Consider the following 72089-nt stretch of genomic DNA (forward strand, 5'->3'; position numbering starts at 1 on the left):
GGCAGCATCTAATGTTTGTGTAGTATTATGTTCAGCAGACTGTGTTCTTCTATTGTTGTGACTTAGATGACATTCAGAGGACATTTTATGCCCAATTCATTCAAAACTCCACGGAATCCCAAGGGGTTCACATACTTTTTCTTGCAACTGTATATGTAAAAATATGCTAAAATGATTTTCTATATGTTAAAAAAAAATCTGAAGGATATATTTTAAAAATATTTTGTAATACTTAATGCTGTCAGGGCAGGGGCCGAGGAACGGACAGGCAGGCCTAACAATGTAACGCACTGGCTGACGACAACCACCACCCACAGACCGAAGTCCCTCAGGGCGCGGAGTCTAAGTCCCAGGCTGCCCTTCACCAGGGCCCCTGATGGTGGGGATGGACTTGACGCAGCCAGGAACCAGGTCGCGGCCCCCGAGACACCTCAGCTGCGGTAATGGCCGCCGCCAATGGCGTGTAGCTGGTGGAAGAGACAAAAGAGTAGTCAGGCAGGCCGGGTCAACAACAACAGGACAAAACAGTACAGGACAGCAGACGAGAATCACAGGTCACGAGCCGGGTTCAGCAACAGAGGATCAGATCAAAGGAGAATACAAAGAATAGTCAAGTCACAAGCCGAATCAGATACCAGGAGAGTCACGAGAGTCAGAACAGAGTAATAGCAACACAAAGACACAAGTGCAAAGAGCATGTGCGGGCCACAGGCTTATATGTCATCAGCCACACCCCTCTGGGGGATGGACCACAGAGACCTGAAGGCATAAAAGGATTCCCATCATGCACAGCAGAATCCAAGATGGACGCCAGCACATGGAGTAACATAACCTCAGGGAAAAGGTAGGACCTTGACAAATGCCCAGTGCCATTAGTACAATGTCAGTGCTTTTTTTTTTTTTTTTTTTAGCATTGATCACTGTATTGGTGTCACTGGGCATGTCAGTGACGTCAAGTCTGTCCCCCCCCCAGTGTTAAAATGCCCCCCCGCAGTCCCGCTATAAGTCGCTGATCGCCACCATTACTAGTAAAAATAAACATTTAAAAAAGAAATCCCAGTCTCTATCCCGCCATTTGTAACGCTATAACTTTCACGTAAACCAATTAATTTACACGTATTGGGATTTTTTTTTAGCGAAGACACGGAGCGGGATATATTTTGTCCGAAATTTATGACGAAATTAGATTTTTAACATTTTTTTTTACTGGACATGTTTAATAGCAAAAAGTCAAAAATATTGTTTTTTTTTTCTCAAAATTGTCGATCTTTTTTTTTTTTATAGTGCAAATAATAAAAAACTGCACAGGCGATCAAATACCATCTAAAGAAAGTGAAGCGTTGCATGACCGCGCAATTGTCAGTTAAAATAACTTAGCGCCGTAATACAAAAAACGGCCTGGTCAGGAAGGGGGGGGGGGGGGGGATCCTCTGGAGGGGGAGGGGTTCAGTATGTAAAAGATGGAGCATATATATACATTTTGGCCTAAATTTATGACAAAATTTGATTTTTTAAATTTTTTTACTGGACATGTTTAATAGCAAAAAGTCAAAAATATTGCTTTTTTTTCCTCAAAATTGTTGGTCTTTTTTTTTTTTTTTAACCCAAAAAAGAAAGAAAGGTGAGGAAATATATTAAAAAAAGCGAGTTTTATAAATCGAATTCTTGTTTTGAGTGCCATGCACTCCATGGTTGCCACTTTTTCACAGTTCCCTGTTGAAGATGCGAATCGCGTTTCATACGTATGGCGGAGCTGCACTACCCGGACAATTTCTTTTATTGCGGGAATATTTGGGGATTTCCATCGTCTGGTTACAGATAGTTTGGTGGCGAGGAAGACGTAATGTAGTTAGGAGGAATATCTCCAATGCCCAAATCCAAAATGGCCGGACTTGGCGAAAGTTGTACTTGCTGGCCAATCATTGTTTAGATCATTTAGAAGACTGCAAACTACAGAGTAGCCAGTTTGCTGCGTGACCAAAATAAATGGCAGTGATCTCCAACCTGCGTCCCGGGGGCATAGTTCCTGTCACTGACAATGAGAAACTATTCCTCCCACTGACACCAATGATGGGGCACTATTCCTCCACTGACACCAATGATGGGGCACTATTCCTCCACTGACACCAATGATGGGGCACTAATCCTCCCACTGACACCAGTGTGGGGCACTATTCCTCCCACTGACACCAATGATGGGGCACTATTCCTCCCACTGACACCAATGATGGGGCACTATTCCTCCCACTGATACCAACGATGGGGCACTATTCCCCCCACTGACACCAATGATGGGGCACTATTCCTCCCACTGACACCAATGATGGGACACTATTCCTCCCACTGACACCAATGATGGGGCACTATTCCTCCCACTGACATTAATGATGGGGCACTATTCCTCCCACTGACACCAATGATGGGGCACTATTCCTCCCACTGACACCAATGATGGGGCACTATTCCTCCCACTGACACCAATGATGGGGCACTATTCCTCCCACTGACACCAATGATGGGGCACTATTCCTCCCACTGACACCAATGATGGGGCACTATTCCTCCCACTGACACCAATGATGAGGCACTATTCCTCCCACTGACACCAATGATGGGACATTAATCCTCCCACTGACACCAATGATGGGGCACTATTCCTCCCACTGACACCAATGATGGGACACTATTCCTCCCACTGACACCAATGATGGGGCACTATTCCTCCCACTGACACCAATGATGGGCACTATTCCTCCCACCGACACCAATGATGGGCACTATTCCTCCCACTGACACCAATGATGGGGCACTATTCCTCCCACTGACACCAATGATGGGGCACTATTCCCCCCCACTGACACCAATGATGGGGCACTATTCCTCCCACCGACACCAATGATGGGCACTATTCCTCCCACTGACACCAATGATGGAGCACTATTCCTCCCACTGACACCAATGATGGGACACTATTCCTCCCAATGACACCAATGATGCAGTATAATTCCTCCCACTGACACCAATGATGGGGCACTATTCCTCCCACTGATACCAATGATGGGGCACTATTCCTCCCACTGACACCAATGATAGGGCACTATTCCTCCCACTGACACCAATGATGGGGCACTATTCCCCCCCACTGACACCAATGATGGGGCACTATTCCTCCCACCGACACCAATGATGGGCACTATTCCTCCCACTGACACCAATGATGGGGCACTATTCCTCCCACTGACACCAATGATGGAGCACTATTCCTCCCACTGACACCAATGATGGGACACTATTCCTCCCAATGACACCAATGATGCAGTATAATTCCTCCCACTGACACCAATGATGGGGCACTATTCCTCCCACTGACACCAATGATGGGGCACTATTCCTCCCACTGACACCAATGATGGGGCACTATTCCTCCCACTGATACCAATGATGGGGCACTATTCCTCCCACTGACACCAATGACGGGGCACTATTCCTTCCACTGACACCAATGATGGAGTACTATTCCTCCCACTGACACCAATGATGCAGTATAATTCCTCCCACCGACACCAATGATGGGGCACTATTCCTCCCACTGACACCAATGATGCAGTATAATTCCTCCCACTGACACCAATGATGGGGCACTATTCCTCCCACTGACACCAATGATGGGGCACTATTCCTCCCACTGACACCAATGATGGGGCACTATACCTCCCACTGACACCAATGATGGGGCACTATTCCTCCCACCGACACCAATGATGCAGTATAATTCCTCCCACCGACACCAATGATGGGGCACTATTCCTCCCACTGACACCAATGATGCAGTATAATTCCTCCCACTGACACCAATGATGGGGCACTATTCCTCCCACCGACACCAATGATGGGGCACTATTCCTCCCACCGACACCAATGATGGGGCACTATTCCTCCCACTGACACCAATGATGGGGCACTATTCCTCCCACTGACACCAATGATGGGGCACTATTCCTCCCACTGACACCAATGATGGGGCACTATTCCTCCCACTGACACCAATGATGGGGCACTATTCCTCCCACTGACACCAAGGTGGGGCACTATTCCTCCCACTGACACCAATGATGGGGCACTATTCCTCCCACTGACACCAATGATGGAGTACTATTCCTCCCACTGACACCAATGATGCAGTATAATTCCTCCCACCGACACCAATGATGGGGCACTATTCCTCCCACTGACACCAATGATGCAGTATAATTCCTCCCACTGACACCAATGATGCAGTATAATTCCTCCCACCGACACCAATGATGGGGCACTATTCCTCCCACTGACACCAATGATGCAGTATAATTCCTCCCACTGACACCAATGATGGGGCACTATTCCTCCCACCGACACCAATGATGGGGCACTATTCCTCCCACCGACACCAATGATGGGGCACTATTCCTCCCACCGACACCAATGATGGGGCACTATTCCTCCCACCGACACCAATGATGGGGCACTATTCCTCCTACTGATACCAATGATGGGGCACTATTCCTCCCACTGACACCAATGATGGGGCACTATTCCTCCCACTGACACCAATGATGGAGCACTATTCCTCCCACTGACACCAATGATGGGACACTATTCCTCCCAATGACACCAATGATGCAGTATAATTCCTCCCACTGACACCAATGATGCAGTATAATTCCTCCCACCGACACCAATGATGGGGCACTATTCCTCCCACTGATACCAATGATGGGGCACTATTCCTCCCACTGACACCAATGATGGGGCACTATTCCTCCCACTGACACCAATGATGGGGCACTATTCCTCCCACTGACACCAATGATGGGGCACTATTCCTCCCACTGACACCAATGATGGGGCACTATTCCTCCCACTGATACCAATGATGGGGCACTATTCCTCCCACTGACACCAATGATGGGGCACTATTCCTCCCACTGACACCAATGATGGGGCACTATTCCTCCCACTGACACCAATGATGGGGCACTATTCCTCCCACTGACACCAATGATGCAGTATAATTCCTCCCACTGACACCAATGATGGGGCACTATTCCTCCCACTGACACCAATGATGGGGCACTATTCCTCCCACTGACACCAATGATGGGGCACTATACCTCCCACTGACACCAATGATGGGGCACTATTCCTCCCACCGACACCAATGATGCAGTATAATTCCTCCCACCGACACCAATGATGGGGCACTATTCCTCCCACTGACACCAATGATGCAGTATAATTCCTCCCACTGACACCAATGATGGGGCACTATTCCTCCCACCGACACCAATGATGGGGCACTATTCCTCCCACCGACACCAATGATGGGGCACTATTCCTCCCACTGACACCAATGATGGGGCACTATTCCTCCCACTGACACCAATGATGGGGCACTATTCCTCCCACTGACACCAATGATGGGGCACTATTCCTCCCACTGACACCAATGATGGGGCACTATTCCTCCCACTGACACCAAGGTGGGGCACTATTCCTCCCACTGACACCAATGATGGGGCACTATTCCTCCCACTGACACCAATGATGGAGTACTATTCCTCCCACTGACACCAATGATGCAGTATAATTCCTCCCACCGACACCAATGATGGGGCACTATTCCTCCCACTGACACCAATGATGCAGTATAATTCCTCCCACTGACACCAATGATGCAGTATAATTCCTCCCACCGACACCAATGATGGGGCACTATTCCTCCCACTGACACCAATGATGCAGTATAATTCCTCCCACTGACACCAATGATGGGGCACTATTCCTCCCACCGACACCAATGATGGGGCACTATTCCTCCCACCGACACCAATGATGGGGCACTATTCCTCCCACCGACACCAATGATGGGGCACTATTCCTCCTACTGATACCAATGATGGGGCACTATTCCTCCCACTGACACCAATGATGGGGCACTATTCCTCCCACTGACACCAATGATGGGGCACTATTCCTCCCACTGACACCAATGATGGGGCACTATTCCTCCCACTGACACCAATGATGGGGCACTATTCCTCCCACCGACACCAATGATGGGGCACTATTCCTCCCACCGACACCAATGATGGGGCACTCTTCCTCCTACTGATACCAATGATGGGGCACTATTCCTCCCACTGACACCAATGATGGGGCACTATTCCTCCCACTGACACCAATGATGGGGCACTATTCCTCCCACTGACACCAATGATGGGGCACTATTCCTCCCACTGACACCAATGATGGGGAACTATTCCTCCCACTGATACCAATGATGGGGCACTATTCCTTCCACTGACACCAATGATGGAGTACTATTCCTCCCACTGACACCAATGATGCAGTATAATTCCTCCCACCGACACCAATGATGGGGCACTATTCCTCCCACTGACACCAATGATGCAGTATAATTCCTCCCACTGACACCAATGATGGGGCACTATTCCTCCCACTGACACCAATGATGGGGCACTATTCCTCCCACTGACACCAATGATGGATCACTATTCCTCTCACTGACACCAATGATGGATCACTATTCCTCCCACTGACACCAATGATGGGGCACTATTCCTCCCACCGACACCAATGATGGGGCACTATTCCTCCCACTGACACCAATGATGTAGTATAATTCCTCCCACTGACACCAATGATGCAGTATAATTCCTCCCACCGACACCAATGATGGGGCACTATTCCTCCCACTGACACCAATGATGCAGTATAATTCCTCCCACTGACACCAATGATGGGGCACTATTCCTCCCACCGACACCAATGATGGGGCACTATTCCTCCCACCGACACCAATGATGGGGCACTATTCCTCCCACCGACACCAATGATGGGGCACTATTCCTCCTACTGATACCAATGATGGGGCACTATTCCTCCCACTGACACCAATGATGGGGCACTATTCCTCCCACTGACACCAATGATGGGGCACTATTCCTCCCACTGACACCAATGATGGGGCACTATTCCTCCCACTGACACCAATGATGGGGCACTATTCCTCCCACCGACACCAATGATGGGGCACTATTCCTCCCACCGACACCAATGATGGGGCACTATTCCTCCTACTGATACCAATGATGGGGCACTATTCCTCCCACTGACACCAATGATGGGGCACTATTCCTCCCACTGACACCAATGATGGGGCACTATTCCTCCCACTGACACCAATGATGGGGCACTATTCCTCCCACTGACACCAATGATGGGGAACTATTCCTCCCACTGATACCAATGATGGGGCACTATTCCTTCCACTGACACCAATGATGGAGTACTATTCCTCCCACTGACACCAATGATGCAGTATAATTCCTCCCACCGACACCAATGATGGGGCACTATTCCTCCCACTGACACCAATGATGCAGTATAATTCCTCCCACTGACACCAATGATGGGGCACTATTCCTCCCACTGACACCAATGATGGGGCACTATTCCTCCCACTGACACCAATGATGGGGCACTATTCCTCCCACTGATACCAATGATGGGGCACTATTCCTCCCACCGACACCAATGATGGGGCACTATTCCTCCCACTGACACCAATGATGGATCACTATTCCTCTCACTGACACCAATGATGGATCACTATTCCTCCCACTGACACCAATGATGGGGCACTATTCCTCCCACTGACACCAATGATGGATCACTGTTCCTCTCACTGACACCAATGATGGATCACTGTTCCTCTCACTGACACCAATGATGGATCACTATTCCTCTCACTGACACCAATGATGGAGCACTATTCCTCCCACTGACACCAATGATGGAGCACTATTCCTCCCACTGACTCCAGGACATTTTTTTCTCCCACTGGCCACAGTCCCCCCCCCCCTAAAGTTTGAAGGACAGTAAAGTTGCGTTTATTTAGAAAGTTTGGAGACCCCTGATATATGGTATAGACCTCCATGATTGTTATTAAATATGTTTAATAAAGTATTTCGTTTTTGGAATATTGAATCATGTTTTTTGATTTGCGCAGATGTTGACCTTCAAATTCAGGTTGGTTTACGTTTGGTCTTTGTTAGCGATATTCTCTTTAATAAAATTCCTGTTGATCCCCACAGGATCCCAGACACCATCCACTGAGGGGAGTCCTTCATGCCACACCAGACCAACCTACGTCCAAAATAATGAGTGTGATGCGGTATTCACGGACAAGGGAAAATCTGAGAGAGTTCATACTGTGTGTGATCCAAGACCTTCTGGTGCCCTCATCTAACCAAGTATGAAGGTAAGACCTTCTGCTGCCCTCATCTAACCAAGTATGAAGGTAGGACCTTCTGGTGCCCTCATCTAATCAAGTGTGAAGGTAAGACCTTTTGGTGCCCTCATCTAACCAAGTATGAAGGTAGGACCTTCTGGTGCCCTCATCTAACCAAGTATGAAGGTAGGACCTTCTGGTGCCCTCGTCTAACCAAGTATGAAGGTAGGACCTTCTGGTGCCCTCGTCTAACCAAGTATGAAGGTAAGACCTTCTGGTGCCCTCGTCTAACCAAGTATGAAGGTAAGACCTTCTGATGCCCTCATCTAACCAAGTATGCAGGTAAGACCTTCTGTTGCCCTCGTCTAACCAAGTATGAAGGTAAGACTTTCTGGTGCCCTCATCTAACCAAGTATGAAGGTAAGACCTTCTGGTGCCCTCATCTAACCAAGTATGAAGGTAAGACCTTCTGGTGCCCTCGTCTAACCAAGTATGAAGGTAGGACCTTCTGGTGCCCTCGTCTAACCAAGTATGAAGGTAAGACCTTCTGGTGCCCTCGTCTAACCAAGTATGAAGGTAAGACTTTCTGGTGCCCTCATCTAACCAAGTATGAAGGTAATACCTTCTGACTTTCCATGGACCTTCTCCCATCTCCATACTTTCAGTGACACATAAAATATAGACTGATCAGAATAATAGCCAAGCAACAGCAGAGAAAGCTGCACTGCAAGTCCTGGGTGTGTTTCTCCGATTCCACTCAACACCGGCTGGTCCTTGACGCTGAGCGGTCGAATATTTGCATACCATTTGTAAGCAAACATGTGCTGAGAGTGCACGCCCTGTGCGCTCCCAGCACATGTGTCGGTGTCCCATGGAAAGGTCTGATCTCTTCTTGCCATCGAGACCTTTCCGATCATGTGACTGTCGTTGCAGCAAATCACGGCAGTCACATGACCCCGGCATCAGAAACCTCTTAAAGGTCCGGCGTGAAGGGGTTAATTTTAATATGTAAAATACGAATATTTATTTGCACATTTCCCCCCTTCCAAGTTTGTTCCTTTTCCCGTCCCCTTTTTCTATATGGGATGCTCTGTTTTTTTTTGTCCCCCAGCTACTGAGGACATGGCTGTATCCTATCGGGGGGGGGGGGGGGGGGGGGGTGAATGTAACGTCTTCCAGGTACAGCTAGGGGGAGCTAGATAGTTTGTTTTTTTTTAGAGTCAGCCTGGGAGTGAGTCAGCCAGGTCAGGGCTGGGAGGCTCTGCAAATCAAGAATTCAGGACCCTCGCACCCTTCCAGAAACTACCAGAACTTTCTGAAAGAGGGGTACAGGAGGGGAGGAGGCTTATATTTGCATACTTATAGGGAATCTAACCAATCCCCAAGCCAGAGGCTTGGCATGGGGCCAGGACAGCCTTCAGTAAGCTAGAGCCTGATCAGTAAGGAGGGGGGGGGGTGGAGTTGTGGAGCTGTGTCATGTGGAAGATGGAGTGAGGAGCCTGGAAGGGAGCCCCAGGGAAGGGGCTTACCTACAGGCAGGGTGCTGGAAAGGAGGATCTCTCTGCCTCAACGTCTCTTGATAAAAGACAGCCTGGGAAGCAGGGAGGGAGCCAACCCAGCATAAGGCCTGAAGGCAGCCACCAACCCACCAACCTTACAGGAGAGACAGAGGGAGTGCTCTTACACCCCCTGGGTAAGGGGAGAGGGCAGTCAGGTGTAATACCCAACTAGCTTCTCATCTGGGACTGTTACAACGTGGAAGATCTGGGGTCCCCTTGCTCAGAGAAACCCTCAAGCAGCTGAGTGGAACGGAGAAATCATCCGAGGTCTGAGGAGGTACACCGAAAGAGCTGGTCATTGCTCTTAAAGAGACACTGTTGCTTTCATTATTTTCCTGTACATAGTTGCTAGAAGAGTTGTCCCCAAGTTATTCAGTTCCTTGGACATCCCGTATACCCCAAGACCCCCTCCAAGTTGTTACCCCTTAATAAAACCACAAAACCAAGCTCAAGGACGGTCTACTGATCCTGATCAAAGTGTGAAAAATGCATGTTGCCTGTCTAAGCAGAAGCTTTAGGGGGACCCAAAACCTAGCGATTCCTGAGGGGGTAGTGCTACATGTGGGGGCTCATCCGGGATTTCCCTGTAGCAACCTGCACGGTCCTTGAACCTAGCACCTGACAACCAAATCTTCTCCCTGTAAGATTACTCCCATTGCATACTAGCACATTATGAAAGACTTACCTGAAAATGAAGCTCTCCAGCAGAGCGTGGTCTTGGCTCCCCGGGGCTTCCATCTTCACCCAGTCTTCCTTCTGCATTCGAGGGCCGCAGCCATTAGACTGGCTGTGCAGCGATGACACCACTCCTGTGCAAGGGGCGGGAGCTTTGGGCACGGCATGGCTCTCTTAATGGACGACGCTGCTAAAGTAAATATCTCCTGAACGGTGCACATTTACTGCATTGTACTTATTATAGGCTTGCCTGTTAGTAAAAGTAAAAAAAAAGCCTACTACCACTTTAATCTATTGGAATGGAGTAGGATAAATGGCAGTTAGCACAGGATTGAACACATGGCAGGTGAAATAGGACACAGTTTGCTAGACAGAGCCAAGCTATGCCCAAGTAGTAGAAAGAAAACCAAAAAAACGTGTATGTGGCTTCTTCTTCTGACCCTTTGCCACCTAAAACATTGGAGCGCGTTGGCGCTCGTTAAGACAGTCAATGAGGCCTGCAGGCAATATTAAAGTTACAGAGTAGCTGACTAGGCGGTCCCTAATGGCTCAGTCCCTAGGAGCAGTATTGGACAATGGCCGACAGACCCTTTCACCAGATCCAGTGAAACTGCAGCAACGCTCTCTCCCACTGGACGTTCGCTCAGTCTGGGTTGCCCGGCCAACTCTAGTCTGTAGTGCAGCATGTCTGTACCCCAGCAGTGGCTCAGTCTCTCTCTAGCTGGTGGTGCTGGTGCTTCTCTGGTGTTCCCCAGCACAGTCCTCTCCTCACTCTGTCCCCTTTCACACTCCTTGATTCCACCTCTTTTCTTGGGCTCCTTGGGTTCTTTCCTCCTCTGTTCTAGCAGGGCCTGCTGGGAGCTGTCGTTCACTCCCTATGGACAAAATGGGACTTCCGCTAGACTTCCGGGACTACATGTCCCATGATGCTCCTTCCTCTCAGCGCTTGGTCCCTCTCAGATACTAGAAGAGGGGGAACAAGCTGAGTGGGTGGCAAGCAGTAGCCGGGAGGGAGGCAACACAAGTCCACAGCTCCCTCTGTGTCAGCGGTGGTGGCCAAAACAGGGAAGAAAAGGGCGAGGTCACCGCTTCTTTCCTTCTGAACACAACTGGTTTGGTCCCCTGCTAGCCTCACCACACTGTGAGGAGGGGGACAAGTGGGGAGCAGGGGTGGACTGACAACTCATGGGGCCCCCAGGCAATAAAAGATCATGGGGCACCTGTGTCCTCGCCCACACTCAAACCACACCCAAAAAAGGCTATGAAAAAGCCTATGAAATGTGCCAGGGGCATCTCATGGGGCCCCCTACTGACCACGGGCCCTCGGGCAGTGCCCGAGTGCCCCAATGGTCAGTCCGTCCCTGGTGGAGAGAGTGGGAAACTGAGGTGGTGGGCAACATGTATGGCCAACTTGAGTCTATATACAGTAGATAGCAGTCGGGGCTTAGAGGTGTCATGGGGGTAGTCCTTAAAGATAGATCCGGCATACACGTCCTACAATGACCATTACTACACAAGGTTGTCCTTTAAAAGATAGTATTTTATTAAAGGTTGTATTTCATTGCTCCTCTGGTATACGGACATTTCAAAGGGTCAAGTCATGGTGGACCCTCTTGGTCTGGTTTGTGTAGTGTGAGTACTGCCAACAGTGCCCGGGATTGGTCAAACGTACAAAGGCCCGGGACCACCTCTTCCAACTGGTCTCAGGCACGGTACACTGAACCATTCCTGAGCACGGTTTGGACCTGGGAACAGTTGCCATGCCATCTAGGGAATTAGGCGGTCCCGCTATAAAAAATGACTTACGAGTCCAGGGGCTGCCGAAAAAAATGTCATAAAGTTCGGACCCCATGGAGTCCAAATGGGATTTTTCTTAAGGCCAAGGCACTTTTGTTGCATACAGGGCCATCTTTAATATTGATTGGACCCTGGGCAGCTGTTTTCTTGGGCCCCCCCTTCCAGCATTACAATTTTACTCTTCACCTGCTCTGAGACACACAATAAGTAGCAGCCAGACTCCAAATCCGTTTACAGCAGCAGATCAGGCAGAGATTGCGATTGGTTGCCAGAGGTTACAGCATATCAATAGCACCCACTGATTGGTTGCTAGAGGTTACAGCACACATTATGGCTCACTAGTTGCTAGGGGTTCCAGCACATTTCTGCTTGCTGATGTTTGCTAGAGGTTACTGCACATCTTTAACGCTCACTGATTGGTTACTATTCATCATTACCACTTACTTTTGGGTTGCTGGAGGTTTCTCTATGGAGGGGCCCCTGGACTGGAGGTGGCAGTCTCTCTTATGGAGAGGCCCCCGGACTGGAGGTTTCAATCTCTCTATAGAGGGGCCCCTAGATTGGAGGTAGCAGTTTCCCTATTCAGGGGACCCTGAACTGAATGTGGCAATCTCTCTATGGAGGGGCTCCTGGACTGGAGATTGCTGTTTCTTTATGAAGGGGCCCCTGGGCTGAAGGTTGCAATATTTCTATGGAAGGGCCCCTGGACTGGAGGTAGCAGTCTCCCTTTTTGAGGGGCCCCTGGACTGGTGGTTGCAATCTCCCTATGAAGGGACCCCTAGACTGGAGGTTTCAATCTATCTATAGAGGGGCCGCTGGACTGGAGGTAGCAGTCTCCCTATTCAGGGGCCCCTGAACTGAATGTGGCAGTCTCTCTATGGAGATTGCAGTCTCTTTTATGAAGGGGCCCCTGGGCTGAAGGTTACAATCTTTCTATGGAGGAGCCCCTGGACTGGAGGTAGCAGTCTCCTTTTTGAGGGGCCCCTGGACTGGCGGTTGCAATCTCCCTAAAAGAGACCCCTGGATTGGAGGTGACAATCTCCCTATGGAGGGGCCTCTAGAATGCAGGAGGCAATCTCTCTACGGAGGCCCTCCACTCCGAGAGGCAGCATTGTCCACTACGAAAGGCCTCTATCTCCAGGCCAGGGGCCCCTCTATAGAGAGACTGCTACCTCCAGTTTAGGGACCCCTCCACAGCAGGCAGGTGCCAACCAGACCTGTCAGGCACAGGGTGGCATGGACGCTTTTCGTGTGGTGAAAAGGAAGGACCTGTCACAGTGTGGCTGGAGGTGAGGGGGGGGGCAGTTTCTGTGCTCTACAAGTCTGTAAATGAGCATTTTCTGCCCTTGTTTATACCTTTTTGCTCTTAAAAACAATAAAATTACCTCTTAAAAAAAAATGCCTTGGACCACATGGAAGAGATGGTCCCAGTTGTCGTTCACTTGTGGTCCAGTACAGTTCACTTCAGTGTTAGTGCAAACCATGCCGGAGAACTCTCCATAGATCAGGTGGTCTGGTTGGCAGAGATGGCAATATACACTCACCGGCCACTTTATTAGGTCCACCTGTTCAATTGCTTGGTAACACAAATTGCTAATCAGCCAATCACATGGCAGAAACTCAATGCATTTAAAGGCGCCTAGACATGGTGAAGACGGGTTGCTGAAGTTCAAACTGAGCATCAGAACGGAGAAGAAAGGGGATTTAAGTGACTTTGAATGTGATATGGTTCTTGGGGCAGGCGGGCTGGTCTGAGTCTTTCAAAAACTGCTGATCTACTTGGATTTTCATACACAACCATCTCTAGGGTTTACAGAGAATGGTCCAAAAAAGAGAAAATATCCAGTGAGTGGCAGTTGTGTGGAGGAAAATGCATTGTTGATGTCAGAGGAGAATGGGCCGACTGGTTGGAGATGACAGAAAGGCCACTTGTTACAATCAAGGTATGCAGAATACCACCTCTGAATGCACAACATGTCCAACCTTGAAGAAGATGGGCCACAGCAGCAGAAGACCACACTGGGTGCCACTCCTGTCAGCTGAGAACAGGAAACGGAGGCTACAATTCGCACAGACTCACCAAAATTGGACATTAGAAGATTGGAAAAATATTGCCGGGTCTGATGAGTCTGGATTTCAGGGCAACATTCAGATGGTGGGGTCAGAATTTGGCATAAACAACATGAAAGGATGAATCCATCCTGCCTTGTATCAACGGTTAAGGCTGGTGGTGGTGTCATGGTGTGGTGGATCCATCCTGCCTTGTATCAATGGTTCAGGCTGGTGGTGTCAAGGTGTGGGGGGGATTTTCTTGGCACATTTTGGGCCCCTTAGTACCAATTGAGCATTGTTTAAACCCCACGGCCTATCTGAGTATTGCTGCTGACCATGTCCACCCCTCTATGACTCCAGTGTCCCCATCTTCTGATGGCTCCAACAGGATAATGCTCCATGTCACAAAGCTCAAATCATCTCCAACTGGTTTCTGGACCATGACAATGAGGTCACTGCACTCCAATGGCCTCCACAGTCACCAGATCTCCATCCAATAGAGCACCTTTGGGATGTGGTGGAACGGGAGATTCCCATCATGGATGTGCAGCCGACAAACCTACAGCAAATGCGTGAGGCCATCATGTCAATATGGACCAAAATCTCTGAGGAACATTTCCAACACCTTGTTGAATCTATGCCATGAAGAATGAAGGCAAAAGGGCATCCAACCCGAGACTAGCAAGGTGGACCTAGTAAAGTGTCCGGTGAATGTAAGTGTGCCCATGAACATTTGCTTACAGCCCAATGTGAGGGTAGATCAGGAAGGAAGTGGGCAAGGGGGACAATCAAATTTCCTGTTGTGAGTGCATCCCAAAGCCCTGTACACACGGGCAGAATGTCGGACAGTTTCTGTTACACTGGCTAACATTTGGCCCATGTGTACGGCAGCTTCTGTCAAAGGGGCATGACCACAAAAGGTCTGCCCATCGGCTTCCATTTAGCACTCTCTGCCAATGGCAGAGACGCTTGCTTGTGGTGTACCAGTGGTGGTGGGGGTGCAGGCCCCCTGTCAGAACCCAATAGCACAGCGGGGAGATCGCTGTACTAACATCGCTTGTGTTAGTACAGCGATCTTCCAGTTTTTGTTTTTCGTTCAGCATGCTGGGTTGAACGAAAAAACTGATAGTGTGTATGGGGCAATAGTCAGCCTTAGGTGGGAAGTGGGCTTCTTATCTCCAAATCAATTCCCCCAATGACATTGAGGAGAATAGATGGAATTCTCTCATTCAGCCCGCAAGGCTTCTAAAGCACATTGTGAGAAGCTCACAGTGTGCAGTGAAATCACACTATTTCAGCCCATACAAATGTACAAGCCTGGAGGCCAGAGTCCACCTTCGAGGAGAGAGAGTGAGCCTCTAGGTAGCTGACATCACTGGTATCTCAGTTGGCTCCACCAGAAGACGGTCAGTAAACGGTCAGTCGGTGAATTTGGTTTGGTCGCGGTTGTTTCTTTGCCAGGATTCTGCCTTCCGGACTGTGTGAGGTAAGTCGGTAGGAAGAGTTAGGAAAAGGAGGAAGTGTAGCATGTGGTGTGGACATCCTCATGGTGGCATGGTGGTCCAGGTCCATGTCTGTTAGGTCAACCGTGAAGGGTCGGTGAGAAGTCGATGTCCTCACTGGAGCATACACTACTTCATCTGCGCCCTTCTCATCGCTCTCATCCCTCATCTGTCTGCCGGCTGGGCGATGCACAATGGTGGAATAATGGAGGTCACCATCGTCGTTCTCCTGGAGGAACAAAAACAGGAAATGAGAGGAAGCATTAAGGGTGGCACTGGGTGTCCAATGTCTACCACAAGCAAGGTAGATCTGATAGACAACTAGTCTGAGCTCCCCATTAGGCTCCACCCATTGTTGCTATGCCCCTACATCAACGGTTGCTATAATGCTGGCGGCCGGCATCCTCACAACTACTGAAGCTAAAGTTCTATTGGTGGCTGAGGTGCAGGTAAAGTTGAAAGCACGCCCCCCCAACTCCTGTCCTGTGAGTACGCCGACTGTCACATGGTCCTAATTACCTCCACTTTTGTTACCTATCAACTGGAGTTCATTTTTTTGAGCAAAGATACATTGAACAAGTGTGGGAGGGGCAGAGACACCAACTACTGCAGGAAATCTCCCCATTGTGGGAGGGGCAGAGACACCAACTACTGCAGGAAATCTCCCCATTGTGGGAGGGGCAGAGACACCAACTACTGCAGGAAATCTCCCCAATGTGGGAGGGGCAGAGACACCAACTACTGCAGGAAATCTCCCCATTGTGGGAGGGGCAGAGACACCAACTACTGCAGGAAATCTCCCCATTGTGGGAGGGGCAGAGACACCAACTACTGCAGGAAATCTCCCCATTGTGGGAGGGCTAGAGACACCAACTACTGCATGAAATCTCCCCATTGTGAGAGGGGCAGAGACACCAACTACTGCAGGAAATCTCCCCATTGTGGGAGGGGCAGAGACACCAAGTACTGCAGGCAAATCTCCCCACTGTGGGAGGGGCAGAGACACCAACTACTGCAGGCAAATCTCCCCATTGTGGGAGGGACAGAGACACCAACTACTGCAGGCAAATCTCCCCATTGTGGGAGGGCTAGAGACACCAACTACTGCAGGGAAATGTCCCCATTGTGGGAGGGGCAGAGACACCAACTACTGCGGGCAAATCTCCCCATTGTGGGAGGGGCAGAGACACCAACTACTGCGGGGAAATCTCCCCATTGTGGGAGGGGCAGAGACATAAACTACTGCGGGGAAATGTCCCCATTGTGGGAGGGGCAGAGATACCAACTACTGCAGGAAATGTACCCATTGTGGGAGGGGCAGAGACACAAACAACTGCCTACTGCCCATCCTACGTGTTGCGTCACGAATCACGTGACTTCCTCAAGGCCCATCTCCGCAGTACACCCATCTCTGCTGAAGATATTTATTTGTCACCCGACAAAGAGAATTCAGCCTCCTCACCTCGTCCTGGTGCACATCTCCAGCACAGGATTCCCACCACCAAGAGAAGGATGACAGGCATGAGATGGGTGTACTGCAATTAGGTGTACCAAGATGGCGGCTGATGTCCGTACTGAAAATGACGTCACCGCGCTCCCATCCTACGCGTTGCGTCACAAATCACGTGACTTCCTCAGGGCCCATCTCCGCAGTACACCCATCTCTGCTGAAGATACACATATTTATTGGGACTTTGCGCTTTCTTGGGTTTTTTTTTCACAATCTATTTATTTATTTACACGATATGTTATTTATTCACATTATATTGTTCGCTTACGAATATCGGTCACTATATTTAGGCCACTACATCTAATATTTACGCCTGAGCGATTTTATCGTCAAATTTTGCTCTTTTCGCTCTTTGAGGAATATTTTTGTACCTCATTTTGATGTTGTACTTACCGAGTGACGCAGCATCAGCCGGTATTCCATGTCTTGGCGCTGTTTGGAAGATTGTTCGGTGCCATCTGCAGCTCCGGCACTTGTGGGGTTATTGGCAGCGCGGGAGGCGGAGTTTTCATTTATTGTTTTATAACTTTCATCTTCATCACTAACCTGTGCACATGCCGGTGTGTCTTCCCCCTCCGGGGACGGCGTCTGCGGCTCTGCAGGACAAATGGAAAGCGTCACCAAAAATGGAATCGCCTTTATTTATTCGTCACAAAGAGAACTGGGCCTCCTCACCTCGTCCTGGGGCCCATCTCCTGCACAGGAGTCCCACCACCACCAGAAGGATGACGGCTATCAGAGGGTACAGGTAGTGAAGGGACGGATACCAGACATTGGGAGAGGTCGTTGTATTCATCCTTTCTAGAGAAACAGAGGAAATATCCATCATCATAATCAATGCTTTACCCTCATCATACAGGGAGAGTATCTTCTATGGGGTCTGTACAACGCCGCGGTATATGTCAGAGCTATATACATGTATAATAATAATAGTGTGTGACTGTGGGGGAGGGGACATTACAGCGTAAGCTCCTCTGGTACAGAGACTGATGTGACTGCGGGGGAGGGGACATTAGAGCGTAAGCTCCATTGGTACAGAAACTGATGTGACTGTGGGGGAGGGGACATTAGAGTGTAAGCTCCTCTGGTACAGAGACTGATGTGACTGTGGGGGAGGGGACATTAGAGTGTAAGCTCCTCTGGTACAGAGACTGATGTGACTGTGGGGGAGGGGACATTAGAGCGTAAGCTCCTCTGGTACAGAGACTGATGTGACTGTGGGGGAGGGGGCATTAGAGTGTCAGCTCCTCTGGTACAGAGACTGATGGGACTGTGGGGGAGGGGACATTAGAGCGTAAGCTCCTCTGGTACAGAGACTGATGTGACTGTGGGGGAGGGGGCATTAGAGTGTCAGCTCCTCTGGTACAGAGACTGATGTGACTGTGGGGGAGGGGGCATTAGAGTGTCAGCTCCTCTGGTACAGAGACTGATGTGACTGTGGGGGAGGGGGCATTAGAGTGTCAGCTCCTCTGGTACAGAGACTGATGTGTCTGGCCCGGTGTGACGCTAGTAATGAAGGTTCTAGTCTGTTCTGATGCTCACCTGTGACGGACAGATATGTCCCGGTCCCATTATATAGACTGAGGTTCTTGTTTCGCACTCGGCAGTCGTAAAGTCCGGAGTCATTATAGGTAACAGAGGAGATGGTGAGAAAGTTCGATGTGACAGTCACCCGGGAGGAGTTGTTCAGAGGATTCCCAGATCCATTTATATACCAGAATTGAGAATGAATATCTTCCTCTCCCGTATTGCTGACACCACAGGACATAATGGCCGTCTCCCCTACACTCAGGGTAAGATGAGGGGGGTCCTGCGTCACCTTCGCTGCGCCGACACCTGGGGGATGACAAAGCTCATACACTGAACCAAACACTTTCTTATTTACAGCTTCTTTCAGCATTTGGGATTTTGGGTGACACCATTCTTTGTATATGTGCCATACTTGTGACTGCATTAGACCTGACCCTGACCACTCACCCTGACTGCAAACTCTCACACTTGACTGCCCAGGAATACAGAGGCACAGGTCAACCTTTTGTGGACGCAGCCTGATTTGTGACTTGCTTTGTAAACCTCCCCCGTTGTCTTCTTACACTTCCCTCATAATACTAGAAATACATCCTTTGTACTGCACTGATCTGAAGGAGAATTGCATTGGATTAAACTTCTGCGTCTTACTGAAGAGTTAAGCTGCCTGTGGATGGTAACAGGTCAGCAGGTGACAATACTGTCCAGACAAACTAAGATCCAAGGAGGTATGTTAATGCATAAACAGAACAGCGACTATGGTGGTACATTACCTTAAGGCCTCATGTACACCTGGAAGCTGCAAAAAAAAAATTTTTTTTCTCCTGCAGGAGTTTGGCAGCATCAGAAATTAGGTAAAAGTGTGTCACGGAACCGACCCCAGACTGCACTTCCATTAGAATATCGCTTCCCCGTCCAAACACCGACCACAGACACCACAGCTGGCCATACAAGACTAGAAGACACCAGAGACTGAAAACATACTGCAGGAGACGGTCAGAGACTGAAAACATACTGCAGGAGATGGTCAGAGATTGAAAACATACTGCAGGAGACGGTCAGAGACTGGAAACATACTGCAGGAGATGGTCAGAAACTGAAAACATACTGCAGGAGACGGTCAGAGACTGAAAACATACTGCAGGAGACGGTCAGAGACTGAAAACATACTGCAGGAGACGGTCAGAGACTGAAAACATACTGCAGGAGACAGTCAAAGACTGAAACCATACTGCAGGAGACGGTCCAAGACTGAAACCATACTGCAGGAGACGGTCAGAGACTGAAAACATACTGCAGGAGACGGTCAGAGACTGAAAACATACTGCAGAAGAGGGTCAGAGACTGTAAACATACTGCAGGAGACGGTCAGAGACTGAAAACATACTGCAGGAGACGGTCAGAGACTGAAAACATACTGCAGGAGAGGGTCAGAGACTGCAAACATACTGCAGGAGAGGGTCAGAGACTGCAAACATACTACAGGAGACGGTCAGAAACTGAAAACATACTGCAGGAGAGGGTCAGAGACTGCAAACATACTGCAGGAGACGGTCAGAGACTGAAAACATACTGCAGGAGAGGGTCAGAGACTGCAAACATACTGCAGGAGAGGGTCAGAGACTGAAAACATACTGCAGGAGACGGTCAGAGACTGAAAACATACTGCAGGAGAGGGTCAGAGACTGCAAACATACTGCAGGAGACGGTCAGAGACTGAAAACATACTGCAGGAGAGGGTCAGAGACTGCAAACATACTGCAGGAGAGGGTCAGAGACTACAAACATACTACAGGAGACGGTCAGAAACTGAAAACATACTGCAGGAGAGGGTCAGAGACTGCAAACATACTGCAGGAGACGGTCAGAGATTGAAAACATACTGCAGGAGATGGTCAGAAACTGAAAAAATACTGCAGGAGACGGTCAGAGACTGAAAACATACTGCAGGAGAGGGTCAGAGACTGCAAACATACTACAGGAGAGGGTCAGAAACTGAAACCATACTGCAGGAGACGGTCAGAGACTGAAAACATACTGCAGGAGACGGTCAGAGACTGGAAACATACTGCAGGAGATGGTCAGAGACTGGAAACATACTGCAGGAGATGGTCAGAGACTGGAAACATACTGCAGGAGAGGGTCAGAGACTGAAAACATACTGCAGGAGATGGTCAGAGACTGAAAACATACTGCAGGAGACGGTCAGAGACTGAAAACATACTGCAGGAGACGGTCAGAGACTGGAAACATACTGCAGGAGATGGTCAGAGACTGGAAACATACTGCAGGAGACGGTCAGAGACTGAAAACATACTGCAGGAGAGGGTCAGAGACTGAAAACATACTGCAGGAGATGGTCAGAGACTGAAAACATACTGCAGGAGATGGTCAGAGGTTGCACTGGGCAGGAAGGGGTTACCTGTGTGCTGTGTGTTGGGAGACATGCTGGGCAGAGATACACAGCAGCATGTCCTTGCTGGCAGGAGAGAGATCAGTGTTTTTTACACGCAGGTCTCTCCCCTGTCAGGTTCACCCAACGATCACCGGGTGCTAGCGAGGAATTGCTGGCCGGGACCTGGTGACTGACATCCCTAACCGCCAATGGCGTCGTGGGTAGGACTGCGCATGCATGCCCCCTACCTGGAAACAAAATCACTTATATACAGTATATATATATATATTTGTTTGTGATTTCGCACAGCCCTGCCGCCCTGTAGCAGTTTTTAGCTATAGGGCGGCAGACAACTGGTTAATATATCCTGTGCTGTATATAGGTGACCAGAGAGTGTAGATCAGAGAGACAGACGGACAAATAAGGAATTAAGAAGTAGCTAAACACCATTTAAGAAAAACAGGATTTTTGATTTGATGGGGCACTATTCCTCCCACTGACACCAATGATGGGGCACTATTCCTCCCCCTGACACCAATGATGGGGCACTATTCCTGCCACTGACACCAATGATGGGGCACTATTCCTCCCACTGACACCAATGATGGGGCACTATTCCTCCCACTGATACCAATGATGGGGCACTATTCCTGCCACTGACACCAATGATGGGGCACTATTCCTCCCACTGACACCAATGATGGGGCACTATTCCTCCCCCTGACACCAATGATGGGGCACTATTCCTCCCACTGACACCAATGATGGGGCACTATTCCTCCCACTGACACCAACGATGGGGCACTATTCCTCCCACTGACACCAACGATGGGGCACTATTCCTCCCCCTGACACCAACGATGGGGCACTATTCCTCCCACTGACACCAACGATGGGGCACTATTCCTCCCCCTGACACCAACGATGGGGCACTATTCCTCCCCCTGACACCAACGATGGGGCACTATTCCTCCCACTGACACCAACAATGGGGCACTATTCCTCCCACTGACACCAATGATGGGGCACTATTCCTCCCACTGACACCAACGATGGGGCACTATTCCTCCCACTGACACCAACGATGGGGCACTATTCCTCCCACTGACACCAATGATGGGGCACTATTCCTCCCCCTGACACCAACGATGGGGCACTATTCCTCCCCCTGACACCAACGATGGGGCACTATTCCTCCCCCTGACACCAACGATGGGGCACTATTCCTCCCCCTGACACCAACGATGGGGCACTATTCCTCCCCCTGACACCAACGATGGGGCACTATTCCTCCCCCTGACACCAATGATGGGGCACTATTCCCCCCCCGACACCAATGATGGGGCACTATTCCCCCCCCCCCCCGATACCAATGATGGGGCACTATTCCTCCCCCTGACACCAACGATGGGGCACTATTTCTCCCCCTGACACCAACGATGGGGCACTATTCCTCCCACTGACACCAATGATGGGGCACTATTCCTCCCACTGACACCAATGATGGGGCACTATTCCTCCCATTGACACCAATGATGGGGCACTATTCCACCCAATGACACCAATGATGGGGCACTATTCCTCCCACTGACACCAATGATGGGGCACTATTCCTCCCAATGACACCAATGATGGGGCACTATTCCTCCCACTGATACCAATGATGGGGCACTATTCCTCCCACTGACACCAATGATGGGGCACTATTCCTCCCACTGACACCAATGATGGGGCACTATTCCTCCCACTGACACCAATGATGGGGCACTATTCCTCCCACTGACACCAATGATGGGGCACTATTCCTCCCACTGACACCAATGATGGGACACTATTCCTCCCACTGACACCAATGATGGGGCACTATTCCTCCCACTGACACCAATGATGGGGCACTATTCCTCCCACTGATACCAATGATGGGGCACTATTCCTCCCACTGACACCAATGATGAGGCACTACTTCTCCCACTGACACCAATGATGGGGCACTATTCCTCCCACTGACACCAATGATGGGGCACTATTCCTCCCACTGACACCAACGATGGGACACTATTCCTCCCACTGATACCAATGATGGCGCACTATTCCTCCCACTGACACCAATGATGGGGCACTATTCCTCCCACTGACACCAATGATGGGGCACTATTCCTCCCACTGACACCAATGATGGGGCACTATTCCTCCCACTGACACCAATGATGGGGCACTATTCCTCCCACTGATACCAATGATGGCGCACTATTCCTCCCACTGACACCAATGATGGGGCACTATTCCTCCCACTGACACCAATGATGGGGCACTATTCCTCCCACTGACACCAATGATGGGGCATTATTCCTCCCACTGACACCAATGATGGGGCACTATTCCTCCCACTGACACCAATGATGGGGCACTATTCCTCCCACTAACACCAATGATGGGGCACTATTCCTCCCACTGACACCAATGATGGGGCACTATTCCTCCCACTGACACCAACGATGGGGCACTATTCCTCCCACTGATACCAATGATGGGGCACTATTCCTCCCACTGACACCAATGATGGGGCACTATTCCTCCCACTGACACCAACGATGGGGCACTATTCCTCCCACTGACACCAATGATGGGGCACTATTCCTCCCACTGACACCAACGATGGGGCACTATTCCTCCCACTGATACCAATGATGGGGCACTATTCCTCCCACTGACACCAATGATGGGGCACTATTCCTCCCACTGACGCCAAGAATGGGACACTATTCCTCCCACTGACACCAATGATGGGGCACTATTCCTCCCACTGGTGTCAGGACATTTTCTTCTCCCCCTGGCCACAGTCCGGCCCCCCTATAGTTGGAAGGACAGTACACTGGCCCTGTATATATATAGTATGGGGCCCCCCGGTGTAGACATACTATTCTCAGACAAATAAATAGGAGATATTGTATATTTATATTTATTCTTCCTGATTTTGGGGGAGTTTCGGCTTCTTTTCACATTTTCTCTGTCCCTTTCCCGTGTTGTGAAAATCACGTTGTTTACAGAGTGAAAAAGCTGAAGCTGACAGCGACTCCCCCGCCCCCCACCTCCCTCCACAGCAATGAAGCAGCAACTCCTCCCCTTCCAGAGGAAAAGAGAGGATAGGGATGGACAACACAACACGGGATTGGAGGACTTCCTAAAGGATATTTGGCTTCATTGGTGACAACAAGTACCAAAACACAGACTATGGCAGCGCCCCCCGGGGGGCTGAAAAGTAAGTGGCCAAGGAGCCGCAGGCTGGATGCCGGTTGAAGAGATTACTGATGATATTGATAGTGGCCCCTGAGAAGTCTCCAGCCTGGAAGAGCTGACTTGGGAGCACATGGAGGAGTCTTCAGGATCATCCAGTCAACAAACCCCCTCGCTTTATCTGTGCAGGAAGCACGGGGCCGGGACAAGGGGCGGGCAGGAGGGGCAGCTGCCCTGGGCACTGTGGTTTCATGGGAAGTGGGGGTGCACTACAAGGAAAAAGGGGGGAGGGGATTTGTGTTGGAAGGGGGAATTTGGGGGGCTGCAGGTGGTAAGAATTATTCTAGGAGGGGAAATTTGGGGAGGTGCTAGGAGTGGAGATTTGGGGAATTTGTGTTGGGAGGGGGGATGGGGGAAGAGGATTTGCTCTATAAGGGGGTTTGTGTTAGAAAATAATTTTTGTTGGGGGAGGGGGTTGTGCTAGTAGGGATGATTGGAGGGGTATTTTTTTTTGGGGGGGGGGTATTTGTCCTAGGATGAGGGATTTGGAGTGTGGGGAGAGATTTGTGCTAGGATGGGGGGATTTGCAGTGGGGGAGGGAGGGATTTGCGCTAGGATGGGGGGATTTGGAGTGTGGGGACAGGATTTGCACTAGGATGAGGATTAGGAGTGGGGGGAGGGATTTGTGCTAGGATGGGGGATTTGGAGTGGGGGGAGGGATTTGTGCTAGAATGGGGGGTTTGGAGTGGGGGGAGAGGATTTGCGCTAGGATGGGGGATTTGGAGTGGGGGGAGAGGATTTGCGCTAGGATGGGGGATTTTGAATGGGGGGAGGGATTTGCGCTAGGATGGGGGGATTTGGAGTGTGGGGACAGGATTTGCACTAGGATGAGGATTAGGAGTGGGGGGAGGGATTTGTGCCAGGATGGAGGATTAGGAGTGGGGGGAGAGGATTTGCGCTAGGATGGGGGATTTGGAGTGGGGGGAGGGATTTGTGCTAGGATGGAGGATTTGGAGTGGGGGGAGAGGATTTGCACTAGGATGGGGGATTTTGAATGGGGGGAGGGATTTGTGCTAGGATGGGGGATTTGGAGTGGGGGGAGAGGATTTGCGCTCGGATGGGGGATTTGGAGTGGGGGGAAAGGACTTGTGCTAGGATGGGGGATTTGGAGTGGGGGGATTTTTTTGTATTACCAAAGGAAAACTGGCCCAAAATATTTTTAAAAATCTATATATTTATTTATCTGTATATTTCTTGCTGCTACAACAACCAACCACCAAAGAACAACCCGAAATAATCTCTGCTGCTCCTGCCGATCGCAGCGATACCAAACGTGTATGTTAGTTGTTTGTACCCGGGGGGGGGGGCGCCCAAAAACAATTGTACACAATTTTTGTTTTTTACTTTTATCCTTCCGTTAACGGACACGGATACTAAATTACAAATTACAACTGTTCCAAAAGCCTTATTCCTAAATATTGGTGCCCCCCCAGAGCCCCCCAATATAGACGGCTGGATGGAGAGAGTAGAGGATGTAGAATGGAAGAATGATATCCTGTAGATGAGGACAAGAAGGGAAACATTTAGGAAGGTCTGGGAAGGATGATATTTCAAAAAAATCAAAAAGATTTTGGGAAGCGGTTGGAGTGTGAGAGGGAAAAAAGGGGAAAAAGGGAAAAAAAAGAGAAGATAAACAAGAGTGTGGAAATGATAGGAAAGAGACAAAAAAATGTAAATAGGTTTGGGGAGGATGATATCATTTCATAAAAAAGTGAAGATAAACAAGAGAAATGATAGGAAAGAAAGAGGAAAAGATTAGGAGGGGAAACAGTAAAATAGATTAATAAACGAAGAACAAGTAAAGGGAACAAGAAGACAAAGGGAGGGGGGTGTGTGCGGGGGTGGGGGCGGAAGGGTAAATATGGGGACGGAGATGACAATTAAATATGGATTATTGTACTGTATTATGTTGGTTTAAAATGGATTTGTACAATAAAAAATTAATAAAGATATAATAAAAAAAAAGAATAATAAAAAAAAAAATTGCTGAACAAAAAACCTGACCCTTGACCCTGACTTTGACCCAAACACTAACCCTGACACAGACCTAGCTCAAACCTTCATCTAGGTATTTTTGTTTATTTTTTCATTTTATTTATTATTATTTATTTATTTATTTTTAATTTAATTTTTTAATTTATTAATTACGCATTGTCACAGAGCTGGTCTCCCCCCATCCCCCGGTCCCAATTCCCACAGAACCTCCGTCCCCCTGTGTCCTGTTGAATCCTGAGAATTGTCGGCCCCCTGTGGTCCCATATTGCCTTCCAGGGAACTGTACTGTGTTGCTGTGTCTGGTGCGGATCTGTGGACAAAAGGAACTGTTGTCTGTTCCCCGAAACCTCCCCAATAAACGCCCGCACGTCGGGTTCCGTGCAATCTGTCTCCATGCGCTCCCTCTCTGCGCTCCCTCTCTGCGCTCCCCCTCTGCGCTCCCTCTCTGCGCTCTCCCTCTCTGCGCTCCCTCTCTGCGCTCTCCCTCTGTGCTCCCTCTCTGCGCTCCCTCTCTGCCCTCTCCCTCTCTGCGCTCCCTCTCTGCGTTCCCTCTCTGCGCTCTCCCTCTGCGCTCTCCCTCTGCGCTCTCCCTCTCTGCGCTCTCCCTGTCTGCGCTCTCCCTCTCTGCGCTCCCTCTCTGCACGCTCCCTCTGCGCTCCCTCTCTGCGCTCCCTCTCTGCGCTCTCCCTCTGCGCTCCCTCTCTGCGCTCACTCTCTGCGCTCTCCCTCTGCGCTCCCTCTCTCCGCTCCCTCTGCGCTCCCTCTGCGCTCCCTCTCTGCACTCTCCCTCTCTGCTCCCTCTCTGCGCTCCCTCTCTGCGCTCCCTCTCTGCGCTCTCCCTCTGCGCTCCCTCTCTGCGCTCCCTCTGCGCTCCCTCTGCGCTCCCTCTCTGCACTCTCCCTCTCTGCGCTCTCCCTCTGCGCTCTCCCTCTGCGCTCTCCCTCTCTGCGCTCTCCCTCTCTGCGCTCTCCCTCTCTGCGCTCCCTCTCTGCGCTCTCCCTCTCTGCGCGCTCCCTCTGCGCTCCCTCTCTGCGCTCCCTCTCTGCGCTCTCCCTCTGCGCTCCCTCTCTCCGCTCCCTCTGCGCTCCCTCTGCGCTTCCTCTGCGCTCTCCCTCTCTGCGCTCTCCCTCTCTGCGCTCTCCCTCTCTGCGCTCCCTCTCTGCGCTCTCCCTCTCTGCGCGCTCCCTCTGCGCTCCCTCTCTGCGCTCACTCTCTGCGCTCTCCCTCTGCGCTCCCTCTCTCCGCTCCCTCTGCGCTCCCTCTCTGCACTCTCCCTCTCTGCTCCCTCTCTGCGCTCCCTCTCTGCGCTCCCTCTCTGCGCTCTCCCTCTGCGCTCCCTCTCTGCGCTCCCTCTGCGCTCCCTCTGCGCTCCCTCTCTGCACTCTCCCTCTCTGCGCTCCCTCTCTGCGCTCCCTCTCTGCGCTCTCCCTCTGCGCTCCCTCTCTGCGCTCCCTCTGCGCTCCCTCTGCGCTCCCTCTCTGCGCTCCCTCTCTGCGCTCTCCCTCTCTGCGCTCTCCCTCTGCACTCCCTCTCTGCGCTCTCCCTCTGCGCTCCCTCTCTGCGCTCCCTCTCTGCGTTCTCCCTCTGCGCTCCCTCTCTGCGCTCCCTCTCTGCGCTCTCCCTCTGCGCTCCCTCTCTGCGCTCCCTCTCTGCGTTCTCCCTCTGCGCTCCCTCTCTGCACTCTCCCTCTCTGCTCCCTCTCTGCGCTCCCTCTCTGCGCTCCCTCTCTGCGCTCCCTCTCTGCGCTCCCTCTGCGCTCCCTCTGCGCTCCCTCTCTGCGCTCCCTCTCTGCGCTCTCCCTCTCTGCGCTCTCCCTCTGCGCTCTCCCTCTGCGCTTCCTCTGCGCTCTCCCTCTCTGCGCTCTCCCTCTCTGCGCTCTCCCTCTCTGCGCTCCCTCTCTGCGCTCTCCCTCTCTGCGCGCTCCCTCTGCGCTCCCTCTCTGCGCTCCCTCTCTGCGCTCTCCCTCTGCGCTCCCTCTCTGCGCTCACTCTCTGCGCTCTCCCTCTGCGCTCCCTCTCTCCGCTCCCTCTGCGCTCCCTCTGCGCTCCCTCTCTGCACTCTCCCTCTCTGCTCCCTCTCTGCGCTCCCTCTCTGCGCTCTCCCTCTGCGCTCCCTCTCTGCGCTCCCTCTGCGCTCCCTCTGCGCTCCCTCTGCGCTCCCTCTCTGCACTCTCCCTCTCTGCTCCCTCTCTGCGCTCCCTCTCTGCGCTCCCTCTCTGCGCTCTTCCTCTGCGCTCCCTCTCCGCGCTCTCTGCGCTCCCTCTCTGCGCTCTCCCTCTCTGCGCTCTCCCTCTCTGCGCTCTCCCTCTGCGCTCCCTCTGCGCTCTCCCTCTCTGCGCTCTCCCTCTCTGTGCTCCCTCTCTGCCTGCTCCCTCTCTGCGCTCTCCCTCTCTGCGCGCTCCCTCTGCGCTCCCTCTCTGCGCTCTCCCTCTGCGCTCCCTCTCTGCGCTCCCTCTCTGTGCTCTCCCTCTGCGCTCCCTCTCTGCGCTCCCTCTCTGCGCTCTCCCTCTGCGCTCCCTCTCTGCGCTCTCCCTCTGCGCTCCTTCTCTGCGCTCCCTCTCTGCACTCTCCCTCTCTGTGCTCCCTCTCTGCGCTCCCTCTCTGCGCTCTCCCTCTGCGCTCCCTCTCTGCGCTCTCCCTCTGCGCTCCTTCTCTGCGCTCCCTCTCTGCACTCTCCCTCTCTGTGCTCCCTCTCTGCGCTCCCTCTCTGCGCTCTCCCTCTGCGCTCCCTCTCTGCGCTCTCCCTCTGCGCTCCTTCTCTGCACTCTCCCTCTCTGTGCTCCCTCTCTGCGCTCCCTCTCTGCGCTCTCCCTCTGCGCTCCTTCTCTGCGCTCCCTCTCTGCGCTCTCCCTCTCTGCGCCCTCTCTGCGCTCCCTCTCTGCGCTCTCTCTCTGCGCTCTCCCTCTCTGCGCTCCCTCTCTGCGCTCCCCCTCTCTGCGCTCCCTCTCTGCGCTCCCCCTCTCTGCGCTCTCCCTCTGCGCTCCCTCTCTGCGCTCCATCTCTGCGCTCTCCCTCTGCTCTCTCCCTCTGCGCTCTCCCTCTGCGCTCCCTCTCTGCGCTCCATCTCTGCGCTCTCCCTCTGCTCTCTCCCTCTGCGCTCTCCCTCTGCGCTCCCAGTACGTTACACTCACACTTTACTACTATTTTTTTTCTCAGAAAGGATACAATGTATATCTCTCCTCCTTTCAAGAGAGAGAAAACAAAGGGGGGGGGGGGGCCTTCACCGTGACTGATCACTGCAATAGCAAATCAAAGGCTATCATGGCGATCAGGTGACCCAAAATCGGGAGTTCCGGGTCCCGATTGTTAGAATTGGACCCGAGGCTCTCAGTGACACCCCAGTTTTGGTGCTCATAGACAAGTACACAAATTAGGGGCCCCGCAGGGAAGAGCCCAGTACTGGGAGGCCCCTGATTTGCGTCCGGTCGGCATCGAGGGGTTAATACATTTGTATCATTTTTTTTTTATAATAATTGCATGGAGTGCGAACGATTGTTCAATATCCTCCACATTTCCTGACAACGGCATCACCTCTTCCTGCACGTGTTATGGTGGTCAGAAAACTGACACCTAGGCTGAGATGTGAGAAAAAACCTGAAGAACTGCTGAGAACGGAGCAAAATGACCGCTAACAGCTGAAGTGAAACTAAACCCATCAATTGGGGGAGGGGGCTGCTATGGGGCCTCGTGATCCACCTGACAGAAAAAGGTCAAGAATCCTGCTCCAATGACAACCTCCTTTCAGCTCTGCTACACTACATTGCCCCAAGTATTGGCCCCGCCCTCCCAACCATGTGATTCAGGTGCTCCAATCCCCTCCATATCATGTGATTCAGGTGTTCCAATCCCCTCCCAATCATGTGATTCCTGTGTTCCAATCCCCTCCATATCATGTGATTCCTGTGTTCCAATCCCCTCCATATCATGTGATTCAGGTGTTTCAATCCCCTCCATATCATGTGATTCAGGTGTTCCAATCCCCTTCAATCATATGATTCAGGTGTTCCAATCCCCTCCATATCATGTGATTCAGGTGTTCCAATCCCTCAATCATGTGATTCCGGTGTTCCAATCCCCTCCATATCATGTGATTCAAGTTTTCCAATCCCCTCCATATCATGTGATTCAGGTGTTCCAATCCCCTCCATATCATGTGATTCCTGTGTTCTAATCCCCTCCATATCATGTGATTCAGGTGTTCCAATCCCCTCCCAATCATGTGATTCAGGTGCTCCAATTCCCTCCATATCATGTTATTTAGATGTTCCAATCCCCTCCATATATTGTGATTCAGGTGTTCCAATACCCTCCCAATCATGTGATTCAAGTGCTCCAATTCCCTCCATATCATGTGATTCAGGTGTTCCAATCCCTCAATCATGTGATTCCGGTGTTCCAATCCCCTCCATATCATGTGATTCAAGTTTTCCAATCCCCTCCATATCATGTGATTCAGGTGTTCCAATCCCCCCCATATCATGTGATTCCTGTGTTCTAATCCCCTCCATATCATGTGATTCAGGTGCTCCAATCCCCTCCATGGACACAGGTGTATACAATCAAGCCCCTAGACATGCAGACGGCTTCTACAAACATTGGTGAAAGAATGGGTCGCTCTCAGGAGCTCAGTGACTCCAAGCGTGGTCCCGTGATAGGTGGCCACCTGGGCAATAAGTCCATCCGTGACATTTCCTGGCTACTAAATATTCCACGCTCAACTGTTAGTGGGATTATAACAAAGTGGAAGCCACTGGGAACAACAGCCACTCAGCCACCAAGTGGTAGGCCACGTCACATGACAGGGCGGGGTCAGCGCATGCTGAAGCGCACAGTGCGCAGAAGTCACCAACTGTCTGCAGAGTCAATAGCTAAAGACCTCCAAACTTGGTGTGACCTTCAGATGAGCCCAACAACAGTGTGTAGAGAGCTTCATGGAATGGGTTTCCATGGCTGAGCAGCTGCATCCAAGCCTTCCATCACCAAGTGCAATGCAAAGCGTCAGATGCCGTGGTGTAAAGCACGCTGCCACTGGACTCTAGAGCAGTGGAGATGTGTTCTCTGGAGTGACCAATCACGCATCTCTGTCTGGCAATCCGATGGACATGTCTGGTTTTGGCGGTTGCTGGGAGAACGAAACTTGCCTGACTGCATTGTGCCAAGTGTAATGTTTGGTGGAGGGGGGATTATGGTGTGGAGTTGTTTTTCAGGGGTTGGGTTGGCCCCCTAGTTCCAGTGAAGGGAACTCTTAAGGCGACATTTTGGACAATTTCATGCTCCCAACTTTGTGGGAGGAGTTTGGGGATGGCCCCTTCCTGTTCCAACATGACTGCCCACCAGTGCACAAAGCAAGGTCCATAAAGACATGGAGGAGCCAGTTTGGGGTGGAGGAACTTGACTGTCCTGCACAGAGTCCTGACCTCAACCCCATAGAACACCTTTGGGATGAATTAGAGCGGAGACTGCGAGCCAGGCCCCCTCCCCCGACATCAGTGCCTGACCTGACAAATGTGCTTCTGGAAGAATGGTCCAACCTTCCCATAGACACCCTCCTAAACCTTGTGGGGGGCCTTCCCAGAAGAGTTGGAGCTGTTATAGCTGCAAAGGGCGGGGCCAACTCAATATTGAACCCTACAGACTAAGACTGGGGGGCCATTAAAGGTCATGTGTGTGGAAAGGGCGGGGCCAACTCAATATTGAACCCTACGGACCGAGACTGGGGGGCCATTAAAGGTCATGTGTGTGGAAAGGGCGGGGCCAACTCAATACTGAACCCTACGGACTAAGACTGGGGGGCCATTAAAGGTCATGTGTATGGGAAGGGCGGGGCCAACTCAATATTGAATTCTACGGACTAAGACTGGGGGGCCATTAAAGGTCATGTGTGGCAAAAGGGCGGGGCCAACTCAATATTGACCCCTATGGACTAAGACTGGGGGGCCATTAAAGGTCATGTGTGTGGAAAGGGCGGGGCCCAATACGTGGGGCCATATAGTGTACATGGACAATTGTCTCCTAGCATCTGGAATGTACAGTAGTTGTGTCTGTACGGCATATTTCCGTGTGTGGGTGGAGAGTGGACACTTTGGAGCCCGGTGTGACAACAGGAGTGGTCAGAGCCAACATGAAGTCACAACACACCGGTTGAAAGCCACTAATCAGGAGCATATATGTGGCCAGGGGGTGCCCTGCCTACCACTGCACCAAGGGTGGCTGCCCCTCCTGCCCACCCCTAGCCTAAAGGTGTGCTTTGGTCCTCAGCACGATTTTAGACTAGTCCAGTGGTCTCCAAAAGGTGGCATGTGGGCTGGATGCAGCCCTTTACTTGACTTTAACCGGCCCTTTTTCTCCTTCTGATAAGAGGCACTATTCCTCCCACTGACACCAACGATGGGGCACTATTCCTCCCACTGACACCAATGATGGGGCACTATTCCTCCCACTGACACCAATGATGGGGCACTATTCCTCCCACTGACACCAATGATGGGGCATTATTCCTTCCACTGACACCAATGATGGGGCACTATTCCTCCCACTGACACCAATGATGAGGCACTATTCCTCCCACTGACACCAATGATGGGGCACTATTCCTCCCACTGACACCAATGATGGGGCACTATTCCTCCCACTGACACCAATGATGAAAAACTATTCCTCCCACTGACACCAATGATGGGGCACTATTCCTCCCACTGACACCAATGATGGGGCACTATTCCTCCCACTGACACCAATGATGGGGCACTATTCCTCCCACTGACACCAATGATGGGGCACTATTCCTCCCACTGACACCAATGATGGGGCACTATTCCTCCCACTGACACCAATGATGAAAAACTATTCCTCCCACTGACACCAATGACGGGGCACTATTCCTCCCACTGACACCAATGATGGGACACTATTCCTCCCACTGACACCAATGATGGGGCACTATTCCTCCCACTGACACCAATGATGGGGCACTATTCCTCCCACTGACACCAATGATGGGACACTATTCCTCCCACTGACACCAATGATGGGGCACTATTCCTCCCACTGACACCAATGATGGGGCACTATTCCTCCCACTGACACCAATGATGGGGCACTATGCCTCCCACTGACACCAATGATGGGACACTATTCCTCCCACTGACACCAATGACGGGGCACTATTCCTCCCACCAACACCAATGATGGGGCACTATTCCTCCCACTGACACCAATGATGGGGCACTATTCCTCCCACTGACACCAATGATGGGGCACTATTCCTCCCACTGACACCAATGACGGGGCTTTATGCCTCCCACTGACACCAATGACGGGACACTATTCCTCCCACTGACACCAATGATGGGGCACTATTCCTCCCACTGACACCAATGACGGGGCACTATTCCTCCCACTGACACCAATGATGGGGTACTATTCCTCCCACTGACACCAATAATGGGGCACTATTCCTCCCACTGACACCAATGATGGGACACTATTCCTCCCACTGACTCCAATGATGGGGCACTATTCCTCCCACTGACACCAATGATGAAAAACTATTCCTCCCACTGACACCAATGATGGGGCACTATTCCTCCCACTGACACCAATGATGGGACACTATTCCTCCCACTGACACCAATGATGGGGCACTATTCCTCCCACTGACACCAATGATGGGGCACTATTCCTCCCACTGACACCAATGATGGGACACTATTCCTCCCACTGACACCAATGATGGGGCACTATTCCTCCCACTGACACCAATGATGGGGCACTATTCCTCCCACTGACACCAATGATGGGGCACTATGCCTCCCACTGATACCAATGATGGGACACTATTCCTCCCACTGACACCAACGATGGGGCACTATTCCTCCCACTGACACCAACGATGGGGCACTATTCCTCCCACTGACACCAATGACGGGACACTATTCCTCCCACTGACACCAATGATGGGGCACTATTCCTCCCACTGACACCAATGACGGGGCACTATTCCTCCCACTGACACCAATGATGGGGCACTATTCCTCCCACTGACACCAATGATGGGGCACTATTCCTCCCACTGACACCAATGATGGGGCACTATTCCTCCCACTGACACCAATGATGGGACACTATTCCTCCCACTGACACCAATGATGGGGCACTATTCCTCCCACTGACACCAATGATGGGGCACTATTCCTCCCACTGACACCAATGATGGGGCACTATGCTTCCCACTGATACCAATGATGGGACACTATTCCTCCCACTGACACCAACGATGGGGCACTATTCCTCCCACTGACACCAACGATGGGGCACTATTCCTCCCACTGACACCAATGACGGGACACTATTCCTCCCACTGACACCAATGATGGGGCACTATTCCTCCCACTGACACCAATGACGGGGCACTATTCCTCCCACTGACACCAATGATGGGGCACTATTCCTCCCACTGACACCAATGATGGGGCACTATTCCTCCCACTGACACCAATGATGGGGCACTATTCCTCCCACTGACACCAATGATGGGGCACTATTCCTCCCACCAACACTCGGGTATTTTCTACTCAGACTTTTTACAGTCCGGCTGGAAACTTTTTTTTTCTACTTCAAGTAAAGTGGAAGTGAGTCTGTGGCGGGTCCCGGGAGCATTTACCGCCATAACGTGTGAATGTCCCACTCATTGTGAGAGATCGACTTCCCATCTACTGACCACCAACAGCTTCATACTTCCACCCATCGTTCCTGTCCCTGCCAGCTCCTTCCTGGCTCCTGGGGTGTCCAAGGATGATGGAACCCCCCACACGGGCCAAGCTGGCCATACATTCCCTTTACTAATGTCTACTGAGGACAAATCGATGATCGGTGTCACCCAGAGCAACGAGACAAATGGGACTGATTACAACCAGCTGAGGACACAGGACATGCTACACGCCTCCAACAGACACACTCAAGGTACACGGGATGTATGTAGTATGTCCAATCCTCCTCCCCCTCTGCCACTCCCCTCATCAGATTGCTAACAGTTCTCAGCTCTGAAAATGAAGCCTGAAATCAGATGGAGAGATTCAAAGTAACATTGTTTACAAACATCGATCAGACGGGAGATAGAGATACAAAGTAACATTGTTTATAAACATCCATCAGACGGGAGATGGAGAGATTCAAAGTAACATTGTTTATAAACATTGATCAGATGGGAGATGGAGAGATACAAAGTAACATTGTTTATAAACATCGATCAGACAGGAGATAGAGAGATACAAAGTAACATTGTTTATAAACATCCATCAGATGGGAGATAGAGATACAAAGTAACATTGTTTATAAACATTGATCAGATGGGAGATAGAGATACAAAGTAACATTGTTTATAAACATTGATCAGATGGGAGATAGAGATACAAAGTAACATCGTTTATAAACATCGATCAGACGGGAGATGGAGAGATACAAAGTAACATTGTTTATAAACATCGATCAGACGGGAGATAGAGAGATACAAAGTAACATTGTTTATAAACATCGATCAGACGGGAGATAGAGAGATGCAAAGTAACATTGTTTATAAACATCGATCAGACGGGAGATGGAGAGATACAAAGTAACATTGTTTATAAACATCGATCAGACGGGAGATAGAGATACAAAGTAACATTGTTTATAAACATCGATCAGACGGGAGATAGAGATACAAAGTAACATTGTTTATAAACATCGATCAGATGGGAGATGGAGAGATACAAAGTAACATTGTTTATAAACATTGAGCAGACGGGGGATGGAGAGACACAAAGTAACATTGTTTATAAACATCGATCAGACGGCAGATGGAGAGATACAAAGTAACATTGTTTATAAACATTGATCAGACGGGAGATAGAGAGATACAAAGTAACATTGTTTATAAACATCGATCAGACGGGAGATAGAGAGATACAAAGTAACATTGTTTATAAACATCGATCAGACGGGAGATGGAGAGATTCAAAGTAACATTGTTTATAAACATCGATCAGATGGGAGATGGAGAGATACAAGGTAACATTGTTTATAAACATCGATCGGACAGGAGATAGAGAGATACAAAGTAACATTGTTTATAAACATCGATCAGACGGGAGATAGAGAGATGCAAAGTAACATTGTTTATAAACATCGATCAGACGGGAGATGGAGAGATACAAAGTAACATTGTTTATAAACATCGATCAGACGGGAGATGGAGAGATACAAAGTAACATTGTTTATAAACATCGATCAGACGGGAGATGGAGAGATACAAAGTAACATTGTTTATAAACATCGATCAGACGGGAGATAGAGAGATGCAAAGTAACATTGTTTATAAACATCGATCAGACGGGAGATGGAGAGATACAAAGTAACATTGTTTATAAACATCGATCAGACGGGAGATAGAGATACAAAGTAACATTGTTTATAAACATCGATCAGATGGGAGATGGAGAGATACAAAGTAACGTTGTTTATAAACATTGATCAGACGGGAGATGGAGAGATACAAAGTAACATTGTTTATAAACATCGATCAGACGGGAGATAGAGAGATACAAAGTAACATTGTTTATAAACATCGATCAGACGGGAGATAGAGAGATACAAAGTAACATTGTTTATAAACATCCATCAGACGGGCGATAGAGAGACACAAAGTAACATTGTTTATAAACATTGAGCAGACGGGGGATGGAGAGACACAAAGTAACATTGTTTATAAACATCGATCAGACGGCAGATGGAGAGATACAAAGTAACATTGTTTATAAACATCGATCAGACGGGAGATAGAGATACAAAGTAACATTGTTTATAAACATCGATCAGACGGGAGATAGAGAGACACAAAGTAACATTGTTTATAAACATCGATCAGACGGGAGATGGAGAGATACAAAGTAACATTGTTTATAAACATCGATCAGACGGGAGATAGAGAGATACAAAGTAACATTGTTTATAAACATCGATCAGACGGGAGATGGAGAGATACAAAGTAACATTGTTTATAAACATCGATCAGACGGGAGATAGAGAGATACAAAGTAACATTGTTTATAAACATCGATCAGACGAGAGATGGAGAGATACAAAGTAACATTGTTTATAAACATCGATCAGACGGGAGATAGAGAGATACAAAGTAACATTGTTTATAAACATCGATCAGACGGGAGATAGAGAGATACAAAGTAACATTGTTTATAAACATCGATCAGACGGGAGATGGAGAGATACAAAGTAACATTGTTTATAAACATCGATCAGACGGGAGATAGAGAGATACAAAGTAACATTGTTTATAAACATCGATCAGACGAGAGATGGAGAGATACAAAGTAACATTGTTTATAAACATCGATCAGATGGGAGATAGAGAGATACAAAGTAACATTGTTTATAAACATCGATCAGACGGGAGATGGAGAGATACAAAGTAACATTGTTTATAAACATCGATCAGACGGGAGATAGAGATACAAAGTAACATTGTTTATAAACATCGATCAGACGGGAGATAGAGAGATACAAAGTAACATTGTTTATAAACATCGATCAGACGAGAGATGGAGAGATACAAAGTAACATTGTTTATAAACATCGATCAGACGGGAGATAGAGAGATACAAAGTAACATTGTTTATAAACATCGATCAGACGGGAGATGGAGAGATACAAAGTAACATTGTTTATAAACATCGATCAGACGGGAGATGGAGAGATACAAAGTAACATTGTTTATAAACATCGATCAGACGGGAGATAGAGAGATACAAAGTAACATTGTTTATAAACATCGATCAGACGGGAGATGGAGAGATACAAAGTAACATTGTTTATAAACATCGATCAGACGGGAGATAGAGAGATACAAAGTAACATTGTTTATAAACATCGATCAGATGAGAGATGGAGAGATACAAAGTAACATTGTTTATAAACATCGATCAGACGGGAGATAGAGAGATACAAAGTAACATTGTTTATAAACATCGATCAGACGGGAGATAGAGAGATACAAAGTAACATTGTTTATAAACATCGATCAGACGGGAGATGGAGAGATACAAAGTAACATTGTTTATAAACATCGATCAGACGGGAGATAGAGAGATACAAAGTAACATTGTTTATAAACATCGATCAGACGAGAGATGGAGAGATACAAAGTAACATTGTTTATAAACATCGATCAGATGGGAGATAGAGAGATACAAAGTAACATTGTTTATAAACATCGATCAGACGGGAGATGGAGAGATACAAAGTAACATTGTTTATAAACATCGATCAGACGGGAGATAGAGATACAAAGTAACATTGTTTATAAACATCGATCAGACGGGAGATAGAGAGATACAAAGTAACATTGTTTATAAACATCGATCAGATGAGAGATGGAGAGATACAAAGTAACATTGTTTATAAACATCGATCAGAAGGGAGATAGAGAGATACAAAGTAACATTGTTTATAAACATCGATCAGACGGGAGATGGAGAGATACAAAGTAACATTGTTTATAAACATCGATCAGACGGGAGATGGAGAGATACAAAGTAACATTGTTTATAAACATAGGCTTAAGCTAGCCATACATGCCTCAAAATGTGGCCAGTTCAGAAGGGACCGGGCAAATTTCAAGTGAGTGGACGGCGAAATCGAGGGTGTGGACGGCAAAATCGAGGGTGTGGACAGGGAAATCGAGGGCGTGGACAGGGAAATCGAGGGCGTGGACAGGGAAATCGAGGGCGTGGACAGGGAAATCGAGGGCGTGGACAGGGAAATCGAGGGCGTGGACAGGGAAATCGAGGGCGTGGACAGGGAAATCGAGGGTGTGGACAGGGAAATCGAGGGCGTGGACAGGGAAATCGAGGGTGTGGACAGGGAAATCGAGGGCGTGGACAGGGAAATCGAGGGCGTGGACAGGGAAATCGAGGGTGTGGACAGGGAAATCGAGGGTGTGGACGGCAAAATCAAGGGTGTGGACGGGGAAATCGAGGGTGTGGATGGAGAAATCGAGGATGTGGACGGGCAAGTCGAGGGTGTGGACGGGTAAGTCGAGGGTGTGGACGGGGAAATTGAGCGCTTTTCATTGATGGGGGGGGGGCAGAAATTTTCATAAAATAAAAGCACCTGAAAAGCTGAATAAAACTGCTTCCCTGTGTACCGGGTGTATTTGCTGCGAGGCAAAAAAGGCCTTTGCCTAGGGCGGCACTTTCAGGGGGGGGGTGGCAGTGGTGCAGTGGCGCCACCCCCACCCCTTTCCCACGAAAATGACAGCACAAAACCAAAATACACCCCTGCCTGTGTATGTGAATGTGAATGTGTTCACACGGAGGCGTGGCACTAGCGGTGCGGTGTAAAAACTCCCGCGTCTTTTGGGGCGTGTTTGGGGAGTTACAAAAAATGCCCCCAAAATGCCTCTTCCTATTGAATTTATTTTTAATTGGACGTGTTTTATAGCAAAAAGTAAAAAATATTGTTTTTGTTTTCAAAATTGTCATTTTTTTTTGTTTATGGCGCAAAAAATAAAAAGCGCAGAGGCGATTAAATACCACCGAAATAAATCTCTATTTGTGGGAAAAAAAGGACGTAAATTTAATTTGGGTGCCGCGTTGCACGACCGCGCAATTGTCAGTTAAAGTAAGAGTCTTTTCACACAGGCATTATGTTTTTTTTTTCTTCAGTTCAGTCATGTTTTTTTCAAAGAAAATACGGATGAGTTTATATCCGTTTTTTCATCCATTTACATCCGCTTACATTCATTTAGATCCGTTTTTTATCCATTTATGTCCATTTTTATCCATCTTCATCTGTTTAGATCTGTTTTTCACTAAAAAAAACGGAACGGATGAAAGACGGATGTCAACGGATGTAAATGGACCAAAAAAATGGATGTAAATGGATGAAAAACAGATCTAAACAGATGAAAATGGATGAAAACGGACATAAACAGATGAAAATTGGATCTAAACAGATGAAAAATGGATCTAAACGGAAGAAGATGGATGAAAACGGACATAAACAGATGAAAAATAGATCTAAACAGATGAAAAACGAATCTAAACGGATGAAAAATGGATCTAAACAGATGAACATGGATGAAAACGGACATAAACAGATGAAAAACAAATCTAAACGGATATAAAACGCATGTAAACCAATGTACTGTAAATGGATGAAAAACAGATGAAAAAAACGGATGAAAACTCATCTCATGTTTTTGTTGTGTTTTCTTCTGTTCAAAAAAACGGATGTTAATGAATGCGGACATTAATGGATGTAAAAAGAAGTGCATCCGTTTACATCCGCTTACATCCATTTTTGGTCCGTTTATAACCATTGACATCCGCTTTTTATTCGTTCCATTTTTTTGAACGGAAGAAAACACTAAAAAAAGGGAAAGGACGAAAAATGGATGTCAACGGATGTAAAGCAGACCTAAATGGATGAAAAATGGATGGAAATGGACATAAACGAATGTAAAATGGATCTAAACGGATGTAAACTCGTCTCATTTTTTTGTGTGTTTTCTTCCATTCAAAAAAAACAGATTTTAATAAATGCGGACATTAACGGATGTAAACAGAAGTTCATCTGTTTACATCCGTTTTAGGTCCGTTTACATCTGTTTTTTGTCCTTTCTGTTTTTATAGTGTTTTCTTCTGTTCAAAAAAATGGATGTCAACGGATGTAAACTGATCTAAATGGATGAAAAATAGATCTAAACGGATGAAAACGGACATAAACAGATGACAAATGGATGTAAACCAATGTAAATGGATGAAACACAGATGAAAAAAACGAATGAAAAAACGGATGTAAACTCATCTCATGTTTTTTTTTTTCTGTGTTTTCTTCCGTTCAAAAAACATGGACATAAACGGATGTTAACAAATGCGAACATTAACGGATGTAAAAAGATGTTCATCCGTTTACATCCGTTTTTGGTCCGTTTACATCCATTGTTCATCCGTTACGTTTTTTTGAATGGCAGAAAAACACAAAAAAACCCAGAACGAAAGAAAAACAGATGCCAACGGTCCAAATACGGCTGTAAGTGGATGAAAAACATTATAAAAACAAATGAAAAAAAACTATGTAAACTCATCTCATGTTTTTTTGTTTTCTTCCATTTAAAAAAAAACAGATGTTAACGAATGAGGACATTAACGGATGTAAAAAGAAAACACACAAAAAACATGAGATGAGTTTACATCGTTTTTTTTCGTTTGTTTTTATTATTTGTTTTTCATCCATTTTCATCCGTTTAGATCCGTTTTTCATCCATTTACATCCGCTTACATCCTTTTCTGGTCCGTTGACATCCGTTGACATCCGTTATTTGTCTGTTCCGTTTTTTTGAACGGAAGAAAACACAAAAAAAACCCAAAAAGGCCTAAAAATGGATGTCAACAGATGTAAACAGACCAAAAATGGATGTAAACGGATGTAAATAGATGAAAATTGGATCTAACGGAGGAAAAACAGATCTAAATGGATGAAAACAGACATAAACGGATGAAAAACGGATGTAAACCAATGTAAATGGATGAAAAACAGATGAAAAAAAAAATGGATTAAAAACGGATGTAAACTCATCTCATGTTTCTTTTAGTGTTCTCTTCCATTCAAAAAACTGGATGTGAATGAATGCGGACATTAACGGATGTAAAAATATGTTCATCCATTTATATCTGTTTTTGGTCCGTTTACATCCGTTGACATCCATTTTTCATCTGTTCTGTTTTTTTGAATGGAAGAAAATACTAACAAAAATGGAACGCACGAAAAATGGATGTCAACGGTTGTAAACGGACCAAATACAGATGTAAATGGATCTGAATGGATGAAAAACGGATCTAAACGGATGAAAACAGACAGAAATTCATTAAAATCTGTTTTTTTTGAATGAAAGAAAACAGAAAAAAAACATGAGATGAGTTTACATCTATTTTTTCATCCATTTTTTTCATCTGTTTTTCATCCATTTACAATGGTTTACATCTGTTTTTAAATGGATGAAAAACGGATCTAAATGTATGAAAATGGATGAAAACGGACATAAAGAGATGAAAAATGGACCTAAACAGATGTAAACCAATGTAAATGGATGAAAAACAGATGAAAAAAGGATGTAAAAAGATGTTCATCCGTTTACATCCGTTTTTGGTCCGTTTACATCCATTGACATCTGTTTATTGTCCGTTCTGTTTTTTTGAACGGAAGAAAACACAAAGAAAAGGAATGAATGAAAAACTGATCTAAACAGATGAAAATGTAAAAAAAATGTAATCCGTAAATGGACCAAATACAGATGTAAATGGATGAAAAACGGATCTAAACGGATGAAAATGGATGAAAACGGACATGAAAAAAAAATGAAAGTAAACTCATCTCATGTTTTTTTTTGTGTTTTCTTCTGTTCAAATTAACAAATGCGGACATTAATGGATGTAAAAAAATGTTCATCCGTAAATGGATGAAAAATGGATCTAAATTATCATTATTACATGGAGTTTCTATAGCGCCAAAGGGTTTGCTCAGCGCTGTACAATAGGGGGGGGGGGGGACAAGACATGAGACAGTACAGCAACTACAAACAGCACACGAGGGGTTAGAGGGCCCTGATCCTGGGAGCTTACAATCTAGGAGGGAGGGGGTAGTGGTACAGGAGGAAGTGGCTGTGGGGGATGGAGTGGTAGGAGGAGTGGAGGAGATCGGCTGTTAGGTGAGGGTGGGGTAGGCTTCCCTGAAGAGATGGGTTTTCAGGGTGCGCCTAAAGGTGAGGAGGGTGGGTGACAGTCTGATGGATTGGGGTAGTGAGTTCCAGAGGATGGGGGAAGTCCTGGAGAAGTTCTGAAGTCGGGGGAGGGAGGAGGAGACCAGGGAGCTAGAAAGTAGGAGGTCCTGTGAGGAGCGAAGATTACGGGTTGGGTGGTATTTGGGTATCAGGTCGGTGAGGTAGTTTGGGGCGGAGTTATGAATGGCTTTGTATGTCAATGTTAATAGTTTGAATTTAATGCGTTGGGCAGTCGGGAGCCAGTGGAGGGATTGGCAGAGGGGGGTGGAGCCAGTGGAGGGAATGACAGAGGGGGGTGGAGCCAGTGGAGGGAATGACAGAGGGGGGTGGAGGGAATGACAGAGGGGGGTGGAGGACACTGAGTGGAGGCCAGTGGAGGGATTGGCAGAAGGGGGTGGAGGACACTGAGTGGAGGCCAGTGGAGGGATTGGCAGAGGGGGGTGGAGGACACTGAGTGGAGGCCAGTGGAGGGAATGACAGAGAGGGGTGGAGGACACTGAGTGGAGGCCAGTAGAGGGATTGGCAGAGAGGGGTGGAGGACACTGAGTGGAGGCCAGTGGAGGGATTGGCAGAGGGGGGTGGAGGACACTGAGTGGAGGCCAGTGGAGGGATTGGCAGAGAGGGGTGGAGGACACTGAGTGGAGGCCAGTAGAGGGATTGGCAGAGAGGGGTGGAGGGCACTGAGTGGAGGCCAGTGGAGGGAATGACAGAGAGGGGTGGAGGGCACTGAGTGTAGGCCAGTGGAGGGATTGGCAGAGAGGGATGGAGCACACTGAGTGGAGGCCAGTGGAGGGATTGGCAGAGGGGGGTGGAGGACACTGAGTGGAGGCCAGTGGAGGGATTGGCAGAGGGGGGTGGAGGACACTGAGTGGAGGCCAGTGGAGGGATTGGCAGAGGGGGGTGGAGGACACTGAATGGAGGCCAGTGGAGGGATTGGCAGAGGGGGGTGGCAGAAGCAGAGCGGTTGATAAGGTGGATGAGTTCAGGATGGACTGAAGCGGGGAGAGCCTGCACTGGGGTAGGCCGGTGAGGAGGGAGTTGCAGTAGTCCAGGTGTGAGATAATCAGGGAGTGTACGAGTAGTTTAGTGGTGTCTGGGGTGAGGAAGGAGCGTATCTTGGCGATGTTCCGGAGGTGGAGCCTGTATGAGTTGGTATGTGATTTGACATGAGGTTGGAAGGAAAGGTTTGAGTTCAGAGTGACACCTAGTACTTTGGCTTGCTGGGAGGGATTGATGGTGGTGTTGGTGGTGATGGAGAGGATGGGGGGGGGGGGGAAATGAGGAGCTCGGTTTTGGAGAGGTTCAGTTTGAGGAAATGGAGCGACATCCAGTCTGATATGTCGCTCAGTAGGTGGGTGATATGGGCGGAGACTGAGGGGGTGAGGTGGGGGGTGGAGAGGTAGATTTGAGTGTCATCAGCGTAGAGGTGGTAGTTGAAGCCGTGGGAGTGTATGAGTTTGCCGAGGGAGGAGGTGTAGATGGAGAAGAGAAGGGGTCCAAGGACAGAGCCCTGGGGGACCCCAACAGAGAGGGGGAGGGAAGGGGAGGTGGCACCGTTGTAGGAAACGCTGAAGGAGCGTTGGGATAGATAGGACGAGAACCAAGAGAGAGCGGTGTCTCTGACGCCAAGGGAGAGTAGTTTATTAAGGAGGAGGGGGTGGTGGACTGTGTCAAAGGCCGCGGAGAGGTCCAGGAGGAGGAGGACAGAGTAGTCGCCTTTGGCTTTGGCGGTTAGCAGGTCGTTAGTGATTTTGAGGAGGGCGGTTTCGGTGGAGTGTAGGGGGCGGAAGCCAGACTGTAGGGGGTCCAGGAGGTTGTTGTCAGTGAGGTGGGCGCTTAGGCGGTCGTAGACTATGCGTTTAAGGAGCTTGGAAGTGAGTGGCAGCAGGGAAATTGGTCTGAGGTTGTTTGGGTCTGTGGGGTCCAGGGAGGGCTTTTTAAGTATGGGGGTGATGAGCGCATGCTTTAGGGGGGAGGGGAATACGCCAGTAGAGAGGGAGAGATTGAAGATGTGAGTGAGGGAGCGGATGAGGGAGGAGGGGGGTGACTGGAGGAGGTGAGCGGGGATAGAGTCCAGGGGGCACGTAGTGAGGCGGGCTTCTGAGAAGACTCTGGTGACTTCCTCAGTGGTAGTAGGGCTGAAGGAGTGCAGTGCTGGGGGAGTTACGGTAAGCGGGGCCTTGGGTGTGGTGGGGGGCAGTGCGGTTGCGAGGTCAGAGGAGGGGAGAGATGAGGGGGTGATGGGGGGGGGAGGCAGATTGCGAGTTGACTATGTCCTTACGGATTGCATCAATCTTGTTGTGGAAATGGGTGGCAATCTCGCGGGCGGTGAGTGAGGTACTGAGTAGAGGAGGGGGGGAGCGAGCAGGGAGTTGAAGGTGGAGAAGAGTCGGCGAGGGCAGGTGGAGAGGGTGTTGATAAGGTTTAGGAAGTAGGCCTGCTTGGCGGCGTGGAGGGAGGAGGTGTAAGTGAGGAAGGCAGATTTGTAGAGGGAGAACGCATGAGGGGACCTGGTTTTGCGCCATAGTCTCTCCAGCGCGCGACTGCGACGTTTGAGGCATTTAGTGTGGTCGTTCTGCCATGGTTGGAGCGGTCTGGGTTTGATGTTGCGTGTGGTTAGGGGTCCCAGAGAGTCTAGGGCAGCTGACAGCGAGTCGTTGTATGTGGCGGTGGCTGGGTCAGGACATGACAGTGGAAAGATGCTGTCGTGTAGGCGGTCGGCGGCCGAGTGTAGGGGGGCTGGGTTTAGGTTGCGGCTGGTGATGGTTTGGCGCCTTGGGGGAAGGGGAGGTGGAGAACGTGAGGAGGTGGTGGTTGGAGAGAGGGAAGGGGGTGTTAGTGAACTGGTTGAGGGTACAGAGGTGGGAGAAGACGAGGTCCAGGGTGTTCCCATCGATGTGGGTGGAGGATTGAGTGTGCTGTGTGAGCGCGAAGGAGGAGGTTAGGTGGAGGAGTTGGGATGTAGCCGGGTTGTTGTTGTTGATGGGGATATTGAAGTCCCCGAGGATGATGGTCGGTAGCTCAGAGGAGAGGATGAAGGGAAGCCAGGCGGCGAAGTCATCCAGGAAGCGGGGTATGGACCCGGGAGGCCTGTAGATCACTGCGATCCTTAGGGGGGTGGGGGAGAAGTGCCGGATACAGTGCGCCTCGAAGGAGGAGAATGACAGAGAGGGGGGGTTAAGGAGGACCTGGAAGGTGTGCAGCAGTGATAGGAGCAGGCCGACACCACCACCTCTGCAACCGCTCGGTCTAGGTGAATGGGTCCAGGTGAGACCTCCATGGGTGAGTGCCAAAGGGGAGATGGAGTCAGTGGCCTGTACCCAGGTTTCGGTGACCGCTAGGAGGTTGAGGGAGTGGGAGATAAAGAGGTCATGGATGGCTTAAATGGATGAAAATGGATGAAAACGGACATAAACTGATGAAAACCGGATCTAAACGGATGAAAATGGACATTACTGGATGAAAAACGGATCTAAACAAATGAAAATGGATGAAAACGGACATTAACGGATAAAAAACGGATCTAAATGGATGAAAACAGACATAAACTGATGAAAACTGGATATAAACGGATGAAAATGGATGAAAACGGACATTAACAGATAAAAAATGGATCTAAATGAATGAAAATGTGCATAAACGGATGAAAAACAGATCTAAACGGATGAAAATGGACATAAACGGATGAAAAATGGATCTAAACGGATGAAAATGGATGAAAATGGACATTAACGGATGAAAAACTGATCTAAACGGATGAAAATGGATGAAAACGAACATAAACAGATGAAAAAGGGATCTAAACGGATGAAAACGGACATAAATGGATGAAAAACGGATCTAAATGGATGAAAATGGATGAAAATGAACATAAACGGATGAAAAACGGATCTAAATGGATGAAAATGGATGAAAACGAACATAAATGGATGAAAAACGGATCTAAACGAATGAAAATGGATGATAAATGAACATAAACGGATGAAAAACGGATCTAAACTAATAAAAAACAGATGTAAAGCATGTGCATTGGGGTGAGTGGCCCTTGAAACCTTCAATGATACGTTTTCATAAAACACGAGAAGGACACAATGAACGATTTCCACCACCGTCCCGTCCAATGTGACCATAAATATAGAACGTGCTAATCTTTCTACTTCACAGATCTATTTCAAGCGCAGGAATTGACACCTTGGACCACGGACTATGAAGAAGTAGCCGGACTCGCCACTACAAATCAAGAATGAATAGAGATCGAGTTCACCAAATCAAACCACGGCGACACCCCACCTACCTGTGAGCAGGCTCAGGAGCAGCACCGTGGGGGCCATCGCTGGAGATTCTCGCAGTGCTCAGGGCCAACCTCAGCGTCGTTTAGTACCCAAGTGCTGGACCCCTCCCTCTGTACCACAGATTCCATTCGTGGTCTTCTGCTGAACATTGCCTGTACTTCTCGTATTTCTCAGCTAGAAAAAGGAAATATCAACTTTAGCTTCAGACCACATTGCTAAGCGAGAGAAACGAAAACAGGATAACCGTTCGGTTGGTGTCGTCTCACGGCACATCGATTGTCGTCTTGTCCTGACGCTGGATCAGAGACAAAGTGTGTGGCTGCATCTGGGCTACAGTGAAGGTAATAAGTGCGGTATTGGCTCCCCTCTGATGGTGAATGTTCGCCCCTCACACAGAAATGATCGATCTAACAATGGAATGTTCGCCCCTCACACAGAAATGATCGGTCTAACAATGGAATGTTCGCCCCTCACACAGAAATGATCGGTCTAACAATGGAATGTTCGCCCCTCACACAGAAACGATCGGTCTAACAATGGAATGTTCGCCCCTCACACAGAAACGATCGGTCTAACAATGGAACGTTCGCCCCTCACACAGAAATGATCGGTCTAACAATGGAATGTTCGCCCCTCACACAGAAATGATCGCTCTAACAATGGAATGTTCGCCCCTCACACAGAAACGATCGGTCTAACAATGGAATGTTCGCCCCTCACACAGAAACGATCGGTCTAACAATGGAATGTTCGCCCCTCACACAGAAACGATCGGTCTAACAATGGAACGTTCGCCCCTCACACAGAAATGATCGGTCTAACAATGGAATGTTCGCCCCTCACACAGAAACGATCGGTCTAACAATGGAACGTTCGCCCCTCACACAGAAACGATCGGTCTAACAATGGAATGTTCGCCCCTCACACAGAAACGATCGGTCTAACAATGGAATGTTCGGTGTAACACTGAGAGACAGAATACAACAACAAATTCAGCAGAAATGCGTCTAACAAATGATGACGGATCTGCATGTTCATGAGGGAAAGAAGGATTTGGTCTCCTATCATTCAGCAGGATTTCTGGCTCCCAGGTGTCTCTCATACAGGTAACAAGCTGAGATTAGAAGCAGTCTCTTAAAGGGAGTGCTGCTAATCTCATTGTGTTACCTGTATAAAAGACACCTGTCCACAGGAGCCATCAAACCATCAGATTCCAAACTCTCCACCAAGGCAAAGACCAAAGAGCTGTCCAAGGATGTCAGGGACAAGATGGTAGACCTACACAAGGCTGGACTGGGCTACCAAACTATGGCCAAGCAGCTTGGTGAGAAGGTGACAACAGTTGGTGCAATCATTCACAAATGGAAGAAACACAAAACAAGTGTCAGTCTCCCTAGGTCTGGTGCACCATGCAAGATCTCACCTCGTGGAGTGTCAATGATCATGAGAACAGTGAGGAATCATCCCAGAACTACACGTGAGGATCTTGTCAATGATCTCCAGGCAGCTGGGACCACAGTCACCAAGAAAACAATTGGTAACACAATACGCCGACAAGGACTGAAATCCTGCAGTGCCCGCACGGTCCCTCTGCTCAAGAAAGCCCATGTCCAGGCCCGTCTGAAGTCTGCCACTGAACATCTGAATGATGCCGAGGAGGACTGGTGGGAAGTGTTGTGGTCAGAGGAGACCAAAATCCAGCTCTTTGGCATCAACTCAACTCGCCGTGTTTGGAGGAGGAGGAGCCTATGACCCCAAGAACACCATCCCAACTGTGAAACATGGTGGTGGAAACATTCTGCTTTGGGGGTGTTTTTCTGCTAAGGGGACAGGACAACTGCACCGCATCAAAGGGACGATGGACGGGGCAATGTACCCTCAAATCTTGGGTGACAACCTTCTTCCCTCAGCCAGGGCATTGAAAATGGGTGGTGGATGGGTGTTCCAGCATGACAATGACCCAAAACACACGGCCAAGGCAACAAAGGAGCGGCTCAAGAAGAAGCACGTTAAGGTCCTGGAGTGGCCTAGTCAGTCTCCAGACCTTCATCCGATTGATAATCTATGGAGGAGCTGAAAGTTCGAGTTGCCAAACGTCATCCACAAACCTTAATGACTTGGAGAGGATCTGCCAAGAGGAGTGGGCCAAAATCCCTCCTGAGATGTGTGCGAACCTGGGGGCCAACTCCAGGAAACGTCTGACCTCTGTGATTGCCAACAAGGGATTGGCCACCAAGTACTAAGTCATGTTTTGTGAAGGGGATCAAATCCTTCTTTCCCTCATGAACATGCAGATCCGTCATCATTTGTTAGACGCATTTCTGCTGAATTTGTTGTTGTATTCTGTCTCTCAGTGTTACACCGAACATTCCATTGTTAGACCGATCATTTCTGTGTGAGGGGCGAACATTCCATTGTTAGACCGATCATTTCTGTGTGAGGGGCGAACATTCCATTGTTAGACCGATCATTTCTGTGTGAGGGGTGAACATTCCATTGTTAGACCGATCATTTCTGTGTGAGGGGCGAACATTCCATTGTTAGACCGATCATTTCTGTGTGAGGCGAGAACATTCCATTGTTAGACCAATCATTTCTGTGTGAGGGGCGAACATTCCATTGTTAGACCGATCATTTCTGTGTGAGGGGCGAACATTCACCATCAGCAGGGGAGCAAATACACATTTCTTTCACTGTACAAACCGGGGGGGGGGGGGGGGGTATGTAGCACTTAGATGGGCTCCTTTAAGCCACCCCGCAGAAGGTTTCTTGCACAGGTTGGACAGCACAGGGAGACGGGGTGCAAATTCTAATTGGCTGCTACTGCAGCCCAGGACTGTGAATGGATGCCAAAGAGGAGTGCCCACCCCCTAGAAATGGGGCAAAAGAGGAACCTGAGTGATGGCCAGGGCAAGATGGAATCTGACAGACCAGTGGGTGGCTAAGCCCCAACCACTCTCAGAATGGGGAGGAGTGCGGGGTGCTCAGGTGAGTTGAGGGTACCAGGAAAGTGGCGAAACACCTCCAGGAAGCAAGGCTAGAATGCCAGGGGCTTTGGCTACCAAAGACCAACTGCTGCTAGGACAGACCGTGGGCCTAGTGTTGCTGCTGGTGAGAGCCCAGGACCACACGGCTCCTGTTACTGTCTGTTGCTGAAGTTGGAGCCCAGGAGGGAAGCTGCATGCGGGATGGAGTTGCTTTTCCAGAGTCTTTGAGGAGGTTTTTAGTGGAAGAGCAAAACAGGGCATAGCCGCCCAAAGAGGATCTTTGCCCTACCTGACTCCATTCGGGGGGTTGCGATTTACCCCATGACCACCCTGACTTGGCTGACCCAAGTCTGGACAGTGACCAGAAGGAGGTTACCACAGCTCTGGTTTGGTGAGAGGCCTACTGGCCACCCCAGTGCATTACTGTTGCCATTCTCACTATCTGGAAGAACTTTACCATAGGCCGTGGATTACAAATCTCCCATTTGGGGAAAAAAAGGGCTCCACCATGAGTAGAGGGCCCCAACGCCGGCAGGACTGAGTTTGGTGAGAGGCCTACTGGCCACCACAGTGCATTACTGTTGCCATTGTCACTACCTGGAAGAACTTTTCCGTAGGCCGTGGATTACAAATCTCCCATTTGGGGAAAAAAAGGGCTCCACCATGAGTAGAGGGCCCCAACGCCGACATGACTGAGTATGGTGAGAGGCCTACTGGCCACCACAGTGCATTACTGTTGCCATTGTCACTACCTGGAAGAACTTTTCTGCATGCCGTGGATTACAAATCTCCCATTTGGGGAAAAAAGGGCTCCACCATGAGTAGAGGGCCCCAACGCCGGCAGGACTGATTAGGGGCCCACTGGCTAGGCAGAGCATATTTACAGTAGAAAAGTTTCCACTGCTGATATTATTTCTCTTGGCATTAATATTTCTCCCTGGTGATACTTTACAGAGTCGAGGTAAATATTGTGGCTACAGTTGTGTCCGTGTCATTTCCTTCATGTTTTCTGGCCAGAGGGGAACGATTGGTACTAGAGCACATAGACGTGTGTCCTGCAAGACCAAGTCCGTATCGTCTTGGAAACCGTTCTCTAACCCGACTTACTCTACAGGGCTCTTGCCTTCGGGAACAAAGGCCATTCAAAAAGTTTTGGGTGTGTCAATGGGGTCAAAAACGGAGCAGGGCAGGAGGACCCAATTAATCCACCATCTCCTCCAGAGGTGGTTCTTCACACATGTATTTCTAATACACTTCCTACTGAATGCAAATCGTTCTCTGATTGGATGGGGTGGAGATTGTGATGTCACTGCTCGCTTTTTACTCCTCGTCCAATCAGAGAAGGCAAAGTGCACTCTGAAGGATGCCCATGCAGAGCGGCTAACCTCCTGGGTTCGCAATGCCACTCAGCACGGGACCTGGAAGCAAGTGCAGATCACTGGAGTGGTGGTGCCTACTTCAGGGATTTCCAGCTTCCGTGGGGATCACCCAGGTATAGTAAATGTAGGGGAACAAAAATCCTTAGTGATCCCCCCGAGAGGCAATCGGATATTCCCTGGATCAGCTTTACCTATAAAACTAAATGGTTAGAACTTCCACCTGGCAGCATTAGGGTCGATGGTTCAAATCCCAACCATGGCACCACCTGCCTGGAGTTTGTATGTTGTCCCTGTGCCTGCATGGGTTTCCTCCGGATACTCTGGTTTCCTCCCACCCTCCAAAGACATGCTGGTAGGTTAACTGGCTCTTGTCTAAACTGGCCCTAGTATGTGTATGTAGGAATGTCAATTAGGGACCTTAGATTGTACGCTCCTCGGGGGCGGGGACTGATGTGAATGTACAATATATATATTTAAATTGATGGCGCTATATAAGAACCTGAAATAAATCAATAAATAATGATCATGAAGAAACTTGAATCACCGCTCCAAGCTGAGGCTAATATGCCAACCTACCGGTGTTCAGGAGATGGGAGCAGGCATCAAAATTCACTCATCCAGAAGTGTCAAACTGCACTATATTGTCGAAAGTATTGACCCCGCCCTCCAAATCATGTGATTCAGGTGTTCCAATCCCCTCCCAATCATGTGATTCAGGTGTTCCAATCCCCTCCATATCATGTGATTCAGGTGTTCCAATCCCCTCCCAATCATGTGATTCAGGTGTTCCAATCCCCTCCCAATCATGTGATTCAGGTGTTCCAATCCCCTCCATGGACATGGTGTATACAATCCATCCCCTAGGCATGCAGACTGCTTCTACAAACATTGGTGAAAGAATGAGCTCAGTGACTCCAAGCGTGGTCCCGTGATAGGTGGCCACCTGGGCAATAAGTCCATCCGTGACATTTCCTGGCTACTAAATATTCCACGCTCAACTGTTAGTGGGATTATAACAAAGTGGAAGCCACTGGGAACAACAGCCACTCAGCCACCAAGTGGTAGGCCACGTCACATGACAGGGCGGGGTCAGCGCATGCTGAAGCGCACAGTGCGCAGAAGTCACCAACTGTCTGCAGAGTCAATAGCTAAAGACCTCCAAACTTGGTGTGGCCTTCAGATGAGCCCAACAACAGTGCGTAGAGAGCTTCATGGAATGGGTTTCCATGGCCGAGCAGCTGCATCCAAGCCTTCCATCACCAAGTGCAATGCAAAGAGTCGGATGCCGTGGTGTAAAGCACGCCACCACTGGACTCTAGAGCAGTGGAGACATGTTCTTTGGAGGGACCAATCATGCTTCCCTGTCTGGCAATCCGATGGACGTGTCTGGGTTTGGCGGTGGCCAGGAGAACGGTACTTGCCTGACTGCATTGTGCCAAGTGTAAAGCTTGGTGGAGGGGGGATTATGGTGGGGGGTTGTTCCTTAGGGGTTGGACTTGGCCCCCTAGTTCCAGTGAAGGGAACTCTTAAGGTGACATTTTGGACAATTTCCTGCTCCCAACTTTGTGGGAGGAGTTTGGGGATGACCCCTTCCTGTCCCAACATGACTGCCCACCAGTGCACAAAGCAAGGTCCATAAAGACATGGAGGAGCCAGTTTGGGGTGGAGGAACTTGACTGTCCTGCACAGAGTCCTGACCTCAACCCCATAGAACACCTTTGGGATGAATTAGAACGGAGACTGTGAGCCAGGCCTCCTCCCCCGACATCAGTGCCTGACCTGACAAATGTGCTTCTGGAAGAATGGTCCAACCTTCCCATAGACACCCTCCTAAACCTTGTGGACGGCCTTCCCAGAAGAGTTGAAGCTGTTATAGCTGCAAAGGGCGGGGCCAACTCAATATTGAACCCTACGGACTAAGACTGCGAGGCCATTAAAGGTCATGTGTGTGGAAACGGCGGGGCCAACTCAATATTGAACCCTACGGACTAAGACTGGGGGGCCATTAAAGGTCATGTGGGTGGGAAGGGCGGGGCCAACTCAATATTGAACCCTACGGACTAAGACTGGGGGGCCATTAAAGGTCATGTGTGTGGAAAGGCAGGAGGCCCAATATTGAACCTTACGGACTAAGACTGGGGGGCCATTAAAGATCATGTGCGTGGGAAGGCAGGCGGCCCGATACTTGGGGCAATATAGTGTATGTTGTATAGGACGCCGCTCAGACCAACCTAACCACTAACCCCAAACCCCAGCCCAGTATGTCTGAGTATCGACTTCCTTTCATTCGTCTTGCTTTCCTCAGTCTACACCTAATTTAGAACGATAGATTTGGGTCGATTTACCTTCTTGTTTTATTTGATGAGAAATCTGATGTTCCCTCTCTGACTTGCATTAAAGCACCTAAAGCTTCGACATGATTTTCTATTTGTTACATAGGGACCCAGTAGAACCCTGCGCTCAGTAGTATCCCCACTCAGCAGATCCCCAGCTTCTTAGTACCCCTGTTCAGCATTGGTGCCCTCATTCAGCAGATCCACAGCTTATTAGTACCCTTGCCCATCAGATCCCCTGCTCAGTAGTACCTCCAGCTCTGTTGATTTAAAGAGGCCCAGTAGAACTCTGCACTCAAAAGTACCCCCACTCAGCAGATCCCCAGCTCCTTATTTCTGCTGTTCAGCATTGGTGCTCTTGTTCAGCAGATCCCAAGCTTATTAGTACCCTTGCCCAGCAGAAGCCCTGCTCAGTAGTACCTCCAGCTCTGTTGATTTAAAGGGCCCACTAGAACCCCACACACAGTAGTGCCCCCACTCAGCAGATCCCCAGCTCCTTAGTACCCCTTTTTAGCATTGTGCCCTCATTTAGCAGATCTGCAGCTTATTAGTACCCTTGCCCAGCAGATCCCTTGCTCAGTAGTACCTCCAGCTCTGTTGATTTAAAGGGACCCAGTAGAACCCCAAGCTCAGTAGTACCCCCACTCAGCAGATCCCCAGCTCCTTTGTACCCCTGTACAGCATTGGTGTCCTCTTTTTGCAGATCCCCAGCTTATTAGTACCCTTGCCCATCAGATCCCCTGCTCAGTAGCACCTCCAGCTCTGTTGATTTAAAGGGGCCCAGTAGAACCCCAAGCTCAATAGTACCCCCACTCAGCAGATCCCCAGCTCTTTAGTACCCCTGTTCAGCATAGGTGCCCTCATTCAGCAGATTCACAGCTTAATATTACTCTTGCCCAGCAGATTCCCTGCTCAGTAGTACCTCCAGCTCTGTTGATTTAAAGGGGGGCAGTAGAACCCCGCACTCAGTAGTACCCCCACTCAGCAAATCCCCAGCTCCTTAGTACCGATGTTCAACATCGGTGCTCTCATTTAGCAGATCCCCAGCTTATTAGTACCCTTGCCCAGCAGATCCCCTACTTAGTAGTACCTCCAGCTCTGTTAATTTAAAGGGGCCCAGTAGAACCCCATGCTCAATAGTACCCCCACTCAGCAGCAGCCATGATACCCACACTCTAATTTCTATTTCTCTGCTTCAAAGAACCAGCATCCCATTCTCAAGTGCCCTCCAGAATGACAACTCTTGTCTACAGCAAGCTCACCTCTGTCCATGACATCCAACTCCTGTAACCAACTTGCTGTTGCTGAGACGTGGGTTTAGGAATCTGCCTCCCTCTCTCTGGTGGCCTCCACTGGACTCACTGGCCCAGACTCAGTGGATGAAAAGGAGGTAGAATTGGTGTAATGTACCTATGATGGCACCTGCGGAGCAGAGGAAGGCCTCTTTTACAGCTCTGGCCAGGGAGCCCTGGTAAAGTAACAGGGAGCACCAGAGCAGAGTGGCACAAGTGCCTGATAAGACTTCTGCTGGTGGATGCTGATGTGCGTCCAGGTACGTGGGAGCAGATAGCCGATGGCACTGTCACGATCAGGGGTCAGGCTTGAAGACCAGTTGCTATGGCAGTGGAAAGGCTCACCTGAAACCAGCAGGATAGGTACACAGGCAGGTCACTGTGGCAGAGGAGTGGGATCACCCGAGGTGCCGAGTCTAAGTACCAACCGGTGTTCACCACAGCTCCTGATGGTGGAAATGGATTTTGCTGCATGTTAGCACCTGGTCACGGTCCTCAGGATCACCCCACCAGGAGGTGAGCAAGTGGAGGTGCAGTAGCGTATGAACAGGTAAGGTTCAAACGGAAGCGTGGTCAGTAAACAAGTCAAGGTCGGTAATGAGCAGTCGCAGGTTGGGATCAGACAGAGGCGTAGTCGAGAACAAGCCAAGGTCGGTAATGAACAGTCGCAGGTTGGGATCAGGCAGAAGCATAGTCGAGAACAAGCCAAGGTCGGTAATGAGCAGTCGCAGGTTGGGATCATGCAGAAGCGTAGTCGAGAACAAGCCAAGGTCGGTAATGAGCAGTCGCAGGTTGGGATCATGCAGAAGCGTAGTCGAGAACAAGCCAAGGTCGGTAATGAGCAGTCGCAGGTTGGGATCAGACAGAGGCGTAGTCGAGAACAAGCCAAGGTCGGTAATGAGCAGTCGCAGGTTGGGATCAGGCAGAAGCGTAGTCGAGAACAAGCCAAGGTCGGTAATGAGCAGTCGCAGGTTGGGATCATGCAGAAGCGTAGTCGAGAACAAGCCAAGGTCGGTAATGAGCAGTCGCAGGTTGGGATCAGGCAGAAGCGTAGTCGAGAACAAGCCAAGGTCGGTAATGAGCAGTCGCAGGTTGGGATCAGGCAGAAGCGTAGTCGAGAACAAGCCAAGGTCGGTAATGAGCAGTCGCAGGTTGGGATCAGGCAGAAGCGTAGTCGAGAACAAGCCAAGGTCGGTAATGAGCAGTCGCAGGTTGGGATCAGGCAGAAGCGTAGTCGAGAACAAGCCAAGGTCGGTAATGAGCAGTCGCAGGTTGGGATCAGGCAGAAGCAGAGTCAAGAACAAGCCAAGGGTCAATAATGAGTGGCAGCAAAATACGGATAATAACAGAGAAGGCAAGGAGCAAGATACAGGCTGGAGAGCACAATAATCTGGCTATCAGGAAGTGCAGAGACATGGCTTATATCAGGAAGTTCATGGGAGGAGCAAGGGGTTCAAGGTTCATGACAAACAAGGTCAAGGTAGGATCATCCAAATAATTGTCAAGGCAGCTGTCCAGCATTCCAGGTGGCTCAGCAAGAAGAAACGTTGCCTCTCACCACAGAAGGCCCAGGTTTGGACCCAGGCTCTGACAGGCAATCTGGCAGAAAAGCAGGAGCTGGAGACAGGAACTGCTCATCTGGTTCAGGAAGATGGATCAAGGCAAGGTCAGACAGTCTGGGTCAGCAACAAGCAGGCAGATCAGGCATGGACGGCAGGCAAAAGAGTAGTCAGGAGTCAGGCCAGAATTGGTAACGGCAACGCAGATGAGCAGAAGGAGCAGACAGAAGAGAAGTCCAAAGGCAAGCCAGCAGGCAGCATTCAGGCAGACTCAGGAGCAGCTCAGGTTGGCAACAGGAGAGAAACAGATGCATGGATCCTTCGGGAACATAGTAGAGCAAACGGCGCTGATACAAGGAACTAGTGCAGCTGAAATAGCCCCTCTGGTGCCAATGAGCCCTCATACATGCACACATGCGCACCTGCTAAATGGCCACAAGCAGGGCTTACAGGAATCCTGCGCACCATTGACTGTTGGACTCCTTTTATCCGCACAGTGCACCTTTCACGTTCTTCCTACACTTTCCTCTTTGCCCCTCTCCTCTTTTTGAAGCTCACTGTTTTCGTCTTTTTTTCTACAGTTTTGCTGAGGACCGTTGTCATTTATCAGCCTCCTGGACCGATGTCACACTTCCTCGATGATGTCTTTATCTACCTTACTTTTTCTCCTCTGATATACCAATGTGGGAGGGGAGGGAAGCACTGATTTATGGGTTATTGCACCAGGAGTTGGATTTTAGCACCGGAGGATTTTTTTTTAATCTTCAATTTTAATTTGTACTTGATTTGGGTTTTGGTAGGTGGTTTATTAGGGTTTTTATTTTGTGTTGATGGGGACCATTTTTTTTTTTTTACATTTAGGGTGATTAAAGCGCAGTGGCCAGAGGGTGAAGCCTGGAGCTGGGCTTCAACAATGTAGTGAAAATTGCAGAAACCTATAGCATTCAACTGGCTTTCACTTCTCTGAAGTTCGATCAGGAAGTCATGAATTCTACAGACATCAGTTGAAATCTGCATCAGGCAGCCATGGAGCACTTGGATGCATTCATGCCCATATATTGTTAGTGTGTGCTCAAATGAATATCCAAATAGTGAATGTGTTTCCAACCATCCAAGGAGAAAACCAACCAACCAACCGACCAACAGACCAACCAACCATCCTTTCTTCTCTCCTTAGATGGTTGGAAACAACTTCACTATCGTGGATATTCATTTGAGCATGGACTTGCTCTATTTTTCTTTTTTGGTGGATCATTGTGGACATTTATTTGAGCCCAGAATTTATTGGGTGGATTTCCATTATATTTGATGATTTAATTTTATAGTATTATGTCATTTGACAGGTTGTGTATCTTTCACCTGTGCTGGCTGCTTTTATCACATGGTTTAATCCAAGCGCATAATTATATAGGTAGGACCGGAGCAAAAAAAATAATAACCACAGGGACGACATGACTAGGGGGAATAGAGGGACAACAGAGGGTTAAATTATGGGTAGGAAGTTTGGGGAATTAAGGCTTACCTTATTGGATGGGGGATGTTGAGGAGGGTCTCCTGGGAGGAAAAGAAGTGTCTGTCCTCAGGAAGTCCAGTGGGGGTGTGGTGATCGCGGGGTCAGACCCCTGCCCTTCTCACCAAACTCGTGACCGAAGGACTAGCCAATCTAAAACCGCGATGTCACATGCGTAACAATGCTGCACCCTGCACAACGATTTTCCAGCTCACTGGACCACAAATCGATGTAGCGGCAGCCTGAGCGCGATTGTTACTGGGTCAGGCTAATTACGCAATTAACCCTTCACATTGCCACCACCTCCTTTTTATACAGAGAAAGAGGAAACTCGGCAATATCAGCTATAACACTATGATGGTTGAAATAATCGTCTGTATACCACTATCACCGCAGACAGGTTTTACAGAGGGTTAAACACACATAGTAGCGCTCTTCAGCGGCAGGAATTCGTAAGTTGCATTAAAGAGCTTTAGAAACAGTTCAACACTTTCAGAAAATAGGATTTATTACTAAAAGGCCAAAAGGGTGCAATAAAAATATTTACAGAAAAAAGATGTAGCCAATATTTATATAAATATACAGAGAGCAATAACGCAGCAAAGAGATAACAGAAAGGAATTTAGAGGGTTAAAGTACTTGTTAGTCCGCCTGGGTTTAAGCAGCTTCATGTGTCATAAGTCAAAAGGATTTCTTGTCTCTACTGCTGGTTTCGATGTTAAACGCAGGAGACTCTGCTTTCTCTCACACCCCACTCCAAGCATAACAGCCCTTTTTCTAGAATCTCAGCAGGGTGTCTCTTTGGAGTAGTAACCAATGGTCTCCTTATGGAGAGGGAAGTGTAGGTGGAGACTCAAGTTATAATCAGAACTCTCATAGCTTATATTTTGGCCCATAACTTTTCCTAGGTACATGTAACATCCCACCCACGGGTAGATTAATATGCAAAATTGTCTGCGGAAGATCTACATATGAAATATAACATACCTGCTGGGATGATTAAGGAGATTTTAGTTGCTGCTCTCCTGTTGATCTCAGCAAGGGAATGTAATATACCAAACGGTTTGTCTTACCGTGATCAATCTGAAGATATGCCTGTTTTTTGTGTAAGTCCCTCATATTCCAAGATATGAAATCATAGAGGGAAAATGGATTTTTGAATGTGGTGTCTAGTTGATTACTGCTCTGGAATGTCTTTGAACTCAGTGTGGGACTCGGTTTCCACTTTTACGATATGCCAGATTGCACAGTTTCTTAGACAGCTAGGTCCCAGCTCCCTTGGGGGTTTTATAGCTTGGAGCTCCCTGGTGTGCTTTGGGTGCCTGTGACCTCTCCCAACACACAGGCCACATGTCACCCCACAGCAAGGGAGGGGGATGAGAGATCTACAAGATGGAGGGGGCAGCCTGCTTTGGGAGTGAGAAATGGTATAACATAGACAATTCTTAACAAAATGGAGGACTGCATCCTTCTCTGTGGGCACGATTGCTACAGGGGGAAGTTGGAAGAAGAAGAAGCTTCCCACCCTTCGTCCCCTTCGTGCTTTGGTTTGGATTATCACGGCAGCCTTGACGGTGGCTGCTCTTTGAAGGAGGACAGAATTCTGGATAGAGACAGAGTCGGGACCCATCAGTGGTATGGGGACCTCGGTACATTCTGCTTAACAAGAGTTTAACTTGGAATAGGTAAAATGGTGGACACTGCTGATAAGTAGGGTTATCCCTGAGCCGGTGTGCTGCGGATGGGGATAAGTAGGATTGTCCCCGGTGGGTTGTGGCTGGGGATAAGTAGGAATGTCCCTGGTGGGTTGCGGCTGAGGATAAGTAGGATTGTCCCCGGTGGGTTGCGGCTGGGGATAAGTAGGATTGTCCCCGGTGGGTTGCGGCTGGGGATAAGTAGGATTGTCCCCGGTGGGTTGCGGCTGGGGATAAGTAGGATTGTCCCCGGTGGGTTGCGGCTGGGGATAAGTAGGATTGTCTCCGAGTCGGTGGGTTGCGGCTGGGGATAAGTAGGATTGTCCCTGGTGGGTTGCGGCTGGGGATAAGTAGGATTGTCCCTGGTGGGTTGTGGCTGGGGATAAGTAGGATTGTCCCCGGTGGGTTTTGGCTGGGGATAAGTAGGATTGTCTCTGAGTCGGTGGGTTGCGGCTGGGGATAAGTAGGATTGTCCCCGGTGGGTTGTGGCTGGGGATAAGTAGGATTGTCCCCGGTGGGTTGTGGCTGGAGATAAGTAGGATTGTCCCCGGTGGGTTGTGGCTGGGATAAGTAGGATTGTCCCCGGTGGGTTGTGGCTGGGATAAGTAGGATTGTCCCCGGTGGGTTGTGGCTGGGGATAAGTAGGATTGTCCCCGGTGGGTTGTGGCTGGGGATAAGTAGGATTGTCCCCGGTGGGTTGTGGCTGGGGATAAGTAGGATTGTCCCCGGTGGGTTGCGGCTGGGGATAAGTAGGATTGTCCCCGGTGGGTTGCGGCTGGGGATAAGTAGGATTGTCCCCGGTGGGTTGCGGCTGGGGATAAGTAGGATTGTCCCCGGTGGGTTGCGGCTGGGGATAAGTAGGATTGTCCCCGGTGGGTTGTGGCTGGGGATAAGTAGGATTGTCCCTGGTGGGTTGAGGCTGGGATAAGTAGGATTATCCCCGGTGGGTTGTGGCTGGGGATAAGTAGGATTGTCCCCGGTGGGTTGTGGCTGGGGATAAGTAGGATTGTCCCCGGTGGGTTGTGGCTGGGATAAGTAGGATTGTCCCCGGTGGGTTGTGGCTGGGGATAAGTAGGATTGTCCCCGGTGGGTTGTGGCTGGGGATAAGTAGGATTGTCCCCGGTGGGTTGCGGCTGGGGATAAGTAGGATTGTCCCCGGTGGGTTGCGGCTGGGGATAAGTAGGATTGTCCCCGGTGGGTTGTGGCTGGGATAAGTAGGATTGTCCCCGGTGGGTTGTGGCTGGAGATAAGTAGGATTGTCCCCAGTGGGTTGTGGCTGGGGATAAGTAGGATTGTCCCCGGTGGGTTGTGGCTGGGGATAAGTAGGATTGTCTCCGAGCCGGTGGGTTGCGGCTGAAGGCCTAAGTTGAAGGAATGTTTTCCGCAAAAGTGAAGTTGCGTTTATGGCCCTCGAATGACCACCACATTTTCCTCTGTTTATAATTTGGAATTTTATTTATGTTGATATAATTTTTTGGTTAATAAAAGGCTGCTATGGCCATTTTGACTCCAAAAACTTGGTTTGTGTATTTTGTATAGCTGGGATGGTGAAGGGTTGGTTAGGTTGGAAGGTGTATATTCTACCCTTGTCATGGGTTTGATATAAGGTTGGTGTATAGCCATCTGGTGAGCTGTGACTATTTACTGTATAGAACATCCTATGTAAGCCACAACATTTCATCAGTGACTCCACTAGAGATACAACTCGTCCCCCCAAACATCTCCACCCTCCTCTTTGGGTCCTCCACCTCCAGGAGGAGGCAATTTCAGCAGTGTATGGGGAAAATGCGATTTTGGCAACAGGAGCCTCACTAGCCAACAGATACCCTACTCAGCCTCAGTTGTGGGAAAAGGCGTAAGAACAAACTGAATGAATTCCTCACCACAGCAGGGTTTGTCAACGAGCACTCCATAAAAATTACAACACTGCACACGGCTTGTTCGGGGCAGGAAGTGAAAGTGTGTGTACACCCATGACCTACTTTTAGTATGTTTGCCATCATGTCTCACTGGATTCAGTTTTCAAAGCCAATCGTTTTTTGTTTTTTTTTTAAATCTGCTGCAAAGATTCTTTCTCTGGAGATCTCGCTAGTAACAGCACTTCCTGTTGCAGGCTGACAACGCACTAAACCATCAGCCTGATGCGCAGGTTCCTTCTGTTGGCCGTTGGGGTACCTTCCTTCTGTTGGCCGTTGGAGTGCCTAGGTCAAAAGCCTGGTAGAGAGCCCAACCGCCAACTGCAGCTAATATCGGCTCATGGAAATGGAGAGGCGGTGGCTTTCCAAAGGAGATGCTGTTACTGGAAGAAACTCCAGGAAAGAAAATCTGCAGGAGATTTCCCCCGACAAAAAACATTTTCACAAAAAATTGATTTTGAGCCCAAATTTGGGTTGAATGACACTAACTAGTATATTTAGCAGTGAATCAACTCCTCGCCCACCAGAGGACTCCCCCCCCCCCCTTCCTGACCAGGCCATTTTTTGTGTTACGGACATTGGGGAACTCGGGCACTTCCTGAGGGCCCAGGGTCAGTAGGGGGCCCCATGAGATGTCCCTGGTACGTTTCATAGGCTTTTTTGGGTGTGGTTTGAGTGTGGACAAGGACAGAGGGGCCCCATGATCCCCTATTGCCATATTGCCAGGGCCCCATAAGTTGTCAGTCCTCCCCTGCTTACAGCGCTGCGTTAGGTTAACCCCTCCCCCTCCAGAGGATTTCCCCCCCCCCCTTCCTGACCAGACCATTTTTTTGCATTACACTACCAGACTGAACCGTTGATACAAGGCAGGATGGATCCACCTCACCATGACACCAGCAGCCTGAACCATTGATACAAGGCAGGATGGATCCCCCACACCATGACACCACCACCACCAGCCTGAACCGCTGATACAAGGCAGGATGGATCCACCTCACCATGACACCACCATCCTGAACCGTTGATACAAGGCAGGATGGATCCACCACACCATGACACCACCACCACCAGCCTGAACCATTGATACAAGGCAGGATGGATCCACCACACCATGACACCACCACCACCAGCCTGAACCATAGATACAAGGCAGGATGGATCCATGCTTTCATGTTGTTTATGCCAAATTCTGACCCGACCATCTGAATGTCGCAGCTGAACCAGTCTGCCCATTCTCCTCTGACCTCAACAAGGCATTTTCCTCCACACAACTGCCTCTCACTGGATATTTTCTCTGGGACCATCTCTTCCATGTGGTCCAACGCATGGTACTGTATGTTTTTTGTTTTTTTTTTAAAGGGATCATTTTATTGGTTTTTACTATTGGTTTGTACCTAATAAAGAGGCCAGGGAGTGTATATACTGTACCTATGCAGTTTGATAAAATTCAGAGTAAATGGTCTCCCCCCCCAGCCCTCCCTATGCTTACTTGAACCCCATCTCCATCCAGCAATGTGCATGAGAGCACAGGCTCTCTCCTCTCTCACCCCTCATTGGCTGAGACATAGCAGAGGCAGCCATTGGCTATTGCTGCTGTCTATCAAAGCCAGTAAAAAGAAAGTGTGGGGGGGGGGGGGCTGTGTTGTGCTCTGTGTGTATGGACACACAGAGCTGACTTAGGGGTGAGCCCACACAATCGCTCCTATAGCAAGCAACTAGCTATGGGGCACTCGGTGGGAGGGAGGAGCCAGGAGCGCCAGCGGGGGACCCAAGAAGAGGAGGATCAGGGCTGCTCTGTGCAAAACCATTACAGAGTGGGTAAGTATGACGTTTGTTACCTTAAAAATAAATAAATGAAGGTTTAAAATCATATATCAACCCATCCCCCGCATGTCAGGGTGCGAGGGGTAACCCTGGATTCTGAACTATCCTTTCAGGCCCACATCCAATCCCTGTCCAAATCATCAACTTCCGCAACATCTCCAGAATACACCCCTTTTTACCAATGAGACCACAAAGCTCCTTATTCACTCCCTGGTTATCCCTCAACTACTGCAACTCCCTCCTCATTGGCCGACCTTTACATAGGCCACTCCCCCCTCCAGTCCATCATGAGTACTGCTGCCACGCTCATCCACCTTACCAACCAGTTAGTGACCTCCACCCCTCTCTGCCAATCCCTCCACTGGCCTCCACTCAGTGACCTCCACCCCTCTCTGCCGATCCCTCCACTGGCCTCCACTCAGTGACCTCCACCCCTCCCTGCCAATCCATCCACTGGCTTCCATTCAATGTCCTCCACCCCTTTCTGCCAATCCTTCCACTGGCCTCCGCTCAGTGTCCTCCACCCTTCTCTACCAATCCCTCCACTGGCTTACATTCAGTGTCCTCCACCCCTCTCTACCAAGCCATCCACTGGCCTCCACTCAGTGTCCTCCACCACTCTCTACCAATCCCTCCACTGGCCCCAATCAGTGTTCTTCACCCCTCTCTTCTAATCCCTCCACTGGCCTCCATTCAGTGTTCTCCACCCCTCTCTACCAATTCCTTCACTGGCTTCCACTCAATGTTCTCCACCTCTCTCTACCAATCCCTCCACTGTCCTCCACTCAGTGTCTTCCACCCCTCTTTGCCAATCCCTCCACTGGCCTCCACTCAGTGTCCTCCACCCCTCTCTGCCAATCCCTCCACTGGCCACCACTAAGTGTCCTCCACCCCTCTCTGCCAATCCCTCCACTGGCCTCCATTCAGTGTCCTCCACCTCTCTCTGCCAATCCCTCCACTGGCCTCCACTCAGTGTCCTCCACCCCTCTCTGCCAATCCCTCCACTGGCCTCCACTAAGTGTCCTCCACCCCTCTCTGCCAATCCCTCCACTGGCCTCCACTAAGTGTCCTCCACCCCTCTCTGTCAATCCCTCCACTGGCCTCCACTCAGTGTCCTTCACTGCTCTCTGCCAATCCCTCCACTGGCTTCCACTCGCCCAACGAATAAAATTCAAAATATTAACAACTTAGAAAACCATCCACAACTCTTCCCCCAGCTACATCACCAACCTGGTATCAAAATATCAACCAAACCGCTCTCTTCGATCCTCCCAAGACCTTCTGCTCTCTAGTTCCCGTGTCACCTCCTCCCATGCTCACCTCCAGGACTTCTCCCGAGCTTCTCCCATCCTATGGAACTCCCTACCCCAATCTGTCAGGCTGTCTCCTAATCTATCCACTTTTAGATGATCCATGAAAACCTCTTTAAAGAAGTCTATCCTGCTTCTACCTAGTAAACCGCCATTTATTTCCTCCATCAGCTCCTCCCCCCACAGCTATTACCTTTTGTATCACTCAACCCTTCCTCCTAGATTGTAAGCTCCCAGGATCAGGGCCCTCTGTTTCCTCTTGTACCAAATTGTATTGTAACTGTAATGTCCGCCTTCATTTTGTACATCGCTGCGCACACTGTTGGCGCCATATAAATCCTGTATTATAAGAAATAATCATATTAAACTGTGACACTCCATTATTGTCCTCGCATTTCTTTATCATTTCTTCTGCTGTATTATCCTCACCATGACTACAGATCCTGTTGCCAGGCAAAAGTTTGTGAAATGATGTACACACACACATATATATATATACACACACACACACATATATATATATACACACACACACACATATATATATACACACATATATATATATATACACACACACATATATACACACACACATATATATATATATACACACACACACATATATATATATATACACACACACACATATATATATACAGTGGGGATGGAAAGTTTGGGCCCCCCAGCTACAAATTTGTATTAATGAGCATAAAGAAGCCAAGGAAAGATGGAAAAATCTCCAAAAGGCATCAAATTACAGATTAGACATTCTTATAATATGTCAACAAAAGTTAGATTTTATTTCCATCATTTACACTTTCAAAATGACAGAAAACAAAAAAATGGCGTCTGCAAAAGTTTGGGCCCCCTGCAGAGTTAATATCTTGTACTGCCCCCTTTGGCAAGTATCACGGCTTGTAAACGCTTTTTGTAGCCAGCCAAGAGTCTTTCAATTCTTGATTGAGGTATCTTTGCCCATTCTTCCTTACAAAAGTCTTCCAGTTCTTTGAGATTTCTGGGCTGTCTGTCACGCACGGCTCTTTTAAGGTCTATCCATAGATTTTCAATGATGTTGAGGTCAGGAGATTCTGAAGGCCATGGCAAAACCTTCAGTTTACGCCTCTTGATGTAATCCCCCGTGGATTCCGAGGTGTGTTTAGGATCATTATCCATTTGTAGAAGCCATCCTCTCTTTAACTTCAGCTTTTTCACAGATGGCATCAAGTTACCATCCAAAATTTGCTGAAATTTTATTGAATCCATTTTTCCTTCTACTCGTGAGATGTTCCCTGTGCCACTGGCTGCAACACAACCCCAAAGCATGATTGATCCAACCCCATGCTTCACAGTTGGACAGAGGTTCTTTTCATTCAATTCTGTGCCCCTTCTTCTCCAAACGTACCTTTGCTCATTCCGGCCAAAAAGTTCAATTTTAACCTCATCGGTCCACAGAACTTGTTTCCAAAATGCATCAGGCTTGTCTATATGTTCATTTGCAAAGTTCAAACGATGATTTTTGTGGTGAGGACGTAGAAGAGGTTTTCTTCTGATGACTCTTCCATGAAGACCATATTTGTACAAGTATCTCTTTATAGTGGAATAGTGACCACAACTCCAGTGTCTGCCAGATCTTTCTGGAGGGATCGTGCAGTCAAACGTGGGTTTTGAATTATTTTTCTCACAATCCTGCGAGCTGTTCTGTCTGATATTTTTCTTGGTCTTCCAGATCTTGCTTTAACTTCCACTGTTCCTGATGACTGCCATTTCTTAATTACATTCTGAACAGAGGATATTGACATCTGAAAACGCTTTGCTATCTTCTTATAGCCTTCTCCAGCTTTGTGAGCGTCAACTATTTTCAGTTTCAGTTTTCTAGACAACTGCTTAGAAGAACCCATGATGCTGATTGTTGGGGCAAGGTCAGATGAGTCTGGGCATTTAAAACCTTTGAAATTGACATCACCTGGTCTTCCCAGACGATGATTGAGAACAATCCATGACACTGGCAGGTCTCAGCTTGGCAAAGAGGGCACTTGTACCATATCTCAGCAGGACTGTAGACTAGCGGATACTTGTACCATATCTCAGCAGGTCTGTGGGCTGACAGACACTTGTACCCTATCTCAGCAGGTCTGTAGACTAGCGGATACTTGTACCCTATCTCAGCAGGACTGTGGGCTGACCGACACTTGTACCATATCTCAGCAGGTCTGTGGGCTGGCCGACACTTGTACCATATCTCAGCAGGTCTGTGGGCTGGCCGACACTTGTACCCTATCTCAGCAGGTCTGTGGACTGACCGACACTTGTACCATATCTCAGCAGGTCTGTGGGCTGGCCGACACTTGTACCCTATCTCAGCAGGTCTGTGGGCTGACCGACACTTGTACCATATCTCAGCAGGTCTGTGGGCTGGCAGACACTTGTACCCTATCTCAGCAGGTCTGTGGGCTGACCGACACTTGTACCCTATCTCGGCAGGACTGTGGGCTGACCGACACTTGTACCATATCTCAGCAGGTCTGTGGGCTGGCCGACACTTGCACCATATCTCAGCAGGTCTGTGGGCTGACCGACACTTGTACCATATCTCAGCAGGTCTGTGGGCTGACCGACACTTGTACCATATCTCAGCAGGTCTGTGGGCTGGCCGACACTTGTACCATATCTCAGCAGGTCTGTGGGCTGGCCGACACTTGTTCTTTTTAAACAGTGCTATCTGCATACCTTTTTGGCAGAAAGAGGACTCCAGTGTGGAACAAAGCATCCGCCAAGAGCTCGGTCCTAAGCAATCCTATCTCCTGTTGTCCACAACGGGTTGCTTCACCAGAACAGTCCAGGGTGTGTTAAACATCCACCAAGTGTTCATTCTAGGACACCATCGCCACTGGCCCATTGCAGATGTACGGAAATGGGTCAAGGAAAATCTAGTCACCGAAATGCATCCAAGAAGAGTAAATCCTCTGGCCAGCACAGCAAAAGGTCTTTCAGAGCCTCTTCTCCAACCCACCCTGAAGTGGTGGCTTGTTGTGGCATTGCAAGGTGAATTGGTGGGCAAAGTGGTGTGCACATCCTATCTTAGGTAGGGATCACTTGACAAAGCTGCACATGCACAGCAATTAAAATTGTCCATTAGAGACACAGCAAAAAGACTTCTCCACCCAAAAGACAAAAAAAAAAAATGTCAAAGGAGATGGCAAATTATGGAATATACTGTAGTTCCGAAAGTAGCCACCTCTTTACAGAGAATGACAATCCACATAACGCTTCCACTTGAAGGTTCAGCGTCTTTTAGGGATCCAATGGACTGCAATATTGATACAGATCTGGAGAGGATGTACAGTGTGGCAGGACCATCCCCTATGGCCCTCAAACTTTGGGTGGCATTAATGGAGTCCTGTGGTTCGGGAGAAGTGCAATTCTTCAGGATGGCCGTGGACTTCATCGCAGAAGTGGCAGTACATCTAGTCAGAATGACAGCAACGTTAATGGCTCACACAGTTACACCTTAAGAGCCTTCTGGCTGAGGCATTGGTCTGGTGACGGTGCCTCTAAACACCGCCTTGACTCGACACTGTTTGATGGGAAGCCCCATTTTGTCAAGACCTTTAAAGCTGCCATTCAGCAGGTATCTGGTCTGAAGTCAGGCCTTATCCTGCAGGACAAGAAATGGCATCGTTAGTCCTTTCGCTCTTTCGGAAGAGTTAAGAATCTTTTCAAAGTGCGTACAGGCCTGGTGGGCCATGTTTCAGACATAAGGATGAATGTGAGTGCAGCATTTCCCAAGGGAGTCAAGTCCAAATCAAGCCATCCAGTTAGGTCTTCCAACAAGGCCTTCGGAAGGAGTCTCCGCCCAGCCCTCTCAAGTGGGAGAAAAATCATCTCCATTCCGGAAGGTCTGGGCGGAAGAAGTGGAGGATGCTAGAATTCTGGATATCATCCAAAGTGTTTATCTGCTAGAATTTGCAAAAAGGTCCCTCAGTATTACTTCCGGGGAACTCGGGTACCAATGTGTCCAGATGAACTGAATTGTGTGCACGCATATGTAACATACATGTGACATAAATGTACAGATTTGAGTAGATAAGATGTGATTTGTAGCAATATGTAATCGTAACTGTAGTTGCATTCCATTGTCATTAAAGATGTATTCAGTCAGAGGTACTCAGACACAGAGACTCATCAATTAGTGTCTGAAAAGCCAGCTTCCTCTGGATGTGACACCTAAGTGCTAATGAGGCTGTGTCACCTTCTGGTGAAACCTGTTTAAAGGAAATGGCTAGAGACATTTCGGCTTCATGACAGCAGGGGGTCTCCGATCTGTGTTTTGAGAGCTAAAAGTGTCTCCATACATCAAAGGGGTATGTTGCATCTCTCAGAAAAGCTAAAATATTAGTTGCAGAGAGATGGAAATGCTTCATTCCAATAGTGTACGTTGTGCGCCACACCAACATATAAAAACCATATTTGTGGCTTAGGTAGAAGGCCAGGAAAATGCAGGAAATGGTTAGGTGGCACTGGAGTGCGACAGTTGAACAGTGTTTGGTACTGTCACGACCGGACTGATGCGCTGGAGTTGGAAATCCAATCCCCGACTTGGTGTTTCAAGCCAGTCTTGGCCCGATTGAACTTGGGCAGGTCAGCACCCAGAACATCCTGTGGGCGGGTGCAGGAACACCCCCCAGTGTCAATTGGCCCCCTACGTTCATATCCCCATAAATGGAGTACTCGGGCATTGGGACATGGTGATTCGTATGGAGCTGGTTGATCGACCAACGGATTGCTGACTTTTCTGACTTGCTTCAGTCGCAGGGTAAATTTGGTAAAGTTTTACTTTTGTCTTTTATTCCCTTTTTATTTTATAGTGAATAGTCACTTGTGCGTCTTCTTGTATTTTTTGTATTTCTGTAACTTTTTATATTTTGTACATATTTTATGCTCCGCCCACTTTCGGGAAATTAAGGCTTAAAATTAATTAGTGACTTCTGTGTATTTAAGCTCGGGCTCATATCTTCGGAGAGATTGGAGAGATTGCATTGTATTGTATTTTAGTGCCTTTAAAAACGCTCGGTCAAGCTCATTGCCAATCTGTATGCGATTGCACTGTGTGTGGGCAGATTGCATGCAGATTGTAAAAGGTAAGAGATCTGCCAGACAGAGATCTGTGTGTGTGGGATGTCTCAGCAGACCGTTCTGCGGATTAACTGCTGGGTGGTGGCAGGCTACCTTTTGTGGTGTGTCTGGTGCGGGGGGGGGTGGACAGTGAAAGGGTGATTAACACCGGGGTTCAAGCTGTAGGATAGCTGGAGGGACCTTAGAAGGGTGTGATCACTAGTCTGCTCCTCAACCCCAATCAGTGCACCAGATTGTATATAAGATTTGTATCTGCCAGTGTGTGGTCGATCAGCTGGATTGGAGTGGAGTCTCCATCTGGTGGTGGCCAAAAGGTAGTGCGGGCTGTGGAAAGGTATCACGGCTGACCTTATATACGGTTTTATATATTCAAAGTTAAGTCCCCTTTATTCCCTCTTACCCCAAGTCACGGCCGCACGTGTGCACCTCGCTGTCGCTGTGGGCGTGGCGCGTGGGGGATCCGTGACAGCATATATAAAGGAATTGTTAACAGCTATTTTTCCTGTACCAAGACAAGAATGGGGCGAAGATAAGTGTTCCTCAGTGGATTGGGCAGACACCTATCTGCATGCCCCCATAGTTCTGGCTCATTATCGCTTTCTCAGGTTTGCATATAAGGGGCACTTTTCCAGTTCATTCTTTGCCTTTAGGGCTTTGCACCGCTCCCAGAACCTTCACAGGGCTGCTGTCAGCCATCATAGTTGTTCTGAGACTCAGGGGTCTTCAGATATTTCATTACCTCGATGACCTCCTTCTCTTGGCAAGGAGTCTTCTGATGGATCACGAGTCTCTAATCTGTAACGCTCAAATGCTTCAGGTGGATAATCAACCATTTAAAGAGTCAACTGCAATCAACACAGTTCCTGCTACATCTTTCTCCCCTAGAAGAAAGTTCAAAAGATCCATACTCGGACAAAGGAAGTAATGAGCAGGCCTTGCTTATCGGCAAGAGAGTGCATGCAGTACCTGGGCCTTCTGTTATCCACCATCCCAGTTGTTCCTTGGGTCAGATGCTGAAGAAGGAAGTTTCAATTCAGTGTCCTTCACTAGTGGGATCATCATGTTTTGAACCAGAAGATCCTCATATCAAGTCTGATAGCCCATTTGTTAACCTGGTGGATGGTTTTGCGCAATCGGAGGGGCAGTGTCCCTCTCAAAGCCTTCAGAACCAGGCTGGTGGGTTGGGGGAGTCCACAGCTTTGGTCACCAGGTACAAGGTCATTAGAAGAGGCGGACTACACAGAGTTCCTATTTGCCTAGAGTTAACATCTTCCCAATTCATTCTGCTAACATTCCAGTATCTGTTATGCAGAAAAGTGGTGAAGGTGCTTTCAGAAGATCGGACTACAGTGGCTTACTTGTCCGGTCAAGCGGGCACCAGAATCTTGCCTCTCCTGAGAGTAGCCGGTCAAATCTTCCTGTGAGCAG

General features: G+C 48.9%; 1 protein-coding gene across 1 annotated transcript; it reads right to left on the reverse strand.

Annotated features, from left to right (window-relative positions):
- Positions 1-12046: 12046 nt before the first annotated feature.
- Positions 12047-48256, reverse strand: LOC149432653 (uncharacterized). Its single transcript, XM_089665087.1, has 5 exons — positions 47727-48256; positions 18931-19224; positions 18064-18189; positions 17782-17984; positions 12047-16107 (listed from the first exon to the last, which is right to left on the reverse strand). The coding sequence occupies exons 1-5, from the start codon at positions 47761-47763 to the stop codon at positions 15784-15786; spliced, it is 984 nt and encodes a 327-aa protein (XP_089521213.1). The 5' UTR covers positions 47764-48256; the 3' UTR covers positions 12047-15783.
- Between the last annotated feature and the right edge of the window lie 23833 nt (positions 48257-72089).

This window comes from Staurois parvus, unplaced genomic scaffold, assembly GCF_062004578.1.
Source record: "Staurois parvus isolate SC_StPar_1 unplaced genomic scaffold, SC_StPar_1.0 ptg002121l, whole genome shotgun sequence".
Classification (NCBI taxonomy): domain Eukaryota; kingdom Metazoa; phylum Chordata; class Amphibia; order Anura; family Ranidae; genus Staurois; species Staurois parvus.

Bases quoted from the DNA above. Each gene is read 5' to 3' on its own strand.
- LOC149432653 (XM_089665087.1), bottom strand. From the start codon at position 47,763: ATGGCCCCCACGGTGCTGCTCCTGAGCCTGCTCACAG. The intron at 19,225-47,726 runs GTAGGTGGGGTG...GTCATCCCCCAG, and splicing joins GCTCCTGAGCCTGCTCACAG to GTGTCGGCGCAGCGAAGGTG. The intron at 17,985-18,063 runs GTGAGGAGGCCC...TTTGTCCTGCAG, and splicing joins GAGATGGGCCCCAGGACGAG to AGCCGCAGACGCCGTCCCCG.